The sequence below is a fragment of the Glycine soja genome, chromosome 18 (genome assembly GCF_004193775.1).
Source record: "Glycine soja cultivar W05 chromosome 18, ASM419377v2, whole genome shotgun sequence".
NCBI lineage: Eukaryota > Viridiplantae > Streptophyta > Magnoliopsida > Fabales > Fabaceae > Glycine > Glycine soja.
Window position 1 is genome coordinate 31269053 of NC_041019.1, and position 72089 is coordinate 31341141.

The window sequence follows — 72089 nt, forward strand, 5'->3', positions numbered from 1 at the left end:
GACAGCGGAATCTCCTCAAGGGAGAGCGAATAGAATGCTAAAACCCAATTTCCCAAAGAAAGGGATGGGGGAAGGAGAAGAAAAAAGAAGGAAGAAATGGAAAGAAAGAAAAAGAAAAAGATGAAAATCAAGAAAAGAACAGAAGAAAGGAAAGAAGGATTCTCGATCAAAGATTGAAGAGAAGTGAAAAGGGAAAAGAAGTAATTCTCGATCAATGAAAGAAAGAAGACATAAATTCTTCAAAGCCAGATTGCCACTCAGAATCATTCTTGACTGGCAATATCCCACCCCACATGAACAAAGAGGAAAAGACTGAAACACCCAGCATCCTCTCCAAAAACGCTACCCTCGAGAAAATCCTATTGGTCCGTGATCGTACGTTTGATCTATGATTCGATAGGAAGTCGCGTGCAAAATAGAGTCATGGTGCAGTTATGGTTTGGGAATAGGATAAAACACTTGCCTTGTGAGTTTTATACACTATGAGTGATTTATTTTCAGCTTAGCCCGATGTTTCCCCTGCGTGTTCATTTGAAAGCTAGAAGTTGACATCCTACCCTTCATTCTCGGTTGCAAGGAAGATTACCCTTGGCACAAGTATATTGTTTCTCTAAGATGTGGTGCTCTCGCGAATGATTTATTTTTCTTTGCAAAAAAGCATGTTTTCCCTTTTAGGTGAAAAAACCCAGTGGACCGTTCGGTCCCGCCAATCCCTTTTTTCGGAGCCACATGAATGTTATTGCTTAGGGCTGTTCACGTGTTCTCCATTTTCGAGTTTGGAGCTGAGTTTCATGATTGCCTAAGTGAGGACCCTCAAGGCAATCCTCCATTCTCACCCTTTTTCGGAGCCACATGAATGTTATTGCTTAGGGCTGTTCATGTGTTCTCCATTTTTGAGTTTGGAGCTGAGTTTCATGATTGCCTAAGTGAGGACCCTTAAGGCAATCCTCCATTCTCACCCTTTTTCGGAGCCACATGAATGTTATTGCTTAGGGTTGTTCATGTGTTCTCCATTTTCGAGTTTGGAGCTCAGTTTCATGATTGCCTAAGTGAGGACCCTCAAGGCAATCCTCCATTCTCACCCTTTTTCGGAGCCACATGAATGTTATTGCTTAGGGTTGTTCATGTGTTCTCCATTTTCGAGTTTGGAGCTAAGTTTCATGATTGCCTAAGTGAGGACCCTCAAGGCAATCCTCCGTTCTCACCCTTTTTCGGAGCCACATGAATGTTATTGCTTAGGGCTGTTCATGTGTTCTCTATTTTCGTGTTTGGGGCTGAGTTTCATGATTGCCTAAGTGAGGACCCTCAAGGCAATCCTCCATTCTCACCCTTTTTCGGAGCCACATGAATGTTATTGCTTAGGGCTGTTCATGTGTCCTCCACTTTCGAGTTTGGAGCTGTGTTTCATGATTGCCTAAGTGAGGACCCTCAAGGCAATCCTCTGTTCTCACCCTTTTTCGGAGCCACATGAATGTTATTGCTTAGGGTTGTTCATGTGTTCTCTACTTTCGAGTTTGGAGCTGAGTTTCATGATTGCCTAAGTGAGGACCCTCAAGGCAATCCTCCATTCTCACCCTTTTTCGGAGCCACATGAATGTTATTGCTTAGGGCTGTTCATGTGTCCTCCACTTTCAAGTTTGGAGTTGTGTTTCAGGATTGCCTAAGTGAGGACCCTCAAGGCAATCCTCCATTCTCACCCTTTTTCGGAGCCACATGAATGTTATTGCTTAGGGTTGTTCATGTGTTCTCCATTTTCGAGTTTGAAGCTGAGTTTCATGATTGCCTAAGTGAGGACCCTCAAGGCAATCCTCCATTCTCACCCTTTTTTGGAGCCACATGAATGTTATTGCTTAGGGTTGTTCATGTGTTCTCCATTTTCGAGTTTGGAGCTGAGTTTCATGATTGCCTAAGTGAGGACCCTCAAGGCAATCCTCCATTCTCACCCTTTTTCGGAGCCACATGAATGTTATTGCTTAGGGTTGTTCATGTGTTCTCTATTTTCGTGTTTGGGGCTGAGTTTCATGACTGCCTAAGTGAGGACCCTCAAGGCAATTCTCCATTCTCACCCTTTTTCGGAGCCACATGAATGTTATTGCTTAGGGCTGTTCATGTGTCCTCCACTTTCGAGTTTGGAGCTGTGTTTCATGATTGCCTAAGTGAGGACCCTCAAGGCAATCCTCTGTTCTCACCCTTTTTCGGAGCCACATGAATGTTATTGCTTAGGGTTGTTCATGTGTTCTCTACTTTCGAGTTTGGAGCTAAGTTTCATGATTGCCTAAGTGAGGACCCTCAAGGCAATCCTCCGTTCTCACCCTTTTTCGGAGCCACATGAATGTTATTGCTTAGGGCTGTTCATGTGTTCTCTATTTTCGTGTTTGGGGCTGAGTTTCATGATTGCCTAAGTGAGGACCCTCAAGGCAATCCTCCATTCTCACCCTTTTTCGGAGCCACATGAATGTTATTGCTTAGGGCTGTTCATGTGTCCTCCACTTTCGAGTTTGGAGCTGTGTTTCATGATTGCCTAAGTGAGGACCCTCAAGGCAATCCTCTGTTCTCACCCTTTTTCGGAGCCACATGAATGTTATTGCTTAGGGTTGTTCATGTGTTCTCTACTTTCGAGTTTGGAGCTGAGTTTCATGATTGCCTAAGTGAGGACCCTCAAGGCAATCCTCCATTCTCACCCTTTTTCGGAGCCACATGAATGTTATTGCTTAGGGCTGTTCATGTGTCCTCCACTTTCGAGTTTGGAGTTGTGTTTCAGGATTGCCTAAGTGAGGACCCTCAAGGCAATCCTCCATTCTCACCCTTTTTCGGAGCCACATGAATGTTATTGCTTAGGGTTGTTCATGTGTTCTCCATTTTCGAGTTTGAAGCTGAGTTTCATGATTGCCTAAGTGAGGACCCTCAAGGCAATCCTCCATTCTCACCCTTTTTTGGAGCCACATGAATGTTATTGCTTAGGGTTGTTCATGTGTTCTCCATTTTCGAGTTTGGAGCTGAGTTTCATGATTGCCTAAGTGAGGACCCTCAAGGCAATCCTCCATTCTCACCCTTTTTCGGAGCCACATGAATGTTATTGCTTAGGGCTATTCATGTGTTCTCCATTTTCGAGTTTGGAGCTGAGTTTCATGATTGCCTAAGTGAGGACCCTCAAGGCAATCATCCGTTCTCACCCTTTTTCGGAGCCACATGAATGTTATTGCTTAGGATTGTTCATGTGTTCTCAATTTTCGAGTTTGGAGCTGAGTTTCATGATTGCCTAAGTGAGGACCCTCAAGGCAATCCTCCATTCTCACCCTTTTTCAGAGCCACATGAATGTTATTGCTTAGGCCTGTTCATGTGTCCTCCACTTTCGAGTTTGGAGCTGTGTTTCATGATTGCCTAAGTGAGGACCCTCAAGGCAATCCTCCATTCTCACCCTTTTTCGGAGCCACATGAATGTTATTGCTTAGGGCTGTTCATGTGTTCTCCATTTTCGAGTTTGGAGCTGAGTATATGTGTATATGTATATTATATTTGTTGTTCTTGTTGTTGTTTGTATTTTGTTTTGTGTAGAAGAAAAAAGAAGGAGTAGAGACGAGAGTCGGCATCACGGAAAGGCAGGGCGGACGAAATCAGTGTCCTATCTTTGCTTTCCTCTTATCTCCGATGAGAGGTAAGTAAAAAGGGGCAACTGTCATACCCTAATTTCGTCCGGGGATTATTACTTGATGACATGCAATAAATGAAGTCCCGAGACGTCTCATAAATCAAAAGGAAGCAGGCTTGCGCGATCCGTGAAGTTCCGTAATGTGGCGGAAATCGAAAAGAGGTGTTTTTGCGCAATCCATAAGTTTCCGTAACTTCTTCGAAAGCTAAAAAAGAGTAAATACATAATCCGTAAGGATTTGTAACCTTGCGGAAAGAAAATAAGTATCATTACAAAATTCGTGAAGTTTCGTAACGTTACAGAAAAAGAATTACAAAAAAATAGAAAGTGGGTTGCATTTAGTAAAAAGGGGGTGCAAATAGCAACCAGGCCCACTTGGGCCCTCCAGAAGATTCCTCGAGAAGGCTGTTGCTTCTGGAGGAAGCAACCTTGCTCGCCTGGGCGAGCTGGGCGGCAAGCTTCTCCCCTATTTTGCTATAAATAGGGGGAGAAGTGAAGAAGAAAAGGGTTCAGCCCCTTAGGCACTTCTCTCTCTCTCGAATTTGCTGAGAAAAATTATTTCTGTGAAGAAAATCCAAGCCGAGGCGCTTCCGTAATGTTTCCGTGAGAAATTACGCGAAGATTCTCGACCGTTCTTCAATATTCATCGTTCGTTCTTCGTTTTCTTCAGTCTTCAACGGGTAAGTACCTCAAACCAAGCTTTTTCAATTCATTCTATGTACCCGTGGTGGTCCACATTTTGTTTCATGTATTTTTATTCTCGTTTTCATTTACTTTTTATACCCCCTTTTGACGTGCTTAAGCCATTTATTTAAGTCATTTCTCGCTAGATCTAAAAATAAAATAAATTTCCACCGATCGTTTGAATTGTATCATCCGTTAATTTTGGTTAAAATGAATTCCGACCGTTCGGTCGTGCCGTAACCACGTTGGAAATCAAAAAAGAGGTAAATAATATAATAATAAAAAAAATACCTTTTAGTAAAATAAAGCGAAAAATCAATCGGAGGCTTTCTCTTTGGGCTTTCTCATTCTTAATTGAATTGTCTAATAACTAAAGTGAAACTAAGGCTAAAATCAACTCGCCTAGTCAAGCTCGTCCACAAAAATAGGTTTTTGGAAGTTTATCATTTCAGTTTCTTGCCAAGTAAAATGGATCATTCTTAAAGGTCCAACGCCTTAGAATGATCCCCTTTCAAGTAAAAAGAATCACTTGATCCATGCATAAGAAAGAACTACGTAGGTCTGATTTCCTCTCCAAAGGAGGGTACGTAGGAGCAAAAGCCCCGCTTTTGTCGACCTCAAAAAATAAAAAGAAATAAAAGTTAAGATAACACAATTCCACAATTCTAAAAAATAGGCTGTTGTCTTTTGAGACAAACGTAAGAGGTGCTAATACCTTCCTCAAGCATAAATACAACTCCTGAACTTAGAATTTTTATTTTTGACCGGTTTCCTTCGGTTTTTCCGACGTTTTCCATAAATAAACGTTGGTGGCGACTCCGCGCATCTTTCCTCCTTTGGAAAGCGCACCCGTGAGCCTCGCCCTCGCTCGCCCGTGAAGGGCACGTTGCGACAATCCCATTACTACTTCCCCTAAGCTCTTTGCCCTTCCTTTGCACCACAACCCATGCCTTGCGAACTCCTTGAAGTACCCTTGCGTTGGGGTCACTGAAACCCCGTGCGATGAAAGGCATGATGCTTTCCTCCAATGGTGCTCCTCTCATGGGGTAGCCATGCTGTCTGATGGCGAGGACAGGTGATCGAGGCCGTACCCGAATGGGGGGGTGATCCTAGGTCGTCTCCCAGCGAGCAATGGTCAACCAAACGTTCATAACAGATTGTAATAAAATAGTAACGAATGGGGGGGGTTTGTTTTTGTAAATTTAACAGCAAGTAAATTTGAATTAGAAAATATCAAAATTAAAACACATTGTTTCCCCTTGATTCACAAGCAAGTCTCTTATCCTAGGTTACGAGGATTTATCCTTTATCAGTTCAATCACTTAATCCAATCCTAAATTAAATTACTAAGCGAAATTTAACATAAGGCATTCATTATTTGATTAAGCAACACATACACCAATTAATCATGAAAGAAACTGATCATTAAGCATGTACGTAAATTAAGCGCAGAGACAATTAATCAAGCACTAAGCATGCATGGATTAATAGCAACAAATACAGAGTTACTGGTGAAGAGGAAAAACTGAGCAGAATGCAATAGTAATAATAAAACTTCAAAGAGAGTTGTGCTTGATCCTCAAGAGAAAACAACGCTGGAGACTTAGCCTTCCATTAATCAATAGCTAACGAAATTGTAGTAGAAAACGAAAAAATCTAGAATTATTCTCCCAAAAAAAAGCTAAAACGAGAGAGAGAGAGAGAGAGAGAGCCTAAAACTTGAACCTTGGTGTTGTTATATAGTTCTCAGCCCCAAAGCTTACAAATCTATTTTAAGTCAAGCCCATAAATATAATAAAATCTAGATAAGATAAGATAAGACAAAATCAAGATAAATAATATCTAGATGAAATAAAATTTGGATAAGATAAGATCTAGATAAAATAATATCTTGATGAGATAAAATCTAGATATGATAAGATTTGGTAGAGTAAAATTGTCTGCTCTCTTCACGTCCAAGCCCAATTACTTATAATTCTCCTGAAATTAAATTAAAAACACAAAATTAATCCAGTAGGCCCAAATGATAAAACTGCATAATTAATTTGACAATTAAGGCTAATCAATAATTAAAATGGTGACAAAAAGGGTTAAGAAATATGAGGGTTGCTGGTAAGGGCTTCAACTCTGGTGTGGGTGGTGGCTGAACCGTGGGAGGAACCATGGTAGGAGAAGAAGAAGGTTCCTCAGCCTATACCTCTGATGCTCCTAGATCTAGCATGGCATTCTCAAATTTACTGTTCACAATAATGCAAGGTATACAGAAAGTACCTGGGTCCTTACATTTCTCAAGAATGTGAGGAACAGATTTACCTATCAGTGCTGACACATTTCTACCCATGCTAATCCTTTCATTGCCTTTGAGCTTCCTTTTGTGGGTGCACAACTCCTTTAGAAACTTGGCATATCTTGGAATCTGCTTGATGGCATCCAGCAGAGGTATGTTCACCTCTACTTTTCTGAAGGTCTCCAAGATCTCCTTTTTCGCTTCTTCCATCTTTTTGTTTGGAATTGCTCTAGGTGGGAATGGAAGAGGGATAGGAGGCTACTGTAAGTCAGAATTACTAGAAGAAGGTTCACCTGCATGAAAAATTTTGTTAGGAAGCTTTCTCTTTTGTGCAACTATCTCATCCTCTTTTTCAGGTGTAGAATGAAGCTTGACAGGTTCAGGTGCAGGTGCTGCTACTGGTGGAGGCACTTGAATTTGGTTGCCTGACCTCAAGGTGATGGCACTCACATTTTTAGATTCTGCATAGTTTGTGAAGGCAATTTGTCAGAATTTTGGGACTGAGCTTGGTTCAACTGAGTAGCCATCTGCCCTATCTGATTTGTCTGACTCTGAATGGAGGCTCTTGTCTCTTGCTGAAATTGCATATTATGGATGGTCATTTGCCTCACTAATTCTTCTAAGGAAGGTTGAGGAGGAGCCTCAGTTGCTTGTTGCTTTTTGTTGTGACTACTACTGTTGTTGCTGCATTGGAGGAGGAATATATGGCTTGCTTGGACCAGCAGCATTCTGAATAGGAGGGACAGGCTGTTGTTGTTGTTGTGGAGGACTTGTCCATCTCAGATTTGGATGATTCCTCCAACCTGAATTGTATCTATTGCTTGAAAGGTCATAATTATTCTGTTGTTGTTGGTTTTGCTGGTGAGGAGGTCTATTATAAATGTTTGCAGCATAAGCTTCAGGTTGCTCATTGACTCCAGATTGCTGCAAAGAAGGACAAAGATCCGTATGGTGATCTGCAAAAGAACATAGACCACAGACTCTTGCAACAGGTGTAGATTTCTGATTCATGGCAAGCTGGGTTACTGGGTTGACCAAGGCATCAAGTTTTCCTTCAAGCTTTTTATTTTGAGTAGATAAGGATGAATCCGTGGCCACCTCATGGACTCCTCTAAGAACAATAGCATCATTTCTTGCACTAAATTGTTGGGAGTTGGAAGCCATCTTCTCAATCAAATTCCTAGCTTCAACAGGGGTCATATCACCAAGAGCTCCACCACTGGCAGCATCAATCATACTTCTATCCAAATTGCTAAGTCCCTCATAGAAATATTGAAGAAAGAGTTGCTCAGAAATCTGGTGGTGGGGGCAGCTTGCACACAATTTCTTGAATCTTTCCCAGTACTCATACAAGTTCTCTCCACTAAGTTGCCTGATGCCTGAAATGTCTTTTCTGATGGCAGTGGTCCTAGATGCAGGGAAGAATTTCTCCAAGAACACCCTCTGAAGGTCATCCCAGCTGAAAATGGACCTGGGAGCAAGGTAATACAGCCAATCTTTTGCCACTCCCTCTAGAGAATGAGGAAAAGCCTTTAAAAAGATATGATCTTCCTGGACATTTGGGGGCTTCATGGTGAAACAAACAATATGGAACTCCTTAAGATGCTTATGAGGATATTCACCTGCAAGACCATGAAACTTTGGCAGCAAATGTATTAGTCCAGTCTTGAGAACATAGGGAACACCCTCATCAGGATATTGAATGCACAAGCTTTCATAAGTGAAATCAGGTGTAGCCATCTCCCTAAGAGTCCTCTCACGAGGTGGAGGTTGAGCCATGTTCTCAGTATAAAAATTAGTAGTGGAATGCTCAAAATCAGAATATTCAGAATCACCCTCAACAGAATGCTCAAAATGCACATAATGACTAGGATGCACATTATCCCTAACTAATCTATGAAAGGTTCTATCTATTTCAGGATCAAAGTGTTGTAAATCACCTGGATTGCCCCTAGTCATACACTATATGCAGCAAATAGTGTGTTTCTCAACAAGCACCTAACAAGGGTGTAAAACTACAGCTATACTCAAACGATATCAAAATGGGCTGAAATTTTGTGAGGAACACCCTAAAATCATGAAAAGATAGCACAAAAATTTTCAAACAAAAATTCAAAGTCTAACTATCAAAACTACCTAAGCAAAGTTTAGAAAAATAAGACAATAATACTTAACAAAAAAAACTTAGTAAACGGCTGATTTTTGGAGTTTGGGAGACCCCAACCGACTTCAGCAGGTTGCCACAATATTGGAAATTTTTTTCTACCCCAAATGCATATATAATAATAGTTATTTTGATACCTGGAGCAAAAGTTATGACCATTTTAAGTTTTGCAAAAAACAAGTTCCCAAAATTTTTGTCTCTCTCAAATATTGCCACACTAAGTGCTCCTGGTATTTTTCACATGAAATATGGATCAAAAGAAGTTACCACACAAAAATTTATCCGAAAATAGCAACTCTAGCTATCAAAACAAAAATCGCTAATTAAATTGCAAAATTCGTCGCTAATCACTGTTCAGCACTGTTCATAGCAAAACAAAAGGCTGAATCAGTCGCTAAACAGGAAATGCAACTGAAATGCAAAACAGAACACTACACAAAATAAGATAACTAAACACTATTATGAACCTTTGGCCCACTGCTCCCCGGCAACGACATCAAATTTGATCGAGGTCGTACCCGAATCAAATAAACATTAAAAATGCAGTATCTAGGAAGTGATCCTAGGTTGTCTCCCAACGAGCAATGGTCAACCAAACGATCATAACAGATTGTAATAAAGTAGTAACAAATGGGGGGAGTTGTTTGTTTTTGTAAATTTAATAGCAAGTAAATTTGAATTAGAAAATATCACAATTAAAACACGTTGTTTCCCCTTGATTCACAAGCAAGTCTCTTATCCTAGGTTACAAGGATTTATCCTTTATCAGTTCAACCACTTAATCCAACCCTAAATTAAATTACTAAGCGAAATTTAACATACGACATTCATTATGTGATTAAGCAACACATACACCAATTAATCATGAATGAAACTGATAATTAAGCATGAACGTAAATTAAGCGCAGAGAAAATTAATCAAGCACTAAGCATGCAAGGATTAATAGCAACAAATACAGAGTAATTTGTGAAGAGGAAAAACTGAGCAGAATGCAATAGTAATAATAAAACCTCAAAGAGAGTTGTGCTTGATCCTCAAGAAAAAACAACGCTGGAGACTTAGCCTTCCATTAATCAATAGCAAACGAAATTGTAGTAGAAAACGAAGAAAACTAGAATTATTCTCCAATACAAAAAAAAAAGCTAAAACGAGAGAGAGAGAGAGAGAGAGAGCCTAAAACTAGAACCTTGGTGTTGTTATATAGTTCTCTGCCCCAAAGCTTACAAATTTGTTTTGAGTCCAAGCCCATAAATAAAATAAAATATAGATAAGATAAGATAAGACAAAATCTAGATGAAATAATATCTAGATGAAATAAAATCTGGATAAGATAAGATCTGGATAAAATAATATCTTGATGAGATAAAATCTAGATATGATAAGATTTGGTAGAATAAAATTGTCTGCTCTCTTCAAGTCCAAGCCGAATTCCGGATTCAAGCCCAATTACTTATAATTCTCCTGAAATTAAATTAAAAACATAAAATTAATCCAGTAGGCCCAAATGATAAAACTGCATAATTAATTTGACAATTAAGGCTAATCAATAATTAAAATGGTGACAAAAAGGGTTAAGAAATATGAGAAAATCATGGCATATCAACGGGATTATAGTTAATACAACCCCTTGTTCCCATCAAGGGAACATTTGGAAATCCTTCGTGCAAGGACGTTCTTCCTTCCTTCCAGCGAGGGAACCAATTAACGGACCCCCCCCCCCCCTCCATGCTAGCCAAGAGTTGGTCCCAATTTGCCTTTCCTTTCTCGGCGCATGAACGGTGACCTTGTAGCGAACAAATGGGCCTACCTTCTTGGCGAAAAAGGTGCGAAACCAGCCACACATAGAGAGCCGGTGTACAGCAAACAATTCTTGTGCTGCTCTTTTCACATCTCCAGTCGAACGTGTCATACATGTCGGCCAAAATGGCGACGACCGGGCTTTCCTTGCCATGATGAAAGGCGAGGAAAGCGTCAATCGCTGCTAGGTCCACTAACCCTTTCACATTTGGAAAGAGGATAACTCCAAAGATCAAAAGTGCCAAGATGTCAAAAAAAGAAGCCCATTCGCCTTGATTTGCCAAGGCCATTGCCTTCTCCTCCTAACACCTCCTTGGTACTCCGACTATCCCATTCCGATTTTGCTTTACCAGGTCCAACTCTTGTGCCGAGATTTTCACTACCTTGGCAACTCTAGCCATGGAGGGATAGAACCCCGAGAAAAGATATGGCTTCCTTCCTCCCAACGGGCATCCCAGGATTTCTTCATATTGGATCGAGTGGCCTCAGAATAATTAAGAAGGGGGGGTTGAATTAATTATTCCTAAACCTTTAATAATTAAAAAATTACTCTTCTAAGGCTTTTACTTATGTTGTTAAGAGAATATGGAGTAGAAGAGAAACTTAACAGAAAGTAAAAGCGAAAAATAAATGCACAGCGGAAAGTAAAAGAGTAGGGAAGAAACAAACACACAAGAGTTTTTATACTGGTTCGGCAACAACCCATGCCTACATCCAGTCCCCAAGCGACCTGCGGTCCTTGAGATTTCTTTCAACCTTGTAAAAATCCTTTTACAAGCAAAGATCCACAAGGGATGTACCCTCCCTTGTTCTCTTTGAACCTAGTGGATGTACCCTCCACTAGAACTGATCCACAAGAGATGTACCCTCTCTTATTCTCAGTCAAACCCAAGTAGATGTACCCTCTACATGTACCACAAAGGATGCATCCTCCAATGTGTTAAGACAAAGATCTCATGCTGTTAAACCTTTGATACTTTGTGAATGGGGATACAAAAGAATTCTCAGGCGGTTAGTCCTTTGAACACTTTTGTATTAGGGAAAGGGAAGAATCAAAAGAATTCTCAGACTGTGTCGTTTTGAATTCTTTGACAAGGGAGAAGGGAGACACAAAAGAATTCAGGCGGTTAGTCCTTTTTTCTTTTGGAAAAGGGAGAAGAGAGACACAAAAAGAATTCAGGCGGTTAGTCTTTGGCGAATTCTTTTTTGCAAAGGGAGAAGAGAATGAAAAGATGAATAGCACAAGTTTTCAAGGTTTAGAAAACCAGAAAACTTCAAAAAGCTTTTGGTACAAAAAAGAAGAAGAAGTTCAAAGAGATTCAAGGCTTGTAAAGCATTGATTGAATAAGAGTAAAAGTGTATTGAAAAGAAAATCAAAGCCTTTGCATTTATAGACTCTTCATGTCTGGCCAAGAGGAACATTTAGAAGATTTATAACTTTTAGAAAAACTTAAAACCAATTTGAAAAAGTCAAAAACCTTTTGAAGAGTTACATCTTTTGATTTATTCAGAAACAGCCACTGGTAATCGATTACCAAATAAGTGTAATCGATTACACAAAGCTTTTATGTGAAAGGATGTGACTCTTCACATTTGAATTTGAATTTCAACGTTCAAAGGCACTAGTAATCGCTTACCAAAATATTGTAATCGATTACAGCCTTTTTAAATTAATTGGAACGTTGTAAATTCAGTTTGAAAACTTTTTCAAATCCATTTTGCTACTGGTAATCGATTACAACAATCTGGTAATCGATTACCAGAGAGTAAAAACTCTTTGTTAAACATGTTTTGAGAAAAATCATGTGCTATTCAATTTTTGAGAAAAACTTTTCATACTTATCTTGATTGAGCCTTCTCTTGATTCTTGAATCTTGAGTCTTGAATCTTGATCTTGATTCTTGAGATCTTGAACCTTGAATCTTGATTCATGAGATCTTGAACCTTGAATCTTGATTCTTGAGACCTTGAACCTTGAATCTTGATTCTTGACTCTAAACTTTCTTCTTGAGTCTTGAATTCTTCTTGATTCTTATCTTGAACTATTGAATTGTTCTTGATTCACTTGAGTTGTTCTTTGATTGATCTTTGAGCTTTTTGTCATCACCTTTGTCATCATCTTTTGTTATCATCATTGTTATTGTCAAAACACCTTTGAATCACCTTTGATTCACCATGAAGCTTTGCTTCTACACTTCAAACTCTTCCACAGTCGGCACTAGCTAGAAATCCTCAAATGTGAAGCACCTCAGGGGCTGGTCATAATACTGGGTAAGGGATGCAATCGCTTCCATGGAGACTTCTATCGTAGCTAGGTCCCAAATCTTACCATAGGCTTTGTAGAAGGCTTGCCATTGTAGTTGACCCATTGATGTGCCATCATTTTCTTCTATTTTCTAAACCCTTTTTGCACCATTTTAATTATTGATTGGTCTTAATTGTCAAATTTATTAGGCAGTTTTATTATTTGGGCCCATTCAGCTAATTTGATGTTTTTAATCTAATTTCAGGAATTAATGAAGCATTGGGTTTGAATCCAGAATTGAGCTTGGACTTGAAGAGAGCAGACTATTTTATTCTACAAAATTAGATCTTATCTTATCTTTATCTTATCTAGATATTATTTAGATTTGATCTCATCTAGATATTATTTAATCTAGATCTTATCTTATCTAGATTTGAATTTCTCATCTAGATATTATTTAATCTAGATCTTATCTTATCTTATCTAGATTTGAATTTCTCATCTAGATATTATTTAATCTAGATCTTATCTTATCTTATCTAGATTTGAATTTAATTTATTTATGGGCCTGGATTTAAAACAGATTTGTAAGCTTTGGGACTGAAAAACTATATAACAGCACCAAGGTTCTAGTTTAGGCTCTCTTGGATTATTCGTTTTTAGTTTTAGTCTCTCTCTTCTCTTTCTCTTTTATTTTCGTTTTTTTACAATTCCAGTTCAGACTTTTAGTTTTATCAATAAAATTTCATTCTCTATTTGATTAATGGAAGGCTAAGTCCGCAGCGTTGTTTTCCCTTGAGGATCAAGCACAGTTCTCTTTGAGGTTCTATTATTACTGTTAAATTCTGTTTAGTTTTTCCTCTTCACTAATTACTTTGAATTTGTTGCTTTTAATTCATGCATGCTTAGTGCTTGATTAATTGTCTCTGCGCTTAATTTACGTTCATGCTTAATGATCGTTTATGAGTAATTGGTGTATGTGATGCTTAATCACATAATGAATGCCTTATGTTGAATTTCGCTTAGTAATTTAATTTAGGGTTGGATTAAGTGGTTAAACTGATAAAGGATAAACTCTCGTAACCTAGGATAAGAGACTTGCTTGTGAATCAAGGGGAAGCAACGTGTTTTAATTCTGATATTTTCTAATTCACATATATTCGCTGTTTAATTTACAAAAGCAAACAACCCCCCCCCCCCATCGTTACTGTTACTGTTACTGCAAGTATATTATGAACATTTGGCTTGTCACTGCTCGTTGGGAAACGACCTAGGATCACTTCCTAGTTACTACATTTTAATGTTTATTTGATTCGGGTACGGCATCGATCAAATTTGGCGCCGTTGCCGGGGAGCAGTGTCCAAAGGTTCATAATAGCTAGCTATTGTTGTGTGTTTAATCCTTTCGTGTTTTATGTTTAATTGTTAGTATTGTGTTAGTATGTGTGTTAGTGTTGATTAGTTCACTGGTATTGATAACAGACAAATCCAGAGTCCATATATCTAGGCTAATTAGACTTGTCAGGTTTTAGCGATTTTAATATATAGATTTTAGTCCTTATTTTCATTGTCGGTCTTCCTTAGAAGTAGTTATTCCTTATTTTTTACTGTTGGGTTTTAGGAGTAAGTATTTAGATTTAGTAGATTTAGATCTTATTTATTTGAATTTCTTAGAAGTAGTTATCTTTATCGCAATTTAAATATTTTATCATATCTTATCTTTAAATTTTTTTTATCTTATCTTATCTATTATCTTTATCTTCTATTTTGATCTTTCAATCTTTTATCTTCGAATTTTATCTTTAAATATCTTGTCTTTTCTTTGATCTTCTAATTTTATCTTTAAATATCTTATCTTTTCTTTACCTTATCTTCTATCTTCTATTTTAAATTCTTATCTCTTGCTTTTAAATTGGGTTTGCATTAATCTAAATACAAACAAAGTCCCTGTTTCAGTCTTGGGTGTTTTGCTGTGAAGATTGTGCAGCCAAGCAGGAAAGATTGGAGTACCAGGCTTGATGATGCTCTCTGGGCACATCGGACTGCCTACAAAGCACCCATAGGAATGTCTCCTTATCGGGTTGTCTTTGGAAAGGCATGTCATCTTCCAGTGGAAATTGAGCACAAAGCATACTGGGCAGTGAAGACTTGCAACTTCTCTATGGATCAAGCTGGCGAGGAAAGGAAGTTGCAACTGAGTGAGTTAGATGAAATCCGCCTAGACGCCTACGAGAATGCCAAGTTCTACAAAGAAAAGACCAAGAAGTTCCATGATAGCATGATAGTTAAAAAAGACTTTATGGTTGGGCAAAAAGTGTTATTGTATAATTCTAGGCTTGGACTCATGAGTGGTAAGTTGAGGTCTAAGTGGATTGGTCCTTTTGTTGTTACTAATGTTTTTCCTTATGGTACAGTTGAGATCAAAAGCGACTCCACAAACAAGAGCTTCAAGGTCAACGGACATCGACTTAAGCCATTCCTCACGAACCCTTCTTTAGTGGACGTAGTGGTGGAAGAGACTTCCTTACTCCACCCTACTCTTCCTCCACCATGACTTAGGGAGTTTTTCTTTTCCTATCTCCTTCTTTGCTTTTATTACACTTGTCTGATTCTCTTTGATGATTTAATTGTTTTTAATCTTTTAATTTGCTACATTGAGGACAATGTGTTGTTTAAGTATGGGGGGGGGAGTGTTCTTTGGTTTTGCTAGTTTTGTTGGTTTTGTTAATTTGTTAGTTGTGTTAATTTGTTAATGTTGTTAGTTTCGTCGGATTTTCAGTTTAATATTTTGGGTCAATTTTGTGTGCACATACGACTTTGCATGTTTTTCTTTGAATTATAGGATATGTTCAAGAAATGGGTAATTGTTTTGAAAATAAAAGTTCTTGACATTTTGTGACTTGAAATCCTTGATTCTTCTCTACATGTCATGATAGTTTTGAAAGCTCAATTTGAAAGTGATGATTTTACCTTTGTGAGAATTTGAGCCATCCATCATTATAATCATTTGGTGTGTTTTGCCCCATTGATTGCTTGCACAATAGCCTTGGCTTGATTCTTGTTGATGCGTCCTAATTCACATGCATATTTGGAAATGATTAAGGCAATTTTGTTCTTATAAGCTTCTAGCCAAATGGACTTACCTTGAATTAATTCCTTTGATAGCCCTTTTGAGCCTTGTTTCCCTTTCCTTGTTTTGAAGCTCACTACAAGCCTTAAGTGAAAAACCATGATATTACCATATCCTTAAGGAATTTTGGAGCTTTGGAATTGTTTTGGGAATAAGTGTGGGGGGTTTTTGTTTCATTGGACAACTTGTTTTGTTGGCTATGCTTCATGATGTATTTTGGGCCATACTTGATGTACATTGTATATTGGTTAAATGTTGGACATGCTGAATGAAATGTTGTTTCTCAAGGGCTAAAAAATAAAAAAAAAAAAAAAAAATAAAAAAAAAAAAATTCGAAAAAAAAAAATTCGGAAAGAAAAAAAAAAAAAAAGCAATAAAGTTGAGTGAATAAGATCTTAAATGGCACAAGAATGATGAAACTCTTGGTTCTACTCTTCATGTTTAATTTTTATCCTTACTTCTTTTTATTTTCTTATTTTTTTTTCTTAATATGCACTTATTCCCCTTTGCTCCTCTATTCCTTTGGGATTTAGCCACTTATTCCATATTTCTCCATACCTTGTCCTTGGCCCCATTACAACCTTAAAAGACCTTTTGATCCTCATGTGCTTGTGTTTATGGGTTGATTGTCAATTTTAGAATCTTGCCAAGTTTATGTGGTGTTTGCTTTCATGGGTGCTTTGAGGGTAAATAGTAGCCTAGACACTTGAGAGATAGAGTGTATATCTTGTGAGGCTTTATCACTTTTCATTCTTGAGCTGATTAACTATTTTGCCATGATTGGGTTGCTTGGATGATTTTCATGAATGTCTTGACTTTTTTTGGATCTCCTTATGTTAGATGTTACCCATTCCTTTTATTCCTTGATGTTCATTGAGAAATATGTGAATGTTTTTGTTTGTCTCCCTCTAATATCCTTGGATTTTGTTCTTTGTTTCATTTTGCCCAGGAGTGCAAAAGGCTAAGTATGGGGGGTTTTGATGTGCCATCATTTTCTTCTATTTTCTAAACCCTTTTTGCACCATTTTAATTATTGATTGGTCTTAATTGTCAAATTTATTAGGCAGTTTTATTATTTGGGCCCATTCAGCTAATTTGATGTTTTTAATCTAATTTCAGGAATTAATGAAGCATTGGGTTTGAATCCAGAATTGAGCTTGGACTTGAAGAGGGCAGACTATTTTATTCTACAAAATTAGATCTTATCTTATCTTTATCTTATCTAGATATTATTTAGATTTGATCTCATCTAGATATTATTTAATCTAGATCTTATCTTATCTAGATTTGAATTTCTCATCTAGATATTATTTAATCTAGATCTTATCTTATCTTATCTAGATTTGAATTTCTCATCTAGATATTATTTAATCTAGATCTTATCTTATCTTATCTAGATTTGAATTTAATTTATTTATGGGCCTGGATTTAAAACAGATTTGTAAGCTTTGGGACTGAAAAACTATATAACAGCACCAAGGTTCTAGTTTAGGCTCTCTTGGATTATTCGTTTTTAGTTTTAGTCTCTCTCTTCTCTTTCTCTTTTATTTTCGTTTTTTTACAATTCCAGTTCAGACTTTTAGTTTTATCAATAAAATTTCATTCTCTATTTGATTAATGGAAGGCTAAGTCCGCAGCGTTGTTTTCCCTTGAGGATCAAGCACAGTTCTCTTTGAGGTTCTATTATTACTGTTAAATTCTGTTTAGTTTTTCCTCTTCACTAATTACTTTGAATTTGTTGCTTTTAATTCATGCATGCTTAGTGCTTGATTAATTGTCTCTGCGCTTAATTTACGTTCATGCTTAATGATCGTTTATGAGTAATTGGTGTATGTGATGCTTAATCACATAATGAATGCCTTATGTTGAATTTCGCTTAGTAATTTAATTTAGGGTTGGATTAAGTGGTTAAACTGATAAAGGATAAACTCTCGTAACCTAGGATAAGAGACTTGCTTGTGAATCAAGGGGAAGCAACGTGTTTTAATTCTGATATTTTCTAATTCACATATATTCGCTGTTTAATTTACAAAAGCAAACAACCCCCCCCCCATCGTTACTGTTACTGTTACTGCAAGTATATTATGAACATTTGGCTTGTCACTGCTCGTTGGGAAACGACCTAGGATCACTTCCTAGTTACTACATTTTAATGTTTATTTGATTCGGGTACGGCCTCGATCACCCATCAATTACCCCAACTCTCATAAAGGGCGACCTCTAAGCTCTTGATTTTGACTTGATAGAACCTTTTCTTGGGCAGAGGTGTTTGATTTGATCCCATGTTTACTAGAATGGAAATTCTTGTTTGAATCAATACTTTGACATCTATCATGGGAGAAATGGATGAATGCATGAAGAGATGCTTATGCGGTGCATGATACGAATGTGTTTTACGGACACGAGAGCCTGGAAAATCGTCTTTTCTTACTTGCAACATTTGGCAGCACAGTGCCCCATGTATGCACTTAAGAAGGTGACACAGACATTTCAGCTTCCTGTGACATAATGACGAGAGCAACATACAATGCGCGTGTGACGACACGATGTGAACGTGCAAAAATCGCATGGTTTATAACGCAACAGGGGGACGTACAAGCATGGTAATATCATGAAAGAAAACAAAACATGCAGTGTGTTTTCTTCGTGCCACTATTTTAGGAACCTAAACGGGAGGAACTAAAATACTTTTAGCGATAACTTCCCTAGGTGGTTATATCTCTCTCAATGGTTTCTAGAGATATCAAAGGTATTACCACCCCACGCGTCCGTTACAAGGAACGACAGCCTTTAATCAAATGTGCAAAATCATGACTTTTATTTTATTTTATTTTCCCTTTTTTACGTTTTTTATCTTTTGGGGTCGACAAAAACAAGGCTTTTGCTCCTACGTATCCTCAATTGTGATGAGGAACTCAGACCTACGTAGTTTTTTAGAAAGCAAGAAAGTTATGTGGGGTGTTGATTTTAGACTTTTTAAACGGTTCGTTTTTACCAATAAAAGTAAAAAGGGACCGTTAAGGCGTTGGACCTTGAAACGGTTTCAAATGACCTTTTTGCGGGCAAATGCTTGATTTGTGAGTTGATTTTAGCCTTAGTTTCACTTCGTTATTTCTCAACTCATTAAAGAGGACTTTCAAAGTAAAATGTCCGGTTGACACTTATTTTATTAATTTTCGATTTAACCGAGATTACGGCATGAACGAAAAAGAATACTGAAAGTAGAAGAATGAAGATGAAAACATACAAAGCAAGAATGGACCCCTAAGGGTGCATAGAATGAATTCAAAGCTTCAAAATCAAAAACTAACAACTGGTTGAAGATCGACGAATGATGAAGAATGAATGAAGAACGGCGAAGAACATTCACGGAATTGATCACGGAAACATCATGGAAGCATTATGGAAGTGCCTCGGCTTGGATTTTTTCCTTCTTTCTTCTTCTCCTCACTAATTTTAAGTGAAAATTGAATATCCAAAGTGCTGAACCCCTTCCCCTCAACCCCAAACAACATTTTATAGCAAAAATGAGGGAGGTGGTTGCCGCCCAGCTCGCCCAAGCGAGCTAGGTAGCTTCCACCTAAAGCAACCTCCCTCCAGAATATTCCTGATGGGCCCAGGGCTAGGTAGACCCCCCCTAAATTGATCAGCTCACCCCCATTTTTCGTATTTTGCTCATTTCCTTCCGAAATGTTGCGAAACTTTACGGATTACGCGGTAAAGAGTGTTAAGCATCTCAACTCGACTGGCAAGAATTTAAATGGTTGTAAATAAACGTCCACGGACGAAATTGGGGTATGACAGATCCTCAACAATGACATCATCAAATCCCGCATCCTCAGCATCTGTAGATGATTTAGAATACAAGGAGTTTGTCAAGCAGAAAAGATGATACTTTCTCCCTATATCTCTCTAATCCCACTCTTGGCTCTCTCTGCTCTTTCCCCAGTCCATTCCTTACTAATTTTCATTTTATTTTATTCTTTATAATAACTTAAAAATTTTAAAAATGGTCAAAACACACTTATAGGCTAATGTCCATGGCAACAATAGTGTTTTAGTGAACTCACTGCTTGATCAATCAAAGCTTCCAATTACCTTCACCATCAACCAGCCACAGTTCCATGGAATGAAATGGTATTAAAGCAGGACGCTAGGGGCAAGAGCAGAGAAAATTAGTTTGATCACACATTATTATGGCTAACATGCAGGTTTAAGGTTAGACAAGCTATAACTGGTTTATCTAGAACTAAAGAAATTAAATAAGTATACACTAGGAAGAAAATGAGGCAAGATCAAAATTAAACAACAAATTAGTGAAGTACTCTTAATTCATTAAATTTACCATGGCAGTATTTTTTTCTTCGATATTCATATATAATCAAGTTACTTGTGAGGAAGTAACAACCATGATTCTCATATCTTTTGCAAGCCTGTATAGGTGTTCTTCAAATCAACACTAGTTGCACTGCCAACATTATTTTTTGTTAGGATATGAAACAAGATTAATAATGAAAAACAAGCAACAATTTCTCTGAAAAGGAATTGAAGACTTTCTAAGGGGCATGTTGTATTAAACAAAAATGTTTAAGAAATTTTAAAAAAATTTGTTTAAAAAATTGTCTAAGGGGCATGCTGTATGAAACAAAAATATTTACATTTAATTAATAATCAGTAAAATGATTTAGCTTGGTGAATTATTATAAGATGTAGTCGCTTACCATCAGTGTAAGCCAGGAGAAAAAGCACTTTGATGAACCAGATTGGAGTGCTAAAAAATTAGAAAGAGGGCAGTTAATTATTCTATAATTTTCTAAAGACATGTGTGACATGATATTTTTTGTTATCAGAGTATGACAATTCATCTAGAAGGAGGAGTAGTCAATCTTGCAGGTCATGGAGCTAATGCACTCTAACAACATAAGTACTATATTTTATTAACAAGCTTATAAAGTGAAGATGTCCCATGAAAATTAAAATACAATAAGTAACAGAAAAAATTACCTTATGTGAAGATGGCATTCGATCAGATGCATTTCACCAATTAGTGTCAAGAAAGAAATATACACACGCATGTTTAAAAACTATTTAGCAATAACAGCAATAGTGAGTAGTATACTATTACTACCTGACCGTAAATCGTGTTGATCTTGGATTCCCCTGTCTTCTTGCTCTGCCACGTAGCTAGAGAAAAGATTATTACAAGTTGAGTAACAAAATGAGAGAAAAAATGTACCAGGGATAATAATAAATTAACAATAATAATATATTGTTAATAAAAATGTACCAAGGATAATAATAAGTTAATAATAATAATAATAATATATTGCTTTATATATTGTTATTAATAATAAATAAAAATATTCCTTGCATATGGATAGCCAAATCTATCAAGGAAATTGTTTTAATAATCCAAGGGGAACAATACAACTAAACAAATTTATCTGAATTCATGTTGCAAAGGATATAAAACTTTCAAGTTAAAAGCATGTAATTATGATTAAATTTGTGAATATCAAGTTTCCAAAATTTAGATTTGATAAAATCTGCTAGAGAAACTACTACACTTGTTGAATCAGCCACATCCACCTGATGAAAAAATACAAGGTGAGAAAGACCTGAGGCTTTGAGTGTTTCCACTACTAGAAAAATGGCTTTTTACAACGGTTAATAAGTACTTTTAATGATGATTATAAACCGTCGTTATATATAATGCCGTTAAAACAAAATTGTTTTTTACGACGGTTATTTTAATAACCGTCTTTGAAAGTTATAACCATTCAAAGACGGTTATTAACTAATAATCATCTTTGATTGATGTGTCATAATTGACATTCAAAGATGGTTATTAGTTAATAACCGTCTTTGATTACTGTGTCTGCTTCGACATTCAAAGACGTAGCTAATAACCGTCTTTGATTGTTGTGTCAGAATCGACATTCAACGATGGTTATTAGATTGGTGTGTCAGAATCGACATTTAAGATAATAACCATCTTTGATTACTATGTTGGCTTCGACATTCAAAGACGGTTATTAGTTAATAACCGTCTTTGAAAGCAATTTCAAAATTGAAGCTTTTTCACACCAATTGTTTTATATCTTTTTTTACTTTCTTTCTAGGCATTAACTAGCATTTTGTCCACAAATATTTGTCCTATTAAAATATCCAGTATCAAATGCAAGAATCCAAAGTCAATGTTCACAAAAAAACCTCTATAATTTTAGAATTGAAGCAATGAGGCAATAACTAGCTTTTTGACTACAACTTCTAACATGCAACGGTCAAATTCAGTAATCTCTTGCATATCAAAAGCTTCAATAAGGTCTATATACATCATGTGCACACGGTCAAATTTAGTAGCACACCATCACGAAAATGTATAATACACTTGGTTATGGATATTTAGGAGTGCAATAAAGCTTTACACAAAGAACATAGTATAGGTTAAATAAATACAGCCGAAGATTCAAATCACATAGAAAACACCTTTAATTTCCAATAGACATAGCTAATTATCCCAACTGTTGCTCGCTCTGCAATTCTATTGCAATACTCTGCATGGAAAAAGGAGGTATATTATTTCTGATATAAAATGACAAATCAAACTGATGAAGAGAAATGAAGAAAATTAGATACCCAAGTTAACAACTTTCACAAATTAAACAATATCTCCTTGTAGACATATTACATGAGCATACCTTTGCACCATCTAATTTTCCAAGCTGTATTTCCAAGCATACCTTTACATGAGCATACCTTTGCACCATCTAGTTTTCTAAGCATACCTTTGAAAATTATGCTATCATTCTAAGATTATATTGATAAATCTATTCACTTCTTAAGCAGTCTCCAAGCTTGATGTTTATTCACACATTCAATCTTATTATAGCAGAAAACTCTAAATAAAAATTCTGTTAAAAGGTAGCACTGGTGGTATGAGTCCTTATGAATATCTAGTACAAAAGTTTTTAATTATAAATTGGAAGCAAAACCAACATAAAATATTGGGTGAGTTGGTTAGATGGATCAATCAACAACCAAAAATTCAGCAAAACCATTTAGAGCCATTCCTTTTACTCGCTAAAATGCATGATACAAATTTTTTTAGAAAAGTAATTGTTTTAAGCCTACAGTGAGAATGACTATATAGCAGCCTACTTCCTACTGACAAGGACAAGAAGTTGAAATTCTGCACAATAATGATAGTCATTAGTGCATGAGGAAGAGGGTGCAAGGAGTGGCATCTTCACCAAAAATTAACCTTAAGCTTACTTGCTTTTGAGGGCCATACATCACAGGTGTTGGAGCAGCCTGTGATATGTTTCGATAATGGCATTGCCATTGAAGAATAATATTCATACTTTCATGTGGATTCCTCACAGTAGAAGAAGTGATTCCATTTTTCATTCTGTTTAAGCTGTGAACTTCTAAAAGAACTCCACGCTTTGATCCTTCGTGTTCTCTCATTTGATGACATTCAAAAAGCTCATATTCTTTGATAACCTGCGTTTTTGGCACTTCTAGACTCTTGATTAAATGACTGATGTGAACATGAGCTGCACACCTCTTCCATGATGTTTTAGGAATTAAAATCTGCACGGTTATTTATTGACAACTCTAAATTGATGTTTGAGTGGAGTGTACATCAGTTAGGATCAAGAGATTTTAACATAATACAAGTAAAAGTCCAAGTCACACAAAAACAATAATAATAATAAATTTTTTAGTCCTTACCCTCCCACTAGAAGAACAAGTTGAAGTTTCCATGGAATCCATTTTGGAGTCACGGATTGCAGCTTCCAGCCAATCAGGAGCTTCAGTAGCAGAAGACCTAGGAAATAAAAAATGATCAGGTTGAGACAAACAGAACAAGAAGGATTGGAATCAAGCCACTAACAGGGTGAAAATGTAAAATGAAAACAATTTACTGTAGATAAGCCTAGCCAGCTAGTGCCACTGGTGATAAGCCTGGCCATAATGCAAGTCCTTATGGTAAAAGAAGTTAAGAATCAACCAAATTGATGTAAAAACATTTAGCCTATACTTGAGTCACGGAAATTAGAAATCAACTCTATAAAATAAACGTTTTGATCTTTGAGAGGAGTGTACCATTTCCTGTTTAGTCCTTCATCATATGTTGTTGTTGCTTGCGATCAACGTTTCTTGAATATAAAAATTAGATAACTTTTCAAAATGGCGGATATTTTGTGAGAATTTATTTTAAGTGAAATAAGGATAATTTAAATATATTTTAAAATGGAAAGAAATTAAGGTTTTTTTTTCTGCTTTTAGTAGTATGAATCTCTACTCTCATCTCTCTTTCTTCTATTCTCCCTTTCTCATCTTTCATATATCTCCTTTTATTTTCTTTTCCTTTTCTCAATTACATATCTCTCCCTCCTTTTCTTTTCTACACGCATTTTTGGTCTTTTTACTACTCCACTTTTCTTTTCTTACACCTCTCTTAAATATTTAATTCATATTTATTAGTAAATATATTTTTTAACAATGAAATATATATTTCTATATTTATTAGTAATAAAAAAATATTAGTGTTTAGTCTTCAATGTACTATTCAATGTAACTACATATACCAACTTTTCAATGTTGATCTTGTATATGATTTCAAATGCAAACTATTCAAATGATGGATAGAAATAAATTAGCAAACTATTCAATGTCTTTGTCTAATCTATTGATGTCTTCTACAACCAAAATATTTGCCAAGCTTTATTAGGTAAAGAAAGGTTGTAGTGATTTAAGGGTAGCCAATTTTAAGGGTAGCCAACTTTCTATCTCCAGTCCCCACATTTTAATCTCTATTTTTTAGGGCGTGAAGATAGCCAAGAAAATAATGTGTAAGCCTCCTCTCTCTGTGTAAGCCTAGAAAGATTGCTATCTCCAGTCCCTTGAAGACATTATTTTCTTTGAATTTTTATATTTCTTTTGTAGACTAGCAATCTTTGACAGTAAAGTTGGAAAATGAAAGATGAAAGGCTTTATGATTGAGTGTTGAATGTTGATATCTTTATATTCCAAATTCCGATACAACCATTTGATATTTTTTATTTAATTTGTCACGTTGTTATACTATATTATACTAGTACATATTTATGAGTAATTTATCTCCCCTCTTTTATCTATTGATCTTTGTTGTCTACGTTTATTGAGAATAAATCTTTTTTCTTTTTACTCTATCTTTATAAATTTTATTAGAATACACTATGAACAGATTTTTAATTATATTATCTAATAACATGTTATTAAGCATGATAAATTTATTAATTTTGATAATAATTATCTTAAAATTATATTGAGATGAATCTTGATTGGTTGACAAATTTTTTTTATATTATTCTTATATGGAAATTAAACTTTTTTCATATCCTGCTAACTATATAAACAAATGAAATAATATTATTAATCTTTCAATACTCAAATTGATTTAATTTCTATTTTTGGTCAAATTCTTACGACATGAGGGGCAGGGAAAAATAGTGGGTGTTCAAGTAATCTTAATTGTGTTTTTCCATTTGGATATTTTTTTTGTATTAATACTTATAAATAAAATAAAATAAAAAACGTAAAAGAATTAATTTTTTACAAGTTTAAATTAACTTATAAATCTTAGTTTTTTAAAAAATTGGATGACAGAATTTTAATAAAAGCTACTGTATAAGTTAATTTTAACTTACAAAAAAGAGTTCAATTCATTACTTCTTATTTTCTTTGTGTATAAATGCCTATGAAAAAATTTGTTCAAATACTGCCTCAACTAAGTTGTTTAGCAATGTGTCCAAGGAAAATAGCTAGTTTTAGAGGTACTTATCCTAAATTTTCAACATACTTACGCTAACAATAAATGAATAATATATTTTCCATGTTTTTGAAGTGCTGTTAGTAAAGAGACTAGACTAGAGAGACTAGAGAATGTTGATGACTTCATGAGCTACCAAATGATTTTCAACAAGCACGACATAAGAGTATGTTACTACAAACATTGCAATGAAATTATTACCAATGCATATGAAAAACGGGATACATTGTACATGTGCACAGGCTTCAATGAGAAGTCTCCCTATCCAGTTGTTGTGCTTCAAACAGGTAAACCATACTTAACCAATTTTATTATATAATGAAATTTTCTTATACATCATATCTTTTTTGTTTTCCCAAATAAAAAACTAATTTACCACTACGGGACAACGCGAAAAGGAAGATGGATCTCCATTCCATAGAATAAAACTAGAGAGAAAAGGACATCCAACAAACATATTTAAATCCTTTTAATTAAGTGTTACCAGAAAAAAGTTTGCTCTTCAATAGAATAGTGATGAACCTCATTTGGCAGAAGCAGAACTGGATGACAGTCTTTGCCTCCTTGCTTTATCAGCTTTTTCCAAGTAATGTTGATGAGATTGGTGTTTGGTTCCTGCAAAGTTAGAAGAACCTCAATAGATTAAGTATTTGAATGTGCACAATGAAATTATAAGAAAAATCTATAAGAAAAATCTACATCTGATAATCAAAAGAAACCAATCCAAAAGAAAACATCATTGAAGGTACTGCAGTTATTTAAAAAAGTATAATTTTGTTGAAGTTTGTGATAATGTTGGCAAAGCACATGGGTCGGGGGAGCTGACAAAGTCAAAGAGTATGAAATCATCATTTAAAGGGAAAGTTACTAGTTTATTCTTATGATGGAATAAGAAACCATCCAGAGAAAAATGTTGTCAATCTTAATCTAAAAATGAATCCCAATCCATTGTCATTGAAGCATCAGATTCTCCAGTCAATTCATCTAGAGTCCTTAGGGATGATGTGTCTCTAAAATTACCACCACCTCTCAGTCCCTTGTGTCTCTCTCCCCTTGCAAAGGAAGGGAAAGAATGGAAACTGTTGTTTCTCTTTCCTTTTTTTTATCTGTACCAATATCTTGCCATGTAACTTACTCTGTGCCTTCTCTACCTAACTAATAAAATTAGTCCTTTGAAACTTATGGAACTATAGATATGGTTGCATGAGTTGGAGGCTGCATGGTTTACTGTGACGGAAATTGGATGATGTGGTAGCAGGTTCTATTTAAGAAAAAGTCTATTTACTTGAGCAATTGTTTAGGATTTTCTGCTACTACTGGAATGGTGAAACAAATGAAAACTTGACCTGGTTATGAACGTCATTGGATTGTAATTGCTACTTGATAAATAATAGAACTAGCTTTTCTCACTCAACATTAGTGGTACAACACAGTACAACCTCTTTGATTTGTTGTTATTGCAGATTACAGATTGTCCTAATGATATAAGTAAAATCTTATATCTTTACTGAAAATTGGTAAATAAATAGAGTGGAGGATTTTGACTTTTGAGAGTCTTTACGGTATGTAGTTTCATTTAAGGACATTCATCGTGTGTAGATACAGTTTGCAACAAAGAAGAAAGAATATAATGAGTTTCAGAATTAGAGATGAAGAAAGGGGCATTGATTCTCCAACACAGGCTGAAGAGATTGACACAAGGGCTCCATTCCAATCAGTTATAGTAGTTTTTACTTTGTTAAAAACATAACTCCACCAGAGAATCTATTTAAGGTAAACTATTTGCTATCAATAGAAGACTGAATTACAAATTACAATATATATACAGTTACACTACAAGTGCCAAATGGGGTTATATTCTCAATTATTCACATTTTTCATTTTCTTCAGGAATTTCATCTGGAAACTTAGGCTAGGGCCCATCACAATGCAGATATAGCTTCAATAGCTTCAACAGAGGTGTCTCATAAGGTATCTTTTAGAAACAAGTCAAACAACTGATCCTATTCATTTCAATCCATAGTCACTCTTTTTTTTAAAAAAAAAATAGCGCACCTTCATGGAAGCATCATATTACAGAACCAAAAACACCTTTACTCCAAACTTCACTAAGAGCCCACCCACCCAAAGTGAAAACCTCATTAGAATTAGGGCAAGAGGAGCTTGAGAAGATCCCTAAATTCAAGGCAATACCTCTAAATAAGAAGGTAATAGAGTTCCAACTGAGACGTGTCTACCCAATTCTAAGAATTTTATTCTTTCATTTAAGTAACCAAATTTTGTTCTTTCAGATCTTTGAAAGTAAAGGGGATATTGGAGTATTCTGCCTTACCAAGAAACATGTTAGCGAACCTCAAGAATTTCACTTTGCCACAGACGAAAGGATTCCGCCACCTGCTGCCATGGCTGATTTATTTGGCAAGGTAGTGTAGAATGAAAGTATATGCTCACAAAGAACATTCAATAATCTAATCTAGAATATAAGAAGATTCTAAATTCTGTTATAATTTTTTTATGGCTCAATGTAATATTTATCATTCTGGTTTCAGCTTTCTTTGAATTCTGAACCTTCACGTAATCACAACCCAATCCCAAGAAACACGACTCCAAATCTGTTTCATCTTCACACAGAGGTTCGTTACTTTCCCTTAGTTGAAGATTTTAAGAGTTTAATGCAACACTGTTTTAGTCCAGTTCTTCTAACGCCAACATTCTTAACCATGACAGAAAAGAGGTGCTGAGAAAGAGAAGAAGCTGGCCATGGACCTTCTGCAGAAACAGTGGGAAGAGGAAAACGCAAGGATTCCCAAGGCTAATCCATACCCTTACACCACTGATTACCCTGTGGTACAAAATTTTGTCAATTGGTGCTTCTTTCGTCTGTATTTGCTAATTGAAAAACTTATTAAAAGTCGCTGATATCATATGCAGATCCCAGCAAAACCAGAACCAAAGCAATGCACAAGACCAAAGCCATTCCAATTGGAGAGCCTGGTGACACACGAGGATGAGATGCAAAAGGAACACAAAGAAAGACACATAATGGAAAAAGAAGAGGCTCAAATGAGAGCATTCAAGGCACAACCAATCATAAAAGAGTGAGCAACAAAAATCAAGACTTTTTTTATGTGCAATATATATATATATATATATATATATATATATATATATATATATTTGTGTATGTTACACAAAAACTACAAGTGAACTAATTTTTTTTTCCATGGATGTTACTAAATGCAGGGACCCAATCCCCGTTCCGAGAAGGTCCGCAAACCCCTAACCCAAGTTCAGGAATTTAGTTTACATGTGAATCATTGGGCAGTGGATACAGCACAATTTGATGAAAGGGTAACCAAAAAATTCCATATCTGTTTCTTTTACTTAGGAAAAGAAAATTCATAAAAGTATTCATGGTTTTTACACAGTACTACTACTCAAGAAAAGAAAATTCGGAAAAGTATACTTGGTTTTCACACAGTACTGAAGTAGCTTATTTTTTTACAGAATACAGAAAAGGAAATGATGTACAAACGATACAGAGAAGAGAGTGAAGCAACAACAATGGTGTGATTTCCCTTTGTTACTTTACTATTTGCTATTTTGACCACTAAAATTGGTTGCATGGATGACAATTGTAAGCATTGATCACACGCAGATAGAGGAAGAGAAAGAGTTGAAACAGATGAGAAGGACAATGGTTCCACATGCTAGGCCAGGTCCTAATAACATGCAAGATCTACCCGAAATATAGCAAAGAACTAGTGGTCAATTCTGGCATGAATCTAGTGGGAGAAGGAAGAACAGGTTTTGCCACTTCTCAAGATCTACCCGGAAGATAGCTAAGAACTAATAAATTCTTGAAGTTACAACATATTGTTACCTGGAAGATAGCGATTAACTCTAAAAGATACTAAAAATACAATTATTATAAGAAAAAGAAAAGAACTTCAAGAAAGAGGAAGACACATTTGCTGCCACTTGTCCATCCTTTGTAGTTGATTTTATCAGAGTCAACAAGTTTGATCTCACCTACAACAACAATAATATTTGGCCCTGACTCTTACATACCATTAAGCATAGCACACAGTTTGGTCTAGCATTTGAATTCAATTTGTTTGCACTTGTATGGCATCCACTTTGTTTCAAAATGAATGAAAAGTAAATTCTGGCAGATCTAGCAACAATAATATTTGGCTCTGACTTGAATCAACCATTTTAATTAAAATTTCACTAAAATTAGGCTTCTACACTAACTTCTAGAAGGGATTAAAGACCAATAAATTTAGTATCATCATAACAATTACCATGTCAAGCTAAGATTCAGCTGTATATGAACAAAGTTGAACATATTAACAAAATATCAAATTAATAAAACATAACTATTTTACTAATAAAACACCATACAAACATCAACCAGAGCAAACTAAGAAATACCCATTGACTCATTTGCAGCCCAGTGAAAAACGCATAAGCTTCTTCACCAACAACTCATTGATGACATGTGCGCGTCTTCCTTGCAACCACGATTATCAAACATCACCATTAAAAGAAATTATATGGAACCCGTGACCTTTCTTCAACAGTACATGGACCACTTAACCTAAAACAAGCTTAAAATAACCTTAACCTAACAAAGTTAGTAACTCACTAACCTAGTTTCTTGTGAGATCAATCTCTTTCTTCACGAAGGGGGGGTTGAATTAATTAGTAGTGTTTTTGAGTAGTGTTCTTGTGCTTGGAGACCCTTCTCTTCATTTCTTGTTGTGAGCACCATCTTGTTGGATCGAGTGGCCTCAGAATAATTAAGAATGGGGGGTTGAATTAATTATTCATAAACCTTTACTAATTAAAAAATTACTCTTCTAAGGCTTTTACTTATGTTGTTAAGAGAATATAGAGTAGAAGAGAAACTTAACAGAAAGTAAAAGCGAAAAATAAATGCACAGCGAAAAGTAAAAGAGTAGGGAAGAAACAAACACACAAGAGTTTTTATACTGGTTCGGCAACAACCCGTGCCTACCTCCAGTCCCCAAGCGACCTGCAGTCCTTGAAATTTCTTTCAACCTTGTAAAAATCCTTTTACAAGCAAAGATCCACAAGGGATGTATCCTCCCTTGTTCTCTTTGAAACCCTAGTGGATGTACCCTCCACTAGAACTGATCCACAAGAGATGTACCCTCTCTTGTTCTTAGTCAAACCCAAGTAGATGTACCCTCTACTTGTACCACAAAGGATGTACCCTCCAATGTGTTAAGACAAAGATCTCAGGCTGTTACACCTTTGATACTTTGGGAATGGGGATACAAAAGAATTCTCAGGCGGTTAAACCTTTGAACGCTTTTGTATTAGGGAATGGGAAGAATCAAAAGAATTCTCAGACTGTGTCGTTTTGAATTCTTTGACAAGGGAGAAGGGAGACACAAAAGAATTCAGGCGGTTAGTCCCTTGTTCTTTTGGAAAAGAGAGAAGAGAGACACAAAAAGAATTCAGGCGGTTAGTCCTTGGCGAATTCTTTTTGGCAAAGGGAGAAGAGAATGAAAATATGAATAGCACAAGTTTTCAAGGTTTAGAAAACCAGAAAACTTCAGAAAGTTTTTGGTACAAAAGAAGAAGAAGAAGTTTAAAGAGATTCAAGGCTTGTAAAGGATTGTAAGAGATTGATTGATAAAATGTAAAACAAAGCCTTGCTTTTATAGACTCTTCATGTCTGGCCAAGAAGGTCATTCAGAAGAGTTATAACTTTTTAGAAAAACTTAAAACCCATTTGAAAAAGTCAAAACCTTTTTGAAGAGTTACATCTTTTGATTTTTCAGAAATAGTCACTGGTAATCGATTACCAAATAAGTGTAATCGATTACACAAAGCTTTTGAGTGAAAGGATGTGACTCTTCACATTTAAATTTGAATTTCAACGTTCAAGGGCACTGGTAATCGATTACCAAAACATTGTAATCGATTACAGCCTTTTGAAAATATTTGGAACGTTGTAAATTCAGTTTGAAAACTTTTTTCAAACTCATTTTGCTACTGGTAATTGATTACCAGAGAGTAAAAACTCTTTGGTAAAGGTTTTGTCAAAAACTCATGTGCTATTCAAAGTTTTGAAAAAACTTTTTAATACTTATCTTGATTGAGTCTTTTCTTCATTCTTGAATCTTGAGTCTTGAATCTTGATCTTGATTCTTGAGAGAGTCTTGATTCTTGATTCTAGGTTTTCTTCTTGAGTCGTGAATTCTCCTTGATTCTTGAACTCTTGACTTGTTCTTGATTTACTTGAGATGTTCTTTGATTCACTTGAGCTTTTTGTTCATCACCTTTGTCATCATCTTTTGTTGTCATCATTGTTATCATCAAAACACCTTTGAATCATTGTTGATTCATGATGAAGCTTTGCTTCCACACATCTTGATTCCAATTGAAGCTAACTATTTAACTATCTCTAATCCAATTCCTTTATTTGAGCCCCACAAAGGTTAAAGGGTTCAGAAAATGTAACATTTGAGTTCAACAATAGAATTGGAAATTGAGAGTTAGAAAAAGCAAAGATGGCAATGTTCTACCTTTTTGTAGCTTCTCCCATCTCATGTCAACTTTTAAGTCAGCTATTGCAAACCACGAGACCACCAAAATCCCACAGCAAATCCATGTCTTGTTGAGGAATAGAGAACCACGAGGCCACCAAAATCCCGCAGCAAATCCATGAACTTGAATGGCACTAACACATGAATTCCGTCTGCAACATAATTATTGACTTGTTCTTTGAAAATTGGAGGTCGTGAATGAGATTACCTTCAAAGCAATCAAGAAATTTTATTGATAACTCAATACCTAGATGGAAAATAAATCTGTCAAATTGAATGTAAATCGCAAGTGAAGCTTTCTAAATGTAGCAATAGCATACTAAGTAACTACCATCTAATATAGGAAACAAGTAGCATGGAAACATCCAATTAAGAGAACTTCAGCCAAAGATAGCGCTATATACACAACAAAGAATCTATTGACACAAGTAAAGACTTGACCAACTTACACCATCTAAAAATTTCTTGTAAAAATATTTCTAGAAGGTAAATCAATATTGCATTTTAATTCAAAAAAAAATAAATGAAAAGGGGGAAATTAGGCTAAATCAAAGATTAAACAGGGAATCATATTCCAGAAACATACCCCATCCAAGCATTTTGTCTTCCACATTTTTCAATTTCTTTTCCTTTTTATCGTCTACATGCTTGGATACAAACTTGTCTCCTACATATTGAAGAAAACTCCATCAAGCAAAAGAATGCATAATAAATACTAAATTATTAATTTAATACATGGATTTCCACAAACTTGTCATAGGAATTCAATAACAATTATCTTTTTGCTCAAATTTAGTCTGGCTTACAGACGTAGGAATCTTGCCACGAGGATGAAGAGGTGTTCCATCCAAAATTTGAATTGCGAAAGCCAAAGAAGGTTCCTAGAAAATGCAAACATAATTGAAACCCTGTTACATCCATAACTACATGTCACAGGCAGGACAATAAGGGAAACAGTTACCTTAACATATGTAAACATATATGTTTATATTTTGAAATATATTATTATAAACATATATGTTTCTAATTTTGAAAAACTTTGGAGGAGCCATGACTCCCCTTATGCCTATATGCTCTACCAATGCATGCACAGTTCATCACCTATTTGATTCATGCAATGTAATTTGAAAGTCTAGAATCAGTAGTTTGTGTGACACCAAACCACAGCACCGTAACCATATATAAATCAGCCAATGATACAATGAGTTGTAAAATGAAAAAAAAAGCAATGAAATCATTGTCCCATAACATATTAAAGGAAAATGTAATGATATTTAAAGGTTTACTATGTTATCTCAATGATATTTAAAGCATTGGTGATCCTTGTTTACTCATACAGAAAATGTGATTCTCAGTCATCATCATTTGAAGTTAATGAAGACGTGAAATCACAAGCAATGGCCAAGAATTTAGAGACAAACTCAGAGCCTGGCTAACAGATAGAAAGCCCTCCTCAAAATTTCATTAAAACGGTCGGGAGATGGTGTTTAGGTAAAGCCCTCCTCAGAATTTCATTTGGTTTGGAAATTAAGTTTTAATAACTAATAAGGCAAAAGAGGTGTCCTTAAAATTCCAATTTCATGGGAGAGAAGTTGGGCTAGAGTTAAGAGTTTTGCGCATCTTGAAGCTATCATTATATACCAAGACCTTAGAGAATGTCTTGGTGGTCATCAGACATTAAAAAGGAAATGGTAGAGTGTGTGTCTAGACATTAAAGAAAAATATGAATTAGCAAAATTGCTTCATCCCAAAATCCTTGATCTCAATAAATGAAAGTACTATTACTTTTACCGAAAAATGTTATAGCTAAATATAGCATCATACAGAATTCCAACTTACTAGTTGTAGAGCATGCCAAAAACTCTTCTCCTCACTGGATTGAGTTCTTCCACTGCTTTCTTGATCCCTAAAACAAATATTCTTACTCATTGAAACAAAGTATAAACAACACACTCTACCACAACATTTCTTCTACCACATTTTTTATTTAAAACTTATCAAAAACTATAAAATTAATAAGATAAAAAAAAATTACAACTTCAAGCCAGTGCCTTAGAGCTAATTTATGCGCCTTATCATCTTTGGACAAACCTTTTCCCACCTACCAATAAGCCCAAAAGGCAAAAAAAGGGTATAAAAGAAAAAATAAATTATGCCCAATCAAAGATATATATTTGGAAAAGTCAAATTATGTCCAGTCAATTATATTTCAAGCAACTAGTGCGTCTAACTGGAAACTAATGGCTAAAATATTATTAAAGCAAACACAACACTTTATTCAAAGATTCTAGCTTACCACACAAAAGGGGTACCTTAGCAGCCATGGTCCTAGGTCTTGCCCATTTTGAAAGAGCTGTTTTTGATTTATCAGACTCAAAATTTGACGTGGAACAACGACTAACAGTAGCAATGTCTAAAGCCTTCTTCCACCTGTAATTAAGGTTTCAAAGAAAATACTCATTCAGGGAAAATTAATTAAGCACTAATTAGGGACAAACCAGTTAATTGTAAACCTTGATGATTTTATAATAAAAATTACAATTCATGTAGATTTTGGAGGGCGAGCCCTGGTGCAGCGGTAAAGTTGTGCCTTGGTGACTTGTTGGTCATGGGTTCGAATCCGGAAACAGCCTCTTTGCATATGCAAGGGTAAGGCTGCGTACAACATCCCTCCCCCATACCTTCACATAGCGAAGAGCCTCTGGGCAATGGGGTACGAAATTTTTTTTTTATGTAGATTTTGTTTAAAAAGACAGTCCATTGAAAAAGATAATTATTTTCACAATTAATACTATAAAAGGAAACAAAAATATTTTGTGAAAGGAAAAAAATAGCTAGTATTTAAATAGATTGGGTCCCAACACTAACCATTGAATTCAAATTGGAGAAAATATTCTATATGGTAAAAATGTAATCTAATAAGAAATAGTTAGATATGATAAGATTACTACTATCTTTTAGTGACTGTGTATAAAAATTAGTAAATTCAACACCATAGCTCCTCACAACCAACTTCTTCCTCTTTTGAATCAAAGTTATCAGAAAGTAGATCTTTGAAGGAGAATGTGGTTTGCAGCTTTAGATTCCCTACCTTCCTCCTCTTTGAGCTTGTGGTTTTTTCAGTAACAATAACTTTATCCAACTTGCAGATTAGGCTTATACAAATTTTTGCACTTCTTGAAGCTCATTGCTCTGAATGTGATCTCTCCCTCTTTTGATTCATAGTTCACTGTTACCATTTGCACACCTCCTTTGATATATAATGGGAACCAACCATAAAAATTTACCCAAAAGCATGTCAAAGACATAATATGAATAAAAAACATAAAAAGAAATATCGTGACTTAATTACTAGGAACGTTAATTTTCATTACTTTTTGACTCAACTACAAATAGAAGAAATAGGTTTGTCTATGGTTATAAGAGAAGGGAGAATGAATGAAAAGAGGCTAATCACTAATAAAAGGATATCTTACCATAACTGCTACACAAACATAATTATAATGGCACAACTACTAACTTATGACACCCTAATGCCAAGCTATAATTATGTCACAGTCACACCAATAAAAACACAAAATTAGTAGTTTCAGAGCATTTTTTGCTCTGTTCAGAGTTTAACAACGAGATGTCTGTATGAAGTATGAACAATTCTTTTAAATGCACAAATCCTTCTAAAATATTCAGCAACCTATAATAACCAATAAATGAATTATTATGTATATGTAAATATACTAAATAAGCATGTCAAGGTATAAACAAAAATGATAAAGCAAGAGAATTATTTGGTCCTTACTTTCTTCTCCTGCTTTCCTAGTGAACAATGCCTCTGACTCAAGCACCGGATACAAGTATCAAAGACACATTCAAAACACATGCATCTTAGGTACAAGTACAATAAATTAGGAGGTTACATTATATATTAATTCAGAAAGATAACACAAAAATTTGTAACAATAATAAATAATAAGTTGATAATAAAAAAATCATAATAGTGAAGCTTAAATATGGACATTTTCTCTCTAACAGATCTGCATGATTCACATTTGTTGGAAATGAATATAATCGATGTCCCACCCATGGTTGTTTGAGGGAACAGTCGATGCTCATCCTTGGTCTCGTGGCTGATCTAAACTAGTAAAACCAACATGATGTTTACGGTCTACAAAACCCTTATGCGAAGATGCTAGACGACCACAAACAATTGTGTGCCCCAAGCCTTGGGGGCCAGTATAGCGGCCTCTAAAACCTTCCCACGAAACTAGCAAAGGCACAATTGGCACCACTCCCGAAAATGGTGGGAACAATTGACGAAGGACACACTCGTTAAATAGGCATCACCAACCTAGGTCACACCAAGTCACATATTATACAACGCACTGGACTCTTAAGTTCATACCAAACTTTATAACTTTCAGTATTCAGGCACAAACAAACTCAAATTTTTTATACCAGAAAAATCACCATCCATAGTTTATGACTTCAAAACAAAACAAACCTAACAAACACACCCAAGGAAACTCCAAACCTCAATTCACTCACTCATACAATTAATGCAACACGAAAACAAAATGAAAATACAAATCTCTCAAAGCAAAAAACACTCCATCGAGAAACTTCAACAAAGTAATCAAATCAAACAGCTGTCGATACCTTAACTAGAAGCCATCAATCACAAAGGTAACACAGTGAAAGAGCACGCCGAGAAACATAAATTAAAAAAAGAAAAAACAATTTAAATTCCTCTAGCTCGTATGTTTAAGTAACTAATTTTCTCCGTCGGATAGGTTTTCATGAGGAACCAAACAAATATTAAAAAAAACAATTTTAAATGTGGGTGTTGAAAAACAGAGAAGAAGAAATTTAAAAGAAAAACACCTATAAGGGAAACTGAGCACAGAGATGCTCCGAGATGAAGATGGCATCGGAGTGCGTGAAATGGCGAAGACTCTTTTGAACGCAATCTACAAGTATTGCTTCCATGGCTCTCTCATGCGTAACATTCATTTTTTTTGTTTTCTTTCACTCTCAAATAAAAACAGGAATTGAACTGAATGAAACACAAGAGTGAGTGTGGCTCCACCTTCTTTTCACCCGCCTCAAATTCCCTTATAGCGAGGGCTAGGAGCTGGCATAATGGGCGAAAGTGGAAGCTGCGAAAACCCTAACGGGCTAGAAGTTAGGAAAAATAGAAGCCTCGGTGACAGCAAAGGGTAGGACGCCAACTATGAATTCAAACACCGTACCCCCACGACCCAGGTAAAGACGACATCTAAAACGAAGACGACCCCTGCTACTATTTGTGGTTGTGGTTCTTACTGAGGTTGAGGTTGAACCTGAGGCGGTGGTGGTGGCGGTGGCAGTGGAGAGTGAGAGCGAGAAGAAGAAATGACAAAGTCAAAGAGTCAGAGAATCGGAGAGTCAGATTGTCAAAGAGAGGGTGAGAAAGAGAGAAGGGAGGCTCAAAGAAAATGAGAAATGAGAGAAAAAATGTTAAAAAGTAAAAACACTAACTTATAAAATAATCATTCTAAGGCGGTTTTCACAGAATCGTCGTAGAACCGTAGTTTCAAAAACTGTTTTTGTAAACTTGTCTTTGTTGAACAATTTATATTTATAAAATTGCCACCGTGTGACATTCTAAGATAGTTTTGTATAACAACCTTAAAATGTGTGTCGTAAAAAACAATTATTTTAGTAGAGCTAATTCTTCGATTAGGACTATAGGAGTGGTGACTCTTTTCCATATATTTTACATTTAGTCCACAACTGTTTTATACTATTGCTTTAAAATATATTTATCTGCCTTGAACTTTAACCTTAGCAATTAACAAATAATCTAATATAATTTTGATGCAGACAATTAGTCCCTTTCAATTATATACAGAAAGCATCATCATCATAATAACTTCAGCATAATGTACCGGTGAATTTTGAGGGAGAGAGAATTTATATATATATATATATATATATATATATATATATATATATATATATATATATATATATGTATGTGTATGTATGTGTGTGTGTTAACATTTAAATATTACTGAAAAGGAATTTCATATGATATAAAATAGGACTGTATCAGTTAAAATTTCAGCAATTAAACAATTAATTTGACACATCTGCTATCTATCTACTACTATCTATTATTATTATTATATAAAAAAAAAGTTTGATTGTATGAGGTGATTTCACATGACAACTTCATTTTTATTTCCTCTAAAAATATAAATGGTATTATTTAGTTCAATTATTAATTTAAATCAATATTATTCTATTATATAAATAGATTCTATTTTATTATTTATATTCTATTAGAGTTATATTGAATTATTATTCTATTAAATGTAAAAAAATATTTTTAAAATTTTTATTCTTAATCAATTATTTCATTCCTCTTTTAACACTTTTTTAATAACAATTATTGTCTAATAATATATCTTTTAGACAATATGTATTAAGTTAACCATATCTTTTAGACAATTCTAATATTTATATTATATTAGAGTTATATTGAATTCTAATATTGTTTAAATTCGTTAACCATATTTAAATATTAATTGATAAAAATATTTTCAAATTTTAATAAATATTTGAAGTTTCAATAATAACATTCACCTATTTTGAATAAGTTATTAGTTCAAATCAATTTTTTCCTTGTTTATTCCATTAAAGGAGAATTTTATATTTTAGATTAACTTGTTTGATTAATGTTAAAATTTCTTGGATTGAAAATATATAAATTTATTAATATAAAATATATTAAATATAAAATAAAATTCATAGGAATACATTTTTATGAAATACGATATTTTATAAAAACACAAACTTGATACATGTATATGAAAAAATAATATACATCATATAAATTTTTTATGTGATTTTATTTAACATTTAATGTTTTATTGGATATTAATATTGCTAACTATTATATATATATATATATATATATATATATATATATATATATATATTAGTTAAAATATAATAGATAAATACAGTGCATGGCAACGGTAAGGCCAATTAGGTCATTGTCTTAGGCCTCTCACCAAGCTCTTAATTTTATAAATATTTATAAAAACTAATTTAAATTTAAATTAGATAATATATTTCATTATACTATTTATTATTAATTTTTTAATAAAATTATAAAATTATAATATATGTATACACATGGATATATTATAAATCATTTGAGAAGTTTATAATTCATTTGAAAATTACAGAAAAATTATTTTCCATTTACTTTAAATTAAAAATAATCATTTTAAAATGAATATAGTGATTAAAAGAAATATTAACAGAAAAATTAATGGCTTATTAAAAATATTAAAATAAAATAAAAAATTAATCCTTTTATATGTATATAATGTTTATAAAATATAATTAATAATACTTGTAATTGTTGTCATTGTAAAAAAGATATTCAAAATTATTTTTTTTACATTCAATTTGAGATCATTTATATTGTAAGATATAGTAGAATAAATTATTATTGAATATTAAATTTTAATTAATAATTTTTACACATAAAAGTGGAAGAATAAAATAAAAAATAGATAAGACTCACCTACAAAATTTGCCCAAGGCAAAAAGATATATAGACACGGCCCTAGATAAATATATTAAAAAGTTATAACATATAAAAAATTATAAACTATAAAATTAATATCCGTGCGTACGGGAAAGTTAGTTTGTTATAAATAATAACATGTGAATTCCATATGATATTCATTTAAAAGAAAATTTGATGACAATGTTAGATATGTATAGATTTATAAACAAAATATGTAGGCGATCGTCATCATAATAATGTACAACAGAGCAAAACAGCATCTAATTAAATAACATATAATACAAAAATAAAATAAAAAGCATGATGTTTTATTTAACTATCAATCCTAATATAAATTATACATGCTTGGATCAATTTTTATATTTTCTAAAATGAACAGCATTTTCTTCAACGAAGACTTTAGTAGTACTAGAACTTTTCCATCCAGTTGTTAAGTAGCACTCATTCTTGCAAAATGCTGTAACAATTATTTCATAGTTAGTCATAACTTTCTTATTTTTTTTATAAATTAATACTCTTTACCTATCTAATAATAACCAAATTTGTTATATTTAATTATGAGTTACAATATTGATGTAGTTCTTACTTGGTATGTTGTCAACAATTTGCATATAAAATAATCAAAACCTCCATTATCAATTTGACAACATAGGTTTCTTCTTTACTATTTACAGACACTTGACTTTTGGAATTTCTTAGCCAAGTTTAAATAAATGAGGAGGCTTTGGACATTTTACTTTAGACATACATGCTTTTATTTGACGTTATCCTTCATTCAAATACACAAAACCTAGACTTTTATATTATATATGTAGAATATAGATACCATACAAAAAATTTGTAGAATATAGATAGATATGGATTTCGTCTAAATAACAGTATTAAATTAATAATAACAACAATAATAATAATAGTATATTCAAACATTATTAATTTTATAACTCACATCTTGTTTTAATTTAAAATTAAAGTATATAAACAGAAAATAAGTAATGTTTTAAATAATGTTCAAATATTTTCAATTAAAATAATAAAATAATTTAAGATTACATATTAAATTTCATTTAATCTTTCAATTTAAGACTTAGAACTATATATAAATATGTCAATATACAAATATTCAATCTTTAACTAAACTTTTTAAAAATAATAATAAGGGTATTTAAAATACAAATATATATTTTTTGTAAATATTAATGATGAATGTTAGAAACATTTTCAAAAAACCAACAAGTAATTAATCCGAGTGATATTAGGTTGAGTCTAGTTCCTTTAAGTAAGGTCTCAGGTTCAAGCTTTCTGGATAAAAAAAATATAATTGGAAGAGGACACTCCACTAAAGATTGTCGACCAGATTCTTTGAAAGAGATTAATCGTCAACTAATTTGGTGAGTATTTCGTACTAATGTCGTTGTGACGAGAAAAAAAAACAATTTCAATGTGGAAATCACTTTTTTTTAAAATAATCATGAAAAATGCAATAATATTAATAAAAAACAAGAATTTGTGCAATTACCTTTAAGAAAAATCACTACTACAAAAACGAGATTTAACATTGGCATATTAACATCGGTTTTCGACAAAACCGATGTTAAGTTAAATGCGGTGGCATAATTGTAAATAATGTGTATCTGTTAACACCAATTTTGTCAAAAACCGATGTTAACGAAGTGACGTTAACATCGGTTCTGGAAAAACCGATGTTAACATTAATTAGTTAACATCGGTTTTTCAAGAACCGATGTTAACGTAAGTTTATTAACATCGGGTTTCAGAAAAACTGATGTTAACGTATGATAAGTTAACATCGGTTTCTTCCAGAAAACCAATGTTAACTTTAACATCATTTTGTTAACATCGATTTTTTTTATTGAAAATCGATGTTGGACTTACATTTTAAAATATATCAAACATGAGTCCTATTTTGCTCTTGTGCTCTCTTCTTCGTTCTCCATCTAAGCAAAACTTCTTCTTCTCCATCTAAGGTGTGTTCTTCTCCGTGTAAGGTTGTTCTTCTCCATCATGCTCTCGACCGTGATAGCTCACCACCTTCCGTAGGTACGTTACGTGAGTCTTTCTCCATTTTAACTACCCTAACTTGTATACAATGTGTGACATTTCATTCATTTTATATCCAAGTCATTGTCCTTTTATTTATTCTTTCTTAGTAAACTTGTAATTAATATGCTTTGCCTTACAACTATTCAGGTGAAAATCCTTTGCTTCCAGTAACTGCTATCTACATTGCCAATACAGGAGAGGTAACTCTTATGTACAAAGTTATTTGGATAACTGATTTGGTCCTAGTTTATGATGTTTAGATTGATAACTGATTTGCTCCTAGTTTATGATGTTCGAATAACTGATTTGCCCAGTTTCTACTAAGTTATGATGAGTGGATTGATAATACTAGGCTACATTTGTGCCCATTAGGGTCTGATATTCAACAGTGAGATTAAGTGTACTAGATATCACTTTCGTCCATTTGGGTCCAAGATAGCCCTTGGTTTTGATTCAATGTTCATTATGTATGTTGGCTAAATTTGAAGCTTTTTGTGACCTTAAGTTTTGATGTTACGTTATAAATTTCACTGTAGACAAGTGCTTTGAATTTCTCCATTCTCAGAACATGTTGGGATTATTTATGTAAAACTACCTGGGAGTATGCCATGAATTTATAATTCAATAGATATTCTGGAAGTTACTTATCATGTTTTGTTGGTGAAATAAAATTAACTAGTACACTTTTGAGTTATGTGTTGATGCTTAGGTATGATGTGACTGATTGGGTTAGTGAAAATTGTAAATCATGCAAGCTTTGAGGGTGTCGAGTAGAAATCACATGTTTGTCATCATCAAAAAGGGGGAGAATGTGAATGTATGTATACATGATTTTGATGATGTCAAAAGAAGAATCAAACAAGGCTCATTTTGCTTCAAGATTAATACAAGATTATTTCAACAAACAAAGTCTTGATTCAAGATTTCTTCAAGATCAAGCCTTGCCGCAAAATGAAAAGATTTCAAGTCATCCAAGACACATGTAATCGATTACCAATACATGTAATCGATTACCAGAGAGGATTTTCAAGGAATATCGCCAACAGTCACATCTTATCATTTGGATTTTGAATGGCCATCAAAGGCCTATATATATGTGTGACTTGGGACGAAATTACAGAGAGTTTTGCTTGGCCAAAATGTTTTATCCTCTCTCAAAAGAAAATGAGAGAGATTCCAAGAGAACTTCATTGCCAAATGCCCTCTCAAGAACTCTTGGGCAAACACTTGCAAATCCATTAAGAGTTCATCCATGGATCTTCATTGTAATATTCTTCTCTTGAAGAGAGAATTCTTCTTCCATTCTTCTTACTTATGAAAAGGGATTAAGGGACCGAGGGTCTCTTGAGTTGTAAGGATTCCTGAACACAAGGGATGGGTTGTCCCTGTGGCGTCCCCAAAATAATGACTGGTTTAATAGTAATAATTTAAATAACATAAACCATGGTAAATTTTTTTTTTCTTTTTCTTTTTTTTTCTTTTTCATTTCTTTCTCTTTTCACAATAATTAGGTTCAGAAGGAAAATCCTCACTATAGAGTCCTGAATGGCCAGTTCACAACTCTATTCGGAGTCATTTCTTTCTGATCACTCATAACCTCTAAATATTTGCTTTTTCAAAAGGAAAGATATACCAGTCATTACTTTAGGTCGTCACATGAAAATAATAAAACAAAATACGGTCGGTAAACTCTTTTGCAATTGAAGTTTGCTAATGCTTTCTTTTCAAATGACAAGGTTAAACATAAGTACATTCATCATTTAAAGCTATCCAAAATATGGGAGCTTTACAAAATACTTAGTGTCATCCAAAGCAAAAGTATCCCCTGTAGTAGCTTCAGCCACATGTGTACAATCATCAAATTCCTATACAATAGGTCTACCCATACAAAACAAAAGAGTAAACCTAACAGTTAGTCCTAGATACACCCACCCTCAAAAAGTATATAAAACTAGTCCAATGAGTTGTCTACTATGATGAAGAGCCTCCACTAATCGCCATCTCTCCAGGGCCACTATCCTCCATAGAGTCTGCCTCAGATGCTGACATGACGTCCTCGGGAGAATCCACCTCGGGGAGTGGGTCCTCATCACCCTCTAGAAAGTCAAGAGCATCCACAGCAGGCTCGGGAGGTAGTTCCTCAGGGTCCTCCTCAGGGTCTTCCTCGGATGACGTCACCTCAATCACGTGGACTGGCTCCACTAGACGGTATGGTGTAGGCGTGGGTAGTATCCACTCCACAGTGCGCTGAAGCGTGTGCGCGGGTTCATCTGGATGCACCAATGAAGTAGCTGTAAATCGAATCGTGCCCCGAAATCGGCACCTCGTGTTGCCTTTGAGGGTCTCCCAAGCTCCCTCTAGGCACTCCATCTCCACTCAATCATGGATTAGCTGCGCCGCCATCACGATCTACAAGAAAAGAAAAGGAAAGGGGTAGACTCTTTCACGACAGATCTAACTGCGGTAGCAACACAATGCATCTCATAACCACTACATGCAAGTAAAAGGGGTATCTTTAGGCTTTTCATCTCTGGTAATCGATTACACAGCCTTGGTAATCGATTACCAAAGGCTAAACTCGAATTACACAGCCTCAGGACATGAAACCTGTAAAAATGCACTGTGTAATCGATTACACCTAACTGGTAATCGATTACCAATGGCATGTTCCTCTGTGTAATCGATTACACAGCCTGGTAATCGATTACCAGAGGCCTCCAAAACATGCTGCCTTCATTTCTAAGCCTGGTAATCGATTACACCCCTTGGTAATCGATTACCAGAAGCCTTCTTAGCTTCCTGACCTCGTTTTTAAGCCTGGTAATCGATTACACCCCTTGGTAATCGATTACCAGAGACCATCTTAGTCTCCTGTCTTCATTTTTAAGCCTTGTAATCGATTACCCACCCTTGGTAATCGATTACCAGAGGCCATATCCCATATATCAATCAAGTTTCATAGCTGGCCAGCCACCACACAAGCCTCCTAGCTTTGTGGTCTTTGTTCCTTTTATTTGTTGACTGCCAGGAGCTCGCCTGCTTAGGTACATCACAGGTTCTCACTAACTGACTATGCCCGGGTTGGGTCGGGATTGGTCAAGCTTGGTTTTGGGCAATAGCACCCCACCTGACGTCCCCAAGGTCTCCTGACCCCCGCGACATATCTCCAGGTACCACTCTGTGGTCAACGAATAAAAGCAGGAAGTCTCACCCTTCTACACTTCCTCATTTCAAGCTTGTAGGATTATGGGGTACCCATCACATGTGGTACTAGGTGGCGGTCGGGCGATGGTGCAAAACGATTCTCCACATCCACAAATCACGTATAACCCACCATCCCCTGTTGCCCACCTCCAACTGAGCTCACGTACTCCCACGTAGCCCTTATCCTCGTTCCTCTCAATGCCGGGTCCCCATCAATCCTCCTAAGCTTCCACAACATCCAGGTAATTCCACATCCAATCATCATGGACTAACAAAACCAAGCAAAACAGGGCAAAGGCAGAAAACTCTGCCCAAAACACAACTCAAAATCACAGCTTTTCATATACAAATATCCCAGTAACATTTCCTTCGTTCCAATTCGTTAACCGTTGGATCGACTCGAAAAATTTACTGGAAGTCTCTAGTACATAAGTCTACATTTTGACCGTTGGGATCTGCTAGAAAATGTCCAGAACCCCATATGTACTACCCTTTTCACAACCAGCCATACACAAGCATTTTTCTGCACTTATACAAAGTTCTGCTGCACATTTCAACAGCAAAATTCTGCATAAAGTGCAGATTTCGAAAACTACTCTTTCCCTCATCCAATTTTGCCCAAATTGAATCCTACAAGTCCCAAATCATGTACCAATCATGTCTAAACCAAGGACAAGCTTCAGACCAAAGCAACACAAAATCTAGGTATCCAAAACCCCTCAATTTAATGGATTTTCAAGGTTTGAGAAGTGAAATTGAGAATGGGGTAAATTTGGAGAAAACTCTCACCTCACACAAGTCTATAACATCAATTAAAACTTGCTCAAACTGGATTTACACCTAAAATTCCACCGAATCAAAATTTGACTCCTCAACACCCAATTTTACCCTAGAAATGGCTCTTTGTTCACTTTGGTCATTTGTTTTTCTCTCTTGCACAGCCCAAGCTTTCTCATAAGTCCTAAATGACATTTCAAACTAGGATTAACTCACTTTAACCTCCAAATACCACCAAATCCAGATTTGGCCTTACAACTCTCAAAACCTCACTCTTTTTCCACTCATAACACCATATTCTCACTTTCTAACCCTAGGTTAACTCTACCCTTCATCTCTAACAGTTTTCCATAAGCAATTTCAGCACATAAACATCACAAGCATCATCATAAAAACCCTAAAACTGAATGGGTAAGCTTAATTCATCCAAACATGGCAATTTCAACATGCTTTCAACAAATTTCTTCACAAATAACTATCATGAAGCAGAAACCTAGCAAAACTACCTATCATATCTCCCAAAACCCAATACCCACGAAAATCAAGTGAGAAAGAAGTCTACCCAAACCTGAAATTTCGAGGTCCCACATGTAGAGATGCGCTTCACGACTCCGAAAATGCCTTCCTTTCGCGATTTGGAGCAGAAATGGGCACCAAAGGTTGGAGCTTTAATGGAGTTTCAATGGAGGATGAAGAAGAAAGAAAAAAAGCAACGTGAGGGAGAGGGAGAAAGCTTCTGAAATGTGGGCTGAGTGAAGAGAGAGTTGCTTTTTGGTTTAAAAAGGCTTTTTCTCTTTTCTATTATTTTATTTTAAGTTATGCCACATGTCTCCATTTGAGTGGAGCAAAAGGCCCACTTTTCTCTTGATGTGACTCATGCTCAGCCACATGAAGAGAAAAATCTGACCTTTTGAAATGCCAAAGTCTTGCCTCAATTTGCGTGCCGTTTCTCTGGTTCCAGTCCCTCGCGTTTCTCTGCGCCCGTCGGGGCCAGTTTTCGAAAGTAGGCAATATATATCAAAACGCTCAGAATGAAACCCCGAGCATGGTTCAGAGGTTAGTTTTGTTAAATTTTAAGTTACACGCAAAACGATGATTTTTAGACTAATTAATTGAGAATTAACCTAAACCTTCCAGTTATGGATTTCTCTTCCTTAATCAGCCCAACCCACGTATCTTGCCCCCACTATTCCTACTTCTACCAGGAACATATATGCATATACACTGAATAATACTTATATATATATAATCATACAAAATGCACCGTTTACAAAAATTCCGGGTAGAAATTTCCAGGATGTCACAGTCCCTGCGTGGTTCAGAAGTTGTAAATGGATTTTTACAAAGATAGTAGAAATCTCAAGTGGGTTGCTTGAGTACTGGACGTAGGCACGGGTTGTGACCGAACCAGTATAAAACTGTGTTTGCATTCTCTCTTCCCTTATCTCATTTATGTTATTGCAATCAATTTTGCCTTGCATGTTTAAAGAACATTATTAAATTGATTGTTGTTGCTTCTTCTGCATTCTAAGCCTATCCCTCTTAAGTTATTGAGGCCACAAGGTCTAACAAAAATTGATTACGTAGGGTCTTAGCAGAAAGCTGGTCCATGTATTCTCTACCTTGCTTTTTCTAGTTTCTTGGCCATTTTTCAGGTATCCCATTTCTTCAATTTTTTTAATCTTTCATACTACTTCGGGTATCCCATTGCCCCTCTTAAATTACTACTTGTTCTAGTATGATACTTGTTCAAAAGCTTGGAAAACCTAAAATCTGCAATCTTTGATGTGTAATTGGCATCCAGTAACACATTTGTTTTTATGGCACCAAGTGGAAACTGGGCTAGGTCCAACAATGAGTGGTTAGTAGCTTGTTGTTAGGGTTCCAAAGCTAGAGGTAGAGGAGCATGTCTTTGTTTGAGTGGGCTGTAACATATTTGAGTCATGTCATGTCCAATAGTAAATGATTTTTACATAAGCAATACTGACATTGTAATTACATGATATGATGTGCAGTTTACTAGCAAAATAAATAGGAAAGAACTGTGTCCCATTGTGTTATTTGCAGTGTTTTCAAGGTAAATACAGTAACTTTTTTTCATTTTACTGCATCTGGTCTGTTTATTTATTGTTCTAAAGGCTAAGTGGCAGCGAATTCCAGTGTAGTTATATGTCCTATTGATCAAGATTAGCATATGATGTGTGCATTAACTGTGTCCCAATGTGAACTTACTAATAACTATGTCCCCATGTGAGTTTAAGGTCTAAATATAACTCTGTTACATATAGCTTAGCTACGCATGAATTTCTACAGAGTTTTGTTTGGTGGGAATGTCTACTGCCATTAATTTCAGTATGTGACATTCAAACAAGTAGTAGTATGTATAGTTTCATCTTTGCTGGCATTGGGCATGTTAGATTCACTTTGTAGTTTCTTCATTGCTGCTTTAAGCTCTCTTATCAATTCTTAGACAAGTCAAGAGGCTTTATTTCACAAACAATCAAGCCAAGAGGCTAGAAACTTGTTTTCCAATTTCTTGTTCTCAATCACACAATCACTTATAATATCACTCTGCTCTGCTTGGATTCTCTGCTCCCTTTCTGCTTCTTGTTGAGATCTTTTGTCTCGCCTCTGTTTGGCCTTGCTGACCTTTGTATCTTCAAGTTGACTAGTAACAGATACTCCAGCTATGGCCTTGACCAAACTGTCCAAATTGGTTTTTTCATTTCCATTACCACTGAATAGCCTAATGTAGCCAGTTCTTTGAAATGATTCCCCTTAAGCTTAGTAGAAAGTTGACAAACCTTTTCTTCCACTTGCCTCTTCTTAGCTTTCTGCTTGGCCTTGCTACCTCTAGCTATAGCCTTCTTCATCTCAACTTCTTTTTTCTGCAACTACGATATCTCTTTCCTGAAAATATGCAAGTTAGCAAAGAATCCACATAGAATGAGAACCAAAAGAACACAACATAAGAAGTAACACATACCTTAACATTCAAGTCACGATATTGAGATGTAAACCAATAATAAATAGGGTACTAATAAAATTGATAAACCAAGTATTTGGAAAACAAATGACACCTAAGAGACATCATTATAGAGTAGCAGTTATCAAGTGTCAACCATGCAAAACATTTCTGTAGCAACATTAGTAGATGTTATATAGTTTTAGACTCTTAGGATTTGATATGATTCCAGCTACCTATCTATGGAAAGCATTAAAATAAAGAGAAAATTTTATAGTCCTGGAATTGGGTCTTTGCTACCTTAATTTTTAATTAGAACTGGTTGGAGTCTCTGACTTTATCTTAGTTCTTTGTGTTCGTTTTGTGTGCTAGTTAGTTTTATTCTTTGTAATGAAAACAAAAAAATGTTTAAGAATCTGGATTTTTTTCAAAGCATCTATTTTGTTAGTCTTGTTCTTTGTGTTAGTTTGGTTGAGCATGTACCATCAGCTGCTCTGCTATTATAGAGAAATACTACTCAGTTTGGTTGAACATAAGTTGAATTAATTAAGTCTAGTTGAACTAGGTTTGGCTCGGACTTCTTCTAATGCCATTACTCATTAGTTCTCAAAGGTTATTTTCTGCAAAATGTGGTACATATGGTTTGAAATTCTGATACCAATGACAGATGTCGTACCGGATGTCACGACATCACGCTTCAGAACATGCAGATTATATTTGACAGTATGAACAGAATAAGTTAGCAAATAACACAAGAGAATTGTTAACCCAGTTCGGTGCAACGTCACCTACATCTGGGGGCTACCAAGCCAGGGAGGAAATCCACTAAAATAGTGTTAGTTCGAAGATCTAACAGCCACTGTTTACAACCTTCTCACCTAACCACTACCCGTGCAACCTCTACCTAAGAGCCACTCTTAGATATGACAACCCCTCTCACTCCCTCTCAATCACTCTCCCGTGTTTACAAATAAATCAAAGACACACCAGAGATTGCTCTCTGAACAAAAGAGATCAACTCTACACACTCAGGTCCAACACTTGATGTTAGGATAACATCAAGGTGGCTCACAAAACACTCAAGTCCCAAAACTCACAAAATAACTCTTCAATCCCGGACTTGGTAGAAAACTCGTGCAGCCTTCATGTTTATATAGCAGTGTACGTATCTGGGCTGCAACAACTTGCGCTGGATAAGATCTATCATTCTCCTGAAAATCTGCACTTAAAGATCTAAAAGATAAAGTTTGATCTTTTAGTTTTTATCTTTAATCTTTAATCCCTGAACGAACTATTCAAGTTTGTAATTCGAACTTTAATTATCTTTTAATTCGTTCCTAAAGATAGATCGCCAAATCTGTTGCTAACTGCACATTAATCTGTTAAAGATATAACAGATTTATGTGTCCAGTATTTTCGGGCAGGATGTCCTGGACATTGTATCCGACATCGTGGATCCTGCAGCTTCAATACTTCATTTGACATTTTATCTTGCCTTGTGCATTGTGCAGCCCGATCTGATTCCTTGACGTAATGTTGAACATCATGTGCAGCAACTCCAGCTTTCCTTCATTGTCTAAGTGCTTATGTTTTAACAAAATTTTAGCCAATCTTTTAAAACTCAGTAAAGCTAAGCACTAACAATCTCCCCCTTTGGCAAATTTTGTCTAAAACATACTTAGACACTTCCTGAGCAGGTACGAGCAGTTATGCAAGTGGGATCAGCAACTTTCATTATCAGAGTAATCAAGCACAGCGGTATCTGTAGTGGCGACAGCAAAATTCTGCAAGTTGCAAGTCGTTTCCAGGATGTCACGACATCTCATGTGACATCAGCTTTCTGCTCCCCCTGTCTCCATGCTCTTACTGCAGCATCTTCTATCAGCTACTAGTAGTTACAGTAGCTTACATCAGTCATCATCAGCAGCAGCAGTCTCCCCCTCAAAATCATATACATACAACTCCCCCTCAAAATCATGAATCATGCATACATCGTATCCTACTACTCAAAATCATAAATCATGCATAATACTACTATTACTCCCCCTTTTTAGACAGAATTTGACAAAAGTAGAATGCATGCAAATATTACAGACCAATAGCAATCAATTGTTCAAAGGGACATGCCCCTATAGCTAGTAAAAAGCAAAAATAAAGGTCTGATGGTCATGGGGTGGCATCATCATCATCTGATTCTGTATCCTCTGCTGCATCTTCTTCTTCCTCAGCGGCTTCTTCTTCTTCCTCAGCTGCTTCTTCTTCTTCCTCAGCTGCTTCACCATTATCAATGCCACTGTCTGAGAGTCTTTTGATCAGGCGTTCCAGCTCCAGTTTCTTCTCTGTGGTGGCTTTGATGGTTGCTTCCAGCACCTTGCATGTGTCCTTGAGTTCAGCAATCAAAGCATCCTTGGACACAGCACCTGAAGCAGCAGCTTTCCCTGATGTCGAGACAATGTCTGGGACATGTGTCCCCTCAAACAGTTTGTAATGTAGGGACAGAGCCGATTCTCTCTTCATCACAGAGTCAATGTTGTTTAAAATATTGGGATGTTGACTCAACATAATGCCACACAATACAGTTGGGAAGGCAATGGGTAATTTGACAGCAAAAGATTCTGAATGCTTAACAGTTTGGTCAAAAATATAGTTTCCAAAATTAAATTTGGACTTGGTTCCAACAGCATACAGAAATTTACCCAAACCTGTGGCAACAGTGGAAGTATGATTGGTGGGTACCCAGTTTGCAGCGCCAATCCTATGCAGGATTGCATACTTCACACTTAGCTTCCCTGCAGAAAGCTTCCCTTTCTTTGGCCAATGCTGGACTTGTTTGGCAGTGATTTCCTTGGCAATTTGATGCTCAGAAACAGCAATATCTACCACTCCTTCAGTTGGTCTGCCCAGGTATTTGTTGATTACAGCAGGGGAGAATCTCACACATTTTCCTCTGACAAACACTTTCTGATAATCATCACTCTTTCTGTTTGTTATGTCAGAGGGAATGTTGACAATGAATTCCCTGACTAGGCTTTCATAGCAATCTCCCAACTTGGTGACAGTTTTCAGCAGTCCAGCAGCCTTGATGAGGTCCATGATCTCCTTGCAATCCAAGGCATCTCTTCCCAGTTCTCTTTCAACAGCAAGTCTGCGTTGATATACAAATTTCCACCTTTCAACATTGCCAATGGAGTGGAATGAAATGTTGTCCAATGGTGCATCAGGGACATTTCCAGGCACCTTTTTCCCTGATTTCTTGGCCCTCTTGATGTCGAGAACATCTAGTTCAACATCATCATCAGAATCAGATGAGGAAATTTCTTTCCTCTTCTTGGAAGGGATTGCAACTTTGCTCCATCTGGATGTGGTAGGAGTGATTGGAGTGCTCTTCTTCTGTGCCATAGTTTTGATTCGTCCAGACCTAGTAATGGGGGTTCTTCCCTTTCTGCTTTGTAATCTTTCTGCAATGCCAGGTGCCAACTTGTTGGCAATGGGTTCCTCATCAGATTCTACTTCTTCTAGGTCAATGAGGTCACTTGGAGCAGGTTCTGGTGCCCTTGGTGCAGGGGTCTCCTCTGTGGCTTTATCCTCTTCCTCTGTTGATTCCTCTTTACTGGATGAAGAGAGGACTTCAGCATTTGGGGTGGAAGATGTTGGAACATCTTTATCAGCATCAGGGACAGAAGCATTTTTCAGAATGCTACTCACAATACTGCGGATCTTCTTGTCCATCTCCGTGTCTACTTCCCTAGGACTTGTTGCAAGGCTAGGGTTTTCAGAAATCTTCATTCCCTGTTGTCTTTTAGGGACCAGTTTCTCAGGAACAGGGGCTTGACCAGGAATCATTTGTATGGGTTGGATATTGAATTCAGGTTGTTCCTGGTTTGATGGTGCTTTGGTGGATGATGGAGATGATGGTACAGAGGGTGAACCAGGAGATGAGGTTTCTTTTGGTGAGGTAGCCATGGAGAAGCAGAGCCTTTGGAGTGGTTTCGTAAATCGCTGAGAGCTGTTGGGGAATGCTGATGAAACCGAGATTACCACGTAAATATGAGTTTGAATGAGGAATGTAGAGGGACGTGTGAAGCAACGGTCGAATTTGTTTTGGCCCAGTAGTGAACGCGCTATTAACGTTTGAGCACGTTCAGATGAAAGTAATTGCTATAAATCCTCTAGCAGACAAATGCCCAGCTTGCCCCTCAGTTTTTCAAACTGATTTGCATCCAATGCCTTTGTGAAAATATCTGCTATTTGTTCCTCAGTGTCAACGTGCTTCAGTGTGATCACTTTATCATCAACAAGATCTCTAATATAGTGATGTCTAATGTCAATGTGCTTGGTTCTGCTGTGTTGAACAGGGTTTTTAGAAATGTTAATAGCACTCAAGCTGTCACAGTACAATGTCATGACATCTTGTTCGACATTGTACTCCTTGAGCATCTGCTTCATCCAAACTAGTTGTGAACAGCTGCTTCCTGCTGCAATATACTCTGCTTCTGCAGTAGACAGGGACACACAGTTCTGCTTCTTGCTGAACCATGAAATAAGATTGTTGCCCAAATAGAAGCATCCACCATAAGTGCTTTTTCTGTCATCTGCACTTCCAGCCCAATCAGCATCACAGTACCCAACCAGCATTGAATCTGAACAATGACAGTACATAATCCCATAGTCACTGGTGCCATTTACATATTTCAGAATTCTCTTTACTTGATTCAAGTGACTTATCTTAGGATTGGCTTGATATCTTGCACAAACACCTACTGCATAGGTGATGTCAGGTCTGCTAGCTGTTAAATATAGTAAGCTCCCAATCATGCTTCTGTACAGACTTTGATCAACACTGGTGCCAGCTTCATCTTTTGACAGCTTCAAGTGAGTAGGTGCAGGTGTTCTTTTATGGCTGGCATTTTCCATCCCAAACTTCTTGACAATGTTCTTTGCATACTTGCTTTGTGAGAGGAATATGGAGTCTTCCATCTGCTTCACTTGGAGTCCCAGAAAATAAGTCAGCTCTCCAACAAGACTCATCTCAAATTCAGATTGCATCTGTTGGACAAAATGTCGAAGCATCTCATTCGACATCCCTCCAAACACAATGTCATCAACATATATCTGTGCTATCATCAAGTTTTCAGCATCTTGTTTGACAAAGAGAGTCTTGTCAATTCCTCCCTTCCTATACCCTTGCTGAGTAAGGAATTCTGTTAGCCTTTCATACCAAGCTCTTGGAGCTTGCTTCAATCCATAGAGAGCCTTCTTGAGCCTGTATACATGATCTGGATGAGTTGGATCTACAAATCCCTTTGGCTGCTCCACATAGACTTCTTCATTCAGGTATCCATTCAGAAACGCGCTCTTCACATCCATCTGGTACAGCTTGAATTTGAGGATGCAAGCTACACCAAGTAACAATCTGATGGACTCAAGTCTAGCAACAGGGGCGAAAGTTTCATCAAAGTCTACACCTTCAATCTGAGTGTAGCCTTGAGCAACAAGTCTGGCCTTGTTTCTGGTTATAACACCTTCTTCATTGGTTTTGTTCTTGAAGATCCACTTGGTGCCAATCACATTAGTTCCCTCGGGTCTAGGAACTAGCTCCCAAACTTCATTCCTTTTGAATTGCCCCAATTCTTCTTGCATAGCATTGATCCAGAACTCATCAGTCAGTGCCTCTTTCACATTCTTTGGCTCAGTTTTGGAGACAAAGCATGAATTGGAGACAATCTCAATCTCCCTTGATCTTGTAGTGACTCCTCTGTTTGGATCTCCTATAATCAGCTCCTTGGGGTGCATCTTCTGGATTTTAATGGAGGGTCTCTTGTCAGGTTGATTGATGTTTGGTTCGTCTGTAGCAGAATCAGAGTTTTCTGCATTTTCTGCACTTTTAGCTGTGTCTGCATTATCTCCCGATGTTCTGACATCTTCTTCGACATCCTTCTTTCTTGCTGGAGTTAGATCATCAACAACCACATTGATGGATTCCATCACAGTTCTGGTTCTGGAATTGAATACTCTATATGCTCTGCTGTTTGTGGAGTATCCCAAGAATATTCCTGCATCACTTTTTGGATCCATCTTTCTCCTTTGCTCTCTATCTGCCAAAATGTAACATGGACTTCCAAAGATGTGGAAGTGCTTGACAGTTGGCTTCCTCCCTTTCCAGATTTCATACAGTGTGGTTGGAGTCCCTCTTCTAAGTGTGACTCTGTTGTGAATATAGCATGCTGTGTTCATGGCTTCAGCCCAGAGATTATAGGGAAGTTCTTTGGCATGAAGCATGACCCTGGCAGCTTCTTGCAAAGTCCTGTTTTTCCTTTCAACTATGCCATTTTGTTGTGGTGTGATGGCTGCAGAGAACTCATGAGTGATGCCTTCAGATGTGCAGAATTCAGTAAACTTGCCGTTTTCAAACTCTCTGCCATGGTCACTCCTAATTCTCTTGATGACATAGTCTTTTTCTCTTTGAAGTCTTAGACTCAACTCTTTGAATACTTCAAAGGTGTCTGATTTCTCTCTGATAAAGTTGACCCAGGTAAATCTGGAGAAATCATCCACAACAACATAGGCATACCTCTTTCCTCCAAGGCTTTCAACTTGCATAGGCCCCATCAAGTCTATGTGAAGTAGTTCCAGCACCCTGGAAGTGGTCTGATGTTGAAGCTTCTGGTGGGACATCTTGACTTGCTTTCCAATCTGACATTCACCACAGATTCTGCCTTCTTCTATTTTCAGATTGGGAATGCCTCTAACAGCACCTTTGTCAATGATTTTCTTCATGCCTCTTAAGTGCAGATGTCCAAATCTTTGATGCCATATTTTGACTTCATCTTCTTTGGAGAATAAACATGTGGAGGAGTAACTGGTTTCTTGAGGTGTCCATAGGTAACAGTTGTCCTTTGATCTGCTGCCCTTCATTAGGACTTCACTCTTCTCATTTGTCACCAAGCATTCTGACTTTGTGAAGTTTACATTGAATCCTTCATCACACAACTGACTGATGCTGATCAAGTTCGCAGTCAGTCCCTTCACCAGCAGTACTTTGTTCAGACTAGGAAGTCCATCATGGACTAGCTTTCCCATTCCAGTGATCTTTCCTTTAGAGCCATCTCCAAATGTCACATAGCTAGTGGAGCAAGGTTCAATGTTCACCAGGAATTCTTTAACTCCTGTCATGTGTCTGGAACAGCCGCTATCTAGGTACCAATCTTCCTTAGCTGATGCTCTAAGTGAAGTATGAACAACAAGACTAACAGTCTTGTGTTTCGGAACCCACATCATCTTCCTTCCGCTGCTGCTACCTTGAGTTCCATGATGTGGATGGCCATGTAAATGATAGCAAAAGGGCTTTATGTGACCATACTTGCCACAGTAGTGACACCTCCACTTCTTTCTTTTGCTCTTTTTCTGCTGCGTTCCATGATGTCGAGACCGATGTTGTGACATCGTGGCTCCAGTGCTGTTTTTGGCAGGAACAAATTCTGTCATGGTCGGTCTGCCAGCAGATTTATGATTAAATCCAAGTCCTCTCTGGTTTCCAACATTCTTCCCAAGCTGTAGCACCTCATCAAGCAAATCTGAGCCTTTATTCAGCATCTTTATTGATTTTGTCATGTTTTCCAGTTTAGAGTTCAGAAAACCAATTTCTCCTTTAAGTTCAGAGATTTCTTCTTCATGTGCCTCCTTCCCAGCCTCCAGATTTGCAATGACCTTCTTTAGTTGTGTTTCTTGCTGAAGTTGTGTCTCTATAGGATATAGCAAGCTCATTAAAAGTGATTTCATTATCTGTATCACTTGAATCTTCAGCAGATTCAAATCTCCCAGTGAGTGCATTCACATCTCTGTCAGAATCACTTTCTTGTTCACTCTCTGTATCATCAGACCGACATACAGAAAGTCCTTTCCTCTGCTTCTTGAGATGAGTGGGACAGTCAGCTTTGATGTGTCCATAGCCTTCACACCCATGGCATTGAATTCCTTTGCTGTGACTGGGCTTTTCATCTGACCTTTTCTAGTATTCGCTACCTTTCCTGATGTCGAAAGGGATGTTCCGGACATGTGGTTTCTGCCTCCTGTCCATTCTGTTCAGCACTTTGTTGAACTGTTTTCCAAGGAGCACAACTGCGTTAGTCAGACCTTCATCAGTATCCAGGTCATACTCATCTTCTTCTCCTTCATCATTGGACACGAACGCCAGGTTCTTGCTCTTCTTTTCAGTCCTATCCGAGAGTCCTAGCTCAAAGGTTTGAAGGGAACCAATGAGTTCATCAACTCTCATGTTGCAAATGTCTTGGGCCTCCTCTATTGCAGTGACTTTCATGTCAAATCTCTTAGGCAAAGATCTGAGGATCTTTCTCACCAGCTTTTCATCTGTCATCCTTTCCCCCAAGGCAGTGCAAGCATTGGCAATTTCAAGAATGTTCATGTGAAAGTCATGAATACACTCTTCCTCCTTCATCTTCAGACTTTCGAATTTTGTAGCCAATAGTTGCAATCTGGACATCTTCACTTTGGAGGTTCCTTCATGAGTGGTTTTCAGGATCTCCCATGCATCCTTGGCCACTGTGCATGTGTTGATCAGTCTGAAGATATTCTTGTCAACTCCATTGAATAGGGCATTCAAGGCTTTGGAGTTTCCAAGTGCCAATTCGTCTTCTTCTTTTGTCCAGTCTTCTTCTGGCTTCAATTCATCAGTGGGCTTTCCTTCTGTGTCCAGCATCTTGGGATGTTCCTAGCCTTTGATGACAGCTTTCCAGGTTCTGCTATCTAGTGATTTGAGGAAGGCCACCATCCTTGCTTTCCAGTATTCATAGTTGGTTCCATCCAGAATTGGTGGTCTGTTCACTGGTCCTCCTTCTTTCTCCATGTTCATCAGAATTTATCTCCCTAGATCTCACTCAGTGATTTCGAGTGCCTGCTCTGATACCAATTGAAATTCTGATACCAATGACAGATGTCGTACCGGATGTCACGACATCACGCTTCAGAACATGCAGATTATATTTGACAGTATGAACAGAATAAGTTAGCAAATAACACAAGAGAATTGTTAACCCAGTTCGGTGCAACGTCACCTACATCTGGGGGCTACCAAGCCAGGGAGGAAATCCACTAAAATAGTGTTAGTTCGAAGATCTAACAGCCACTGTTTACAACCTTCTCACCTAACCACTACCCGTGCAACCTCTACCTAAGAGCCACTCTTAGATATGAGAACCCCTCTCACTCCCTCTCAATCACTCTCTCGTGTTTACAAATAAATCAAAGACACACCAGAGATTGCTCTCTGAACAAAAGAGATCAACTCTACACACTCAGGTCCAACACTTGATGTTAGGATAACATCAAGGTGGCTCACAAAACACTCAAGTCCCAAAACTCACAAAATAACTCTTCAATCCCGGACTTGGTAGAAAACTCGTGCAGCCTTCATGTTTATATAGCAGTGTACGTATCTGGGCTGCAACAACTTGCGCTGGATAAGATCTATCATTCTCCTGAAAATCTGCACTTAAAGATCTAAAAGATAAAGTTTGATCTTTTAGTTTTTATCTTTAATCTTTAATCCCTGAACGAACTATTCAAGTTTGTAATTCGAACTTTAATTATCTTTTAATTCGTTCCTAAAGATAGATCGCCAAATCTGTTGCTAACTGCACATTAATCTGTTAAAGATATAACAGATTTATGTGTCCAGTATTTTCGGGCAGGATGTCCTGGACATTGTATCCGACATCGTGGATCCTGCAGCTTCAATACTTCATTTGACATTTTATCTTGCCTTGTGCATTGTGCAGCCCGATCTGATTCCTTGACGTAATGTTGAACATCATGTGCAGCAACTCCAGCTTTCCTTCATTGTCTAAGTGCTTATGTTTTAAAAAAATTTTAGCCAATCTTTTAAAACTCAGTAAAGCTAAGCACTAACATGGTTGTTGTGGCAGTATGGCCCATGGCTAATTGGCATATGGTTTGTTTTTTAGATTATCCACTGTCTCCCTGAAGTGTTATCCTATCGAATTCACAATAGGCCGTGGAGTATAGCCCTTGAGGTATGTCATGACCACCTTGTGCTTTATGTTTGTCTTGTGTTTGTATAACTACACTTGTTAATTGAATGCTTGAATTGATAAATGGAACCCTTTGGCCAATAATCTGGCTTTGTATTTACTGATTGTACCATCAGGATTCTGTTTTATTCTCAACCACACCATTTTGGTGATGGGTATAAGGGAAAATCACCCTATGAATGATCCCTGACTGCCGTAAAAAGGAAGTAAAAGGTCTAAACTTCCCCCCAGTCCATTTGAAAAACTTTAATAGGAAGACCAAACTGTTTCTCAACCATTGCTTGAAACTGTTTGAAAATATTAAGTGTTTTAGACTTTGCTTTAAGCAGAAAAATCTAAGTATACCTACCATAGGTATCAACAAAAGTAACATAATAGTTATACCCAATAGATGAAATAAAGGGAGCTGATCCCTAAAGATCACTAAAAATGAGTTCAAGTGGTGTAAGAAGAGGGAGAGTGTAGTCTATGTGCTTTACCAAGACAACATGAACAACAGAAATGAAGCTCACTTTTATTGATAAATGGAATCTTACGAAGTTGCATTACAAGTTTTTGAACAGCAACACTAGGATGGCCTAGCCTAGAGTGGCAAGTGCTTGAAGTAATGGAATTTACAGAAGCAAAAATTGAAAATGAGAATGATGTAAACTAGAACTAGACCTAAGAGAGCTTGTCTTGACATTGAAAGAAGGACTTGACAGCAAGCTGAGAAATTTGTGCAAACCCTTAGAACTGAGATTTCCTTTGAGAAGTATCTCATTGGATGCCTGAGATTTGACCAAACCAACATTAGGATGGAATTCAAAAAACACAAAATTGTCTTTTGCAAAGTGACTTACATTTAGCAGATTTTTAGAGATATTAGTGTCATGCAAGAAATTATGAAGATTAAGACTAGCATTAGAATTTAATGGAGATAAAAATGAAGATGAGCCAATAGACTTAATAGGAAAACCTTAACCTTTTATGGCTTGATCAGATCCTTCAAGGGGAACACACTGCTGAATGTTTTGATCAGATCCTTCATAAAGTTGTTAAACTTAAATTTAACCTTCACTCTTTTCCTAAACCTTTCAACAAATGACAAATTTCACTACCAAACAATATCACAGTCTTGAAGCTATGACTGTTGGTTCAACTTCTGGCCCATCCAACATTTGGTATCCCAACTTGGGTGGCTTTCATCATGTTACTACGAATGTTGAAAACATTCAACAGCGTTCTTGATTTGAGGGTCCCGATCAAGTGATTGTAGGCAATGGTCAAGGTCTGGCCATCGAATGTATTGGTTCATCTTCCTTATAATCATTCTACTAATTTAGTTCTCAATAGAATATTGCATGTTCGAACCATTTCTAAAAATCTTCCAAGTGTTAGTCAATTTACAAGGGATAATTCAGTTACCCTTGAATTTCACCCTAATGTGTGCCTTGTTAAATATTAGGGATCCAATGAAATTGTTGCCAAGTTCATTGTCAGAACCTCTCTTGCGAATTATGTTAGAGCCTCTGAAATCTATTCTAGGTTTACTACAATCAGAACCAATTGACGTATCTTCTTTGTGGCCCTTATCTTCCTTTGATGTTGTGACATATTATGTTCCAGAGACAAACATGTCTAACACTTCAGTCTTTCCCAAGTTACTGTCACTGACTGATGTGCCCTGCAAGGCATTAGAACAACAATCATTATCATTTTCTGTAGCTTTAAAAACTTGTGTAATGCTAGTTGCATCATCTTCCCCACTCCTGTCATATGCAAGCGTCCTCATACTAGCAAAAGTAGTTAATTTATGACAAACATCATCCTCATTGTGTTCAACATTTTTCTCTAAAGATGGTTCTTTCATAGAATCTGGTGCTTTTGCTTCACAAGCAACCATTATCATTGCCAGCTTCATTTGAAGCAGATGGCTGCCTTTCCTCGCTGACAATCGTGTCACTTGCATTGTCAACCTTAGCAACCTCCACTTCATGAGATTCAGTATCACCATTTCCAACTCCTTTCCAGCTATCAAACAATGTTCTTGCTCTATCCTGAAGCCTAGCACTATGATAGTCATGAAGATTACTTACAGTGATGCGAATTCCTGAAGTAGTAGCTAAGAGACGAAGAACCTGAATATAAATCATAAATAATTTAGTCCCTTTTTGTTTTGTTTAGTTCTTTTTTGATAAAATAACTCGATGTATCAACAAAAACACCAAAACCATTTCTAGTAGTCTACCGAGTTGGGTAGCATTTGGCCTAGTGTTTTTCTGATTTCTCTTTTCCTTGAAAGGAGAAGTCAGGCCAAACAAAATTTTATATAAAGCTTTAAAAAAGTTACTTTGAAAATAAAAAAAAAAACCCAAAATAATCTTTTGTAAGAGCTAATTGAAGGAGCTTCTGGTTTTAAGGAGAAGGGAAGCCCAAAAAGGTTTAATCAATTAACTTATACCTTCAACCAAGCTTACTACGATGATATATTCTCATACCTTGTGGCAATATGCTCTTGTAACCTAGTTGTTTATGTGTTTCACGAGGAATGCCTGGAGTGCCCCATTTTTCTCCCTCTTGATGGATGTATGCCCCATTTATCATAAAGTTACCTTCCCAAGAAAAAAAGAAATGTTGAAGTCTGCCTTAAAACCAATCTTTTCCTCAAGCCATCTACGTATATAAGCTTCATGTTCTTTTAGTGAAGACAAAGGAGATCCAGTTGATACCATAAGTTCAGTGGTAGGAAGCACACTTTCTAGTGAAGATTTTCAACTCATTACCTAATAACCATAAGTGCAGTGCTACCTATACTACTTTAGTTAGTGTTTATTTCTCTGTTAGAAGAGTTAACAAGACACACAACTGTTTGTAATAAAATAAAGAACGAGGAGTCCACTTTCAAAGCATGTATTATCCATATTATTTTGTACCTCTTACGGATAAGATCTCCAATGTTGCCTCAATCATCTTAACAAACAAAGTTATCACCACCAACCATTATCTCTAGAGTTCAAATTAATTTAGTTGCTTCACCACTACACCAACCAGTTATTGGAAAATTGTGGAGTTGTGGAATCCACCACTGCACCTACCAGTTATTGGAAAATTAGTCTTATATTGGGGAATTAAGGTCCATTCACAATTGATGAGAAACAATAAAGTGAAAATAAAATAAAAATGCTTTGTCTGTACCAGAAATCATTTTTTTTACCAGTTCCTTAAAAATCATTTCCCATCTTCACATAATACACACTTTTAACATTGATAATTTTGAAATTTTGGCTCCAAAATCATATAGATAAACTTCTATTCCATATCACCATAACACATACCTTAAATGCCTTTTCAGCATCTAGTCTACAAAAAAGGGCATTTTTTTCAGGGAAATGGGTGGGTTCGTACAATAATGGAAAATTTAATCCAGCTTTTCATGTTTTTAGAATACAAAAACACATGTAAAGAAACAGAGAAATCCATCCAGAATCAAAATAATATCTCTCTATGCCAAAGGGTGGCACAATATACAGCTGCAGTCATAATCATCTAATCAATGATGCCCATATGCTTCCTTTTAAGTTTTAACATAAACAATTGAAATGAAGCAAAAGGTTATCTTCTGGAATTAAGATAAGGACATTATTCCAAATGTAAGATCATGATTTTTAGAAAGAAGCAAAAATAGTGAAAATACTGTTAAAATGGACAAAATCTGACCTGAATAAACTGACTAATTGTACAGGCTGGACTAATAAAATTCAAGCCAAATCTGGAACAGCCCAAAATCAGGTTGGCTTGGTAGCCTGAAATCTTATCTATTGTTTAACCCCACAAGTTATCAACTAAATGCATGTCTGACACCATTTTTTGTTATAAGAATTGAAGCCTAGTTGATAAATGAACTAGCACACTGATTCATTTGTCATTGGCTCAACCTCGTGGTCCAAATTTCTTAATTCTCATTTGTTTAAATATTTTGTTAGGATTGATTTATTGCAGAGAAAGATAGATTTAGTGGCAGGCCAGAAAAATATACCTACACCAAAATTGGAGCTGGCTGAAAATAGCCCAGCCCAAGTGGATCAAGCTGGCCTATTTTGATAGATCTAAAATCACCCTATTATTTCACTTATAAAACTAAGACACTTATTCTCAAAGCATAAACATCACAGCAAGGGATGATTACCATTGCAAGTCCAATTAGCCTAAAGATTTAGTCATTGGTCTGGTGGGGAGGGAGGATTTTTGTCTCTAATGATAAAGCTTTCTTTCTTTCATTTGATCTTTTTTTGGCAGGGCATGAATGACAGGCCAAATGAGTCCATGACAAATGCCTCTACATGAAGATCTGTCTGAAATAACACATGGTGGTCAATGTCTCAACATCTTTGTTATACAGTTGTGGATTCTGTAAGTCAATTTAGATTATTGTTAATTACCTAATTTATTGTTTTAAATTCATACATAATTAACTTTGTGTTAACAACAATAGGCATCTGACTGAGACAAGTATGCGAGCGAGGAATTTCGATATGTATGAATTCCTCGAGCCACAGTCCATTCAGAGGTATGGGCAATCGCAATTTGAATCAGAAAGTTACATGAAGAGTTGGATGCAGAATTCAAAATGCGATGTCTACCTTGGAGCCTACCTGAATGGGTAAGTAAAAATGAACAACTAAATTTAAATAATGTATAATACTACAATAACCCATATTGGTCTCCACTGCAGCGCACACTAGCAAATGATCGTCATTTTGCCTAAGGAAAATCTTGTTGTTTGGTTTTGTTCCTTGCATAACAAGCCAGGCAACTACCTTAAAGGAATAATTAACAGGTCAGTGTTGTTTTTCAATACATTTGCATTAGCATTACTCAACAACATCAATATTTTAATGTTCCTTGTATTCAACAATGCTTTAAAAGGACTTGATGATACTCCACAACTTAAATCCAAGGTTGGTGCTAGGTGGATTGTTGTTAAGGTATATGATTTAAATAAACTTCTACTTATATATATTTTATGTGTGTGTACACTAATTGTAGTTAACGTTTAATATCCAAATTTCATTATGTATTTAGTGTAATAAACAAAAAGGAAGCACTGAGTGTTGCTACTACGTCATGCACTGGATGTCCATTATAATCTTAGGAAGTTTCAAGAATAATTGAGAAATGGTAATTGTTTATTTCAAACAAAGTTGATTTTCTTATCATTGGTATTACATTATTAACCTATGTTTTATTTATCATGCAGTATTTTAATGATGTTAGACCATTAGAAGCAGAGAGATTGAAGGTGCTTCGCATCCAGTGGGCACAATATTATCTCAAAGTTAGAATCAAACATAGGATGTTAGGGAACTATGTAATTTTAGGTTACTTAATTAGTTTACTAACTTGCTTTACATTTTTTACAATTGTTGTTTCATTTTCACATTGAATATTCTTTATTGATAGTTATTAATAAATTATTTATTCATAGTTATCAATTGATTTTTTTACAATTGATAGTTTACTAGCTAGCTTTCTGGTAAAAACTATTCAAAGTTGATTTTCTTATCATTGGTATTACATTATTAACTTATGTTTTATTTGATCATGCAGTATTTTAATGATGTTAGACCATTGGAAGCAGAGAGATTGAAGGCGCTTCGCATCCAGTGGGCACAATATTATCTCAAAGTTAGAATCAAACTTATGATGTTAGGGAAATATGTAATTTTAGGTTACTTAATTAGTTTACTAGCTTGCTTTACATTTTTTACAATTGCTATTTCATTTTAACATTGAATATTTTTTATTGATAGTTATTAATAAATTATTTATTCATAGTTATCAATTTTTTACAATTGATAGTTTACTAGCTAGCTTTATGCTAAAAACTGTTTGAAAGCGGAATGCAAATGATATATGCTATGCTGTGTGGTCTGATTTGAAATTTAAAAAACAAAAAGTGTAAAAACAATGGATGTTGTTTGTAAAAACAAAAAGTGTATTTAAAAAAATATTCCTAATAACAACATCGGTTTTTAAAAAAAAAAACTGATGTTAATATACACAAACAACAAAAAGCCGATGTTAACGTATAAGTTAACATCGGTTTTTCAAAAAATGGATGTTGTTTGTGTATATTAACATCGGTTTTTTCTAAAAATCGGTGTTAATATAAAAAACGTTAACATCAGTTTCTATAAAAAAAATGATGTTAACGTGTAAGTTAATATCGGTTTTTTTAGAAAATCGATGTTAATCTATAAGTTAACATTGGTTTTGTATAAAAATCGATGTGAACTGTCAACATTCATACATTTTTTTGGTGTAATTCTTATTGTATAACATCGGTTATTTAGGTAACTGATGTTGTCAATTTTACGTTAACATCAATTTTTTAAAACCGATGTTAAATACTTTCAACATCGGTTAAAAATCGATGTAGAAAGTCATAAATAATCGATGTGGAAAGCATATTTTCTAATAGTGAATAAATGGAAAACATTAATTATGAGTAAAACAATATAATATCTTTTTTAAATTGGTGAGAATCATATACAATATAAGAAGATTTATAATACTTATGTATCTTGCTCAACTAACTTAGCTAGGGCAGATACAAATCTAAGTGAGGGCAAGCAGAAACCTTGCTCCCCAAGAACCCTTTGTGCATATATGGTAAAAAAAATTAAAAAAATATTAATAAAGGAGAATATATAAGAAAAATAGGTTTTTGAGTTGATATTTACTTACAATTTTCTAGTTGTAGATCCTATCTCTACTTTTATCCGTAAAATTAATAATAAAATATTTTTTAAATTATTATTTATTAAATAATTATTTATTTGAAGTAAAATATTATTAAAAAAATTATCCATATTTAATACATTCCAGGATTCATCCATGTTCCTCGGTAATCAATATAGTATCTAAACCTATCGTGTGATGGATATTTCTTTTCCCCAATTGTAAGATGAATATGACTTAGTTGTTCTAATTTTGGGTGAGAAAAATTATCACAAACCTTATTGTTTTAGGATAAGATCATTTCATAATGAGTTGTTTACTACATCAATTATTCATAATTTAATTATTTTAGGTTTAATTATATAATTAAACCTAAAATAAATATATTATTTAAAGTTCAATTGAGTCCCTCAATTATTAAAAAGTTATTTCAAGTCCTTTAATTATTCAAAATGCTACAATCAATTTATTTCCTTAAATTTTGTTACCCTGACTAACGGTTACCATCTTTCTTTTCTTTCTCTAACTAGCAACCACTGTGCACCCCCACCCATGACACCATCAACATCATACCACCATCCACAACACCACGTACCTCTGTACCTACCCAAACAACATCGTCGCACCACCGTAAGCCACCACTAACCTCCATGAACCCAAATTCACACCCACCACCCAAACACCATACCCAACCACGCACACAATGACAATCGGAGTCACACTTTGCACACGCCGCCAACCTCCACAAAACCATATATGGATCTGTTTTTTTTTTTTTTCAATTTTTACTCTGGGTGTGCACACCATCAAGTAGGATTCTAATTATGTTGATTTAGGGGTGGTTAGGGGTCTAATTGTATCGATTTGGGGGTGGTTAGGGTTTTGATTGTGTTGATTTGGCTATGATTGTGTTGATTGGGGTAATTAAGTAGATCAGAGAAAGCTTTTTATTTTTTAAAAAATTATAATAAATAAATTGGAGGCTATAAACTCCCAATTTCATAAAACTATATTTATTTCACTATATTTTCTAACCGTCAATATTTGAAAAATTAATCCGCAACAATTTACAAATTAATGACGCTTATTTTGGACAAAAAAGATATGATTGTAACATTTTTAAACAATTAAATGATCTAGTTTAACTTTTTAATAATTAAAAAATTCAATTGAACTTTAAATAATAATTAAAGAACCAATTGTATAACTAAGCCTTTTATTTTATTGTCTATCTTATGATACTAGTGTCGTGTATTACTTATCTTAAGAAAAAAAGGTTAGAAAACTACATAATATCTATAATTTAGATTAAATTTTAATTTTGGTCTCCACATAATTCCTAATATGTGTGGTATTTTGGGATTTTTTTGTGAATTTATTCAATTTATTTATAAAAAAATCTACAATTTTGGTATAATTCTCAATTTTGCATATTTTTTCTTTTATTTTGTTCCAAATGAAGCCTAAACATAACATATTCATTTAAGATACCATTAAAAAATAATTTAACTAATTAAAATATTATAAAATAAAATAAATAAATATTTACAAAATTATATTGGACCAAAATTACAATTTAGTCTTAATTTTTATATTTAAAACTCTTTGTTTATAAGATTTGTGTCATGTGTATTACACAAGCTAAAATACCAATTATATAAGATTTGTATTCGACGTATTATCTTATAAATATTTTTTTAAGAAAAGAATATTTGAATAATACATATAATTTTATAACCTTACATATTTTTTAATAAAATTAATCACATAAAAAATTTGTATAATTTAGTTAAAATTATATTTTTATATTTTTTAAAAATTAAAATTTACGATTTAGAAAATTATATTTAATTTTAAGCAAAGAATAATTTTTCTTTTGAATGTAATTTATATTTTATCTTGACATTATTTGGTCCATAAACTACAACACAAAAAAGCATAGTCAAATGTGTAAAACCTGTGGACCATAAGTGGTCGGGGTATTGCATAGTAGACCTATGATTTTTACTTTCAACCATTGTGTAGAAATAACTAAAATCTGAAATAATGAAAAAACCACACTTTATAGATGTTGTCATACTTTAAAGAATACAAATTTTCACCATGGACAAATACAAGTAATAATGACAATGTTTAAACTATGGCTCTATATTTTTTCTTTAAACGTGCAGATCATGATTTTCTAAGTGTTGTCATACATATTATATGTTTAAGCCACAGTTATAAAAGTGTGAACTTTAAAAAATACATTGTTAGGTTTGGATGACCATGTGTCTTATTCAATCCAGATTTCGATGTATAACATAAATCTAAATTATTGATATTCTAATAAGTTTTTTGACAAGTGGACATGATTATTATGTTAAAGGAATATTGTCGGACATCTATAGAAAGTATGTCATGTTTTAACTTAGCGTTCATTCTTGTGTATAAAAGTATAACACCTTGTTATAAGGTAAACTCGTGCGTTCACTCTCAAAGATTGTATCACGTCAAATGGGAGTGTTCTTGTACTATTTTATTCACATTCTATATGTCTCTCTTACATTTGAATAGCTAACGTTTGAATTTTAAAAAAAGATAGTATAGAACAAAATAAAAGGCTTTCATGGATTATTCTCTAGAAGGTCACTTTCAGAGCAGACAAAAAGCACATATATCAAGATAATGACACAGAGCTTGACACGTAGACCAATTCTTCTATATGAGACAATGGTCCTATCAAGATAATGACACAAATCCAGCAACATATATCTCACTAAATTCTATAAAAGGATGTCTTCCTCAATAAAGAGAGAGAGAGAGAGAACAAGAGCGCGAGAAATATTTGAAGAGAAACTCTATTATTCACTTTACCAGTTTTACATTGTTATTATTCTTTACAAAGAAAAGTAATTTATATTTGTGCTTAATTTTATATTCACTCTTTGAGTGTTAAGAATATTTGTATTCAATCAAACATTTGTTTCTGAAAGCTAGGGGTGGATTAGTGTTAAAAAAATACTTGGGTTCCTAGATTCAGGGGGAGTCTAAGAAAATATCAGACGTGGTGTTAAGAATACTTGTAAAGCAAAGAGTGGTGGGTTAGAATACTTGTTTGTAATCAGTTATTGATTAGTAAAACTTTTTACTAGTGAGTAAAGGAGAATTGGACGTGACTCAGGTTTACCAAACTAGTATAAACCAAGTGTTTATATTTCTCTCCTTATTATCTTATCAAGTGTTCTTATTACTTTCTTTTTTTAACATTACTTTGTGCTAAGTGCTTATTTGAAAAAATATTTTAAGAAACTTAGTTTTCACTGGATGACCACCTTGTTCTTTTTCTTTAGTCTGATTATCTCTAATGGACAACTGGAGTTTATCTCAACTATCTTTGTTGTTGCGAAAAGTTTTTATCTTTTATATCCACACTATTCAATCCCCCCCCCCCTTAGTGTGTTTCTTGCAGTTTTAGTTTGTATCAGAGCTTGGCCTTAAAGGTTGAGTATTAGACAATATTAAGGAAAGGATCCTATATATATAAAAGATATGGAAGAAGGATTTGCCATCAACAAACCACCTCAATTCAGAGGGATAAAATATGACTACTGGAAGGAGCATATGATAGCCGATTTTGAATATATTCACATAGATTTATTGGATGTGGTGGAAAACGAAGATTACATACCATACGATGACCAACTAAATGAGATCCCCAAAAGCAAAGGATAAAGTAGCAAAAGCTCAAATTTTTGCTAAACTCCAAGGCCAGGAACGTAATATTGTGTGCTCTTTTAGAAGAGGAGTACACAAAGGTACACAACTTCAAGAGTGCCAAACAAATTTGGGACACCTTAGCTATAACATATGAGGGCACCTCACAGGTAAAGAGGAACAAACTCAGTCTCCTCACTCGTTAGTATGAACTCTTTTCCATGGAAGAAAATGAAGACATATAATGTATGATTAGACATTTCCAGACCATTCTTAATGAATGAAGATCCCTGGGTAGACTTATGATAATTATGATCACATTGACAAAATTCTAAGAAGTCTATCTAAGAAATGGAGACCGCATGTAACAACACTGAGAGCGTTAAAGAATCTTGAGTCTATGTCCCTTGAGGAACTTGTTGGTACCCTCAAGATTCATGAACAAGAGCTCCAACAAGATGAAGGTCTTAGAAGAGAAAAATCTCTGGCTCTCAAAAGTCAGAAGAATAAGAAAGAACCATTGTTTAGAGAACAAGTACAAGGAAGCTCTTCCAAAGAGCTTAAAGTTGATGATTCATCATATGATGAATCTGAAGAAGACTTAGATGAGGATAAGCTCACCTTCATCTCTTTCAAAATTCATAAGATGTGGAGAAATGAAAGTGGGTCTAAGTGGAGAAGTTCTTTAAGAAGAATGGCTTGGGACAAGAAGGACAAAGACAAAAGCTCCATAGTCTGCTATGAGTGCAAAAAGCTTGGACACTTGATCAAGTCAGAATGTCCATATCTGGAGAAAAATCAAGATAAGAAATTCTTTAAGACTAGAAAAGAAGGGGCTTATGTGCATGTAGGAAGAACTGGATGACACCTCATCAGATGAAGACGATGAAGAAGCAAACATATGCCTTGGCTTTTGAAGGATCTGAATCAGACCAGGACGATGAGGTAAATTTCGATGAACCTGAGTCTCTTAGAGAAGCTTATCATGAACTTTTATCTAACTCATTGATTCTTTGAAAAGCTTATAAAAACCAAGGAAAAGATTTCAAAAATCTATCCAAAGATCATCTAAAGCTTGAGAAAACCCTTCAGGATCAAGTAGATGGTTCATTGGACGAGTTCGCTCAAGCATGTAAAGCTTGTGACACTCCTAAAGAAAAAAAGTCCAAGTTGTGCATTGAGATAGAGACAAATGCCCACGAAAAAGTTACCCTTCTTAAGAACTTTATGGAGTTGGAAAACAAACCAAAAGATCTTCAAAAGGATCTAAAGGAACTTAATGAACTACGCATTCATAAAAATGAAGAAAGATATGATCTTTGGAGAGAATGTGCACAAGCACACAAAGATTATGTGTAACGCCATGAAATTTCAATAACTAAAAATAGATGTTTGATGTATATCTTGTATTATTTAATTACTTGATTAATTTGAATTAGTTGCAGTGTCATTTGAATTATCCTTGTGCAATTGCTTGGTGTGGATATTAGGTTATGTGGAGTTTGATTGATCTACGTTGGAACTGTGTGATTATGAGGTTGACCCAAAACCTGTTTTGTTAAAACCATGATCTTGGATTTGTTAACTGTTGGATCACCTTCAAATTTGGACTGTAGGCTTGCAACCCAAATCTTCATGTTTTGACCGTTAGGATTTGCAAAATAACATATATAGCATGAGATATGACCATTGCACAGAAGCAATAAAATATGTTGGAGGTGAATTCACCCAGAACTCGCCCAGGCAAGTCTAGCTTGGGCCAGCTCGTCCATGCGACCAAAATTTTGCCTGGGCGAGTCTTGTAGGCTACAAATACATCCAACACTGTAAAACACATATTTTCTCCCCTTTTCTCCCCCAAACCTTCATTGAAAACCCCCAACCTCCTCCTCCACCACCACCGGTGACCACCATGAGCCACCGTTACATGTTGTCAGACCACTGCATGGAGAAGAACAGTTTAATCGGAGCAGAATCTTCAAAACTCAACCCGAAGATTCGGTAGAGAATGAAGCCTCCAATCCTCCCTTCATGGTTTCTTCGAGGTAACTGTGATTTCTAAACCTTCTCATAGTTAGTTTGAGTCTATCTTTGCATCTCTTGTGACTAGGGTACCATTATTGGATGTTTTTATACTTCCTTTGAAAAACCCTTGAATATGAGACATTGTAAAAGTTACCTTTTTATAAAATAGACTTCGTTTTTCTAACCTATGCTGAACCTTAGTCACAATGGTATGATTGGAATTTCAAAATGGTGGCTATTTGATGCGAATCTCAAAACACCTCTTTAGCCTCTTTTTAAACTAAATGGGTATTTGACCCCAAAAGTTGATATTAACCTTGTCTTTGAAATCTATATTAAATTTTCTTTGATTTAGTAAATAGAGCTCTACCTTTGGATGAACAAATATGAACCTAAAATATCTTAGAACAACGCCGCAAGGAACTAACAAAGAGATATAGATAGGTGAGGGGAGTTTACACTACTACATAAAATTTTTTTACGACACGTGAATAAGGACGATTCTACCAAAGCCATCGTTAACAAATAACTAGTGACATTTTTGTAAATATGTGTACGCATTTACGACGGTTTTGGGTATAACCGTCTTAAAATTATTCAATACGAAGACGGTTTTCATCAAAAATG